This window comes from Typha angustifolia, chromosome 2, assembly GCF_048772165.1.
Source record: "Typha angustifolia cultivar Huaian chromosome 2, ASM4877216v1, whole genome shotgun sequence".
In the NCBI taxonomy this organism is placed as follows: domain Eukaryota; kingdom Viridiplantae; phylum Streptophyta; class Magnoliopsida; order Poales; family Typhaceae; genus Typha; species Typha angustifolia.
Genome location: NC_133240.1, coordinates 1963917 through 2024864, shown reverse-complemented (window position 1 = coordinate 2024864; position 60948 = coordinate 1963917). Strand labels below are relative to the sequence as shown.

Sequence of the window (60948 nt, the reverse complement as noted above, 5' to 3'; positions counted from 1 at the left end):
CGAGAAGGCTAGCGACAATGTTGCCATAGTGGTTTGCATTTTGGATTTTGAGTTGAAGAAGTGTGAAACGAGATAGGAAGGAGAATAGTATGAGTTCTGACGACAATGCTGCCATGGTGGTTTGCATTTTGGATTTTGAGTGGAAGAAGAGTGAAACGAGATGGGAAGGAGAATAATATGAGTTTATCATAGGGGGAAAGAGAAGATAAATAAAATAAGAAGAAAAAATATGAGTACTCCATACTTGAGTGGCTGGAAAAATGAGATGGAATAGGTCATAATCTCATTGGGAAAAGAATGAAGTTTTTAAAATGGTTGAGGATAAAAGTAAATAGATAAGCAAAAACTATTAAAATAAAACTGACTGAAATAATAGCCATCAAAACCCAACTACTATAACTCTTATATATATATATATATATATATAGAGAGAGAGAGAGAGAGAGAGAGAGAGAGAGAGCCGAGCTTAAGCAAGCCAGCTTGTACTCAGGCTCTAATAAACAATGAGTGTACTTCTTTTCTACCCTATAAAGACATCGATATATACTAACTACACTCATGAATAAAATGAAAATCATAGATAATATATGCAAAATGTCGTACATATAAGAAAAAAAAAGTTTACATAATGACTTACATTACTTGATTTGTCATATTGAACTCTCTTTCTTTTCTGTAAATAAAACTATAGTACAATATATTATCAGTTAAGTTTTTTAAAAAATATAACAATTTGTTAAAATAAGTATATAAGATATCATACTTGAATTGAACGACTAGATAAGGAAGAATATGCATCCTCCTTAGTTGGTTCATCATGATTAGGATGTTCAATATAAGCCAAATTTGGTTCATCGAGATTTTTGTGTTGAGAAATATCCTATGTTTAAAACGAATATGTCATAATTTTATAACTCACTCTTTTAAGCAAACACCATATATAAAGTAAAAACATGTATCTTATCATCAAATTCAACTAGTATATTATTAGTTTGGTCAATATCAGCTGACCTCCTCATTAATACTTTTATTTCAATTAACTCACATTCAAGAAAATTCACTCTTTCTCCTAATGTATAACGTTCTTCTATAGCTTTTTCTGCAATATATCAAGGTGAAGATACATCTCATGTTACATCTTAAAGTTGGGACCCAAACCTAGTCTACAAATATGGCCGTCTCTTTCTACACCAAATATTTGAGAATAGATGTTATTATGATTTTTCTCTTTTTCCACACCCTCTAGTTGGCTGGCGGCTATTTTTTTCATCTCAGACTAAAAATATATATAAATCTTATTTAGGACTTTATGTTAAAATAAAATAATGAAAAGAATTAATAGCGTATAAAACATGTCAATAATTAACATCTAATGTTAATTAGCTTTGTTAATAAGCTTTTAACAAAAAGACTATTGTTAATTGGTGGAGACCTTTAAAACAAGTCTAATTTTAAATTATTTTAGAGTTATATTAATTTTTTATTTTCAAATTAAACAATAAATATATTTAAGTTTAATTCTAAAACTATTTAATATTAATGTTATTTTGGCTTGTTTAGTTTGAGGCTAAGGTCCGAACTTAGATTAGTTGGTCTTATTTTATACTCTTAATTTTTTACTGAGTAAACTTAGTTAGGTATAAAAAAAATGTTTAATTACTGAAGTAGGATAGGAGTCCTTAAACTCAAACCAAACGAATTAAAGGTCTAGTTTTCCAACCATATTTTTTTTATTAAAGATAAATTAACATTACAAACTTTTACTAGTTATTTTAATATAGTATAAATATATCATATTATTTAATAAATAAAAAATTCAAGATAGAAAAACTGGATAGCACTCTAAAACTAATGCATCAAGCTCTAAAAGGGATTAAGCTCGGTATTTGGATCTTTGGAGCCCTCCATTGGAAATGCACTAAATAGGGTGTTAAATGCAAACTTCTCTATAAACAAAATCTACGAATCAAAGTATGTGACTCTCAAATTATCCACGAATGACGACAACGAAGTGGGCCCCATCGGATCTTAAAACAAGATCTGGGATATGTCCAAGCACCATCTCACCGTCCAATCCATATAATAAGTTCCGGGACAAATACACTAATCCAACGGCCGCAGACGTCGCTTGGTACATTCCAGGCGTCAGGCCACGACCCATTCTGCATACGTGTCAAGATCTCAACCTCTTGAGGGTACCCTCTCAGGTACATCGAACCTAGACGCCTTTCCGTCGCCCCTCTCTCCAAATGAAAGCCGATAGCCTCCAAGGTTTCATACAATTGGTTACTACCACAGCGTACGATTTACTGAGTTTCCGACAATCGACCTTGCATACGATCGTTTTTAAGCTCCATAAAAATCCCATAAAAGCGGAGCTACGCCGATCGTCCAATCCACACAACGCAACCAAATATTTATAATTTAAAAGCAATTCTTACCAATCCGAGATCTTTATCCATGGCTCCGAGCATGTCGATCGCCTTCTTCTCCGCCGATCCGGTCGCCGGGAAGCGGCGGCCATTGGCGGCTGCGGAGGAGCTGAGGCGGAGGAACGAGGAGTTGGAGAAGGAGGTGATGGAGGCGACGGCGAGGGAGGAGGCGACGAGGGTGGAGTTGGAGAAGACGAGGGAGAGGCTTCTAGCGGTGGAGGAGGCGGAGGAGCGGCTCTGCGCGCAGCTCGGCGATTTGGAGGCGGAGGCGGTGGTCCAGGCGAGGGAGTACAGGATCCAAGTCAAGGCGCTCGTGGAGGAGCTCGCCAGGGCGAGGAGGATGCTTGGCTGCGATGCCGGCGAGATCTCGATCGGAGAGGAATGGATCGGAAGATGATACTTTTTCTTACGGGCTGATGTTAAAGTGAATTGGGAGAGAGAGAAATTAAAAGAGTTTGATACTTTAATTTGGCATCGAAAACTTTTCCTTCATATATTATTTTGATTCGTCTTATTTGATTTGATTTTAATTTGATCGCCTTCGAAAATCGAAAAATGCGCGGGTTCTACGTGAATTCGCGCGCAAATAGAGTGGGCCCATGAATTTATGACAATAAATAATCGTAATTGAGGATGTTATACAACTGAAAGACGCCTTCGATGATTGGAGAAGTCGGGTAGTTGCGCGGATGGGAAGTAAATCTTTGCCATAGAACGATTTAGGACCTTTAAATTATTGTCGAATTTTACATTTATATTCTTATTTATTTGGGGCGAAATTACAGTTTAACCCCCTCCTGTTTCACGATGCCCCCCAATTGTTTGAATTTAATGCCGTTCACTCTCTCATTGACAGAAAGCTAAATTGACCAAATTCTCCCTATATTTTAAGTCATGAGTTGTGAAAAGTTCTCTTTCCAATTTTTTTTCTTCTCTTTTACTACTTATCTTTCATCCTCTACAGATTTAGGATTCAAGTTCTTTGATCCAGAGAAATCAGGTGGCATTTTGTTTACTTTTAGTTTTTCTTTTCTCTATTCTCTATTCTCATTATCCTCTAACAATTTCTTACACTGTGAACGTTAGGGTTTGATAAGGTATTGTCGATCTCTATTATAATCTCATTCAACTCCAAAAGAAAAGAATAGTATATACATTCTAATTCTATTCTTACCTTCGATTAATAAAAATAGTTGATTTGAGAATGTCTTTTTCTCTATGTAATAGATTTGGTCTTTTTCCTAAAATATGTATTACAGATTTTAAATCCGTAACGGATTCTTCTAAAATATACTTGTTTGAATTGTGTGGTCCCTACTGTTGTACATCTTGGCATCTATTCTTTGTGCGCACAGTTGGATTTTCTACAATATTATAATAATAGATTTCATAAGAATACAATTTTAAAGGATACCTCTAATTATTGTGGTACCCAATGTTGTACATTCTTTACATAATATGCTTTATGTTGTTAGTTTGTTCCCTAGAATTTTAATAGTGTCTTGTTGTACATTTTATCACCGCTGTCATCCCCTTTAAATTGTAATAATGCAGTTATTAATAGTCCCATTATGTTGGCAATGGTTTATTTTCTTTGGTTTCTATAAGGTTGAATAGTCGCCCTAATTTATATATATTGATATGAACGTAAATGGTAAAACCACTTTTGTAATGATTGACACTGGTGTAACCCACAACTTTATGCTGCTTATAGAGGCTAAATGGCTCGGCCTTAAACTAGAAAAAAATGATAGCCGTAAACTCCAAGTCTTGCTCTGTCTTAAGTATGGTAAAAGACGTTGAAATCCAACTTGACAAACTGACATAATGGTGACAAATTTTAATAACTTTTAATTTATTGTCAGTTTGGAATTCTTATTATTGTCAAAGTCATGTCAATGCCATATCTTGGAGCGGTGGAAATTTTGGACAAAGCTATATTATATGTTATGCAGACTAACAAATGTCAAAATGCATAAGACACTAATGACAATAAATAATAAGGGCATAGCTGAAGAACTACGAACGCGCGACCAAGTCAGTCGCACATTCTATAAGGAAGAATATGACATCCCATCAAAATTTTGGTCGAAATCAAAGTGTCACGATAGTCTAAGGACTTAAGCGATGCAATAACGAAGTCTGACTCAAGAAACACTATAATAATTAGACAAAACTTGATTTTATCCATTGTTGCTAGATAATCCCTGAGTTTATCCATTGGGTAATGGATAAGGATAAGAGATAACCATTCTTGATACTATCCTTAGTCTTCTAAATATCTTGAAAAGTCTTCTTTTTTATTTCTTACTTTAAACTATCTTTACTTCAATGATTACTTTATTTTACAAAAAAAGTGGAGTATCGTGCCGACTAGTAAACTGATCAAAAATGTTAAGTCTATGACATGATACTATTTTTCTTTGAAATTTAGAGACAATTCCAACATAGCAAAAATATATTTATTGATCGAATATAAGACCATATGCAATCAAGCTCAAAATCTCTATATTTACTGCACTCTAAAATTTTAAGCCACTATTTTAAATTATGCATGTATCCTTTATTTTATAATTTAATTACTTAATTAGTTTTACTAATCAATTTTAAAATTAAGTCTAATATTAAATTATTTTAGAGTTATCTTAAAATTTTAATTTTTCAAATATACAATAAATATTTTTTCTAGTTTATTATTTAAAGTCACAGATCCTAAAATTATTTGGATAATCCAAATGTGAACACTAAATATTAAAATATATCAAACATTAAATACATCATGTTAGGTTTTTATTGTTGGCAATTGTGTACAAAATATTTTAAGTATTTTTATACATGTACATGAGTTTTTATACAAGTCTAGAAAGTATTTGTTTTGATGGATTGCAAGATTAATGGTGAAAAGGTTACGAGTTCACACCGCGTTCATAGCGCGTTCATAAGACATTCACACAGACAGAGAGCAGTGTTCAGAAGCACGTTTGAACGCTTGCGTTCGCACAGACAGAAACACCGTGTTCGAACGCGGGTATATGCGTTCGCACAGATAGAAACACCGAGTTCACAAGCGCGTTCGAACACGGGTGCAAGCGTTCGCATAGACAGAAAGTGTTATTTATGCGCACGTTCGAACGCACTCGGGCCGCGTTCGAACGCACCTAAGAAGTTTGTCAAAAAGTTCAATAAATTCTTTCGGAAGCCAAACAAGTTGAATGCTGAAAAACTTGAGAAAAACAAAGCCTTTGTGAAAAAGAAGAATGCTGTGAGTTCGAATACTGAGGTGAGCAACAACAATGTCAAACAGAAAAATAAGAATTCTGAGAATAAAGTTTGATGTTTCGAATGTTCTGTTTTGGACACATCGCACAAGAATGCCCTAATCGTCTTAAGAGGAAAGGTAAAGCTATGAAAGTCACTTGGGATGACTCAGATGAATCTGATGATGATTCTGAGAAAGATGAAGAAAACTTTATAACTTTTGTCTTCTCTCTACTTAATACTGACTCTGTTGTTGATATTGATAATACAGATAATTAGGATATGTTACCAGTTGAGGAAGATGAATCTGAAATACAAAATACATATAATGACTTGTATCTGGAGTTGTTTAAACTCAAGAAAAGCAATCTTAGACTACTTCAACGACTCAAGGTAATCGAACCAGAAAAAAAAATCAATTTGAGGAGAAGTACAAATTGGAACTTGAACGTGTTAAAGACCTTTCTGAACAACTTGACAATGCGAAAAATAAGATGAAGGCTGATAAAATTGAACTAGAGCGATTGCAAAAGGAAGTGATATTTCTTAAAGGGAAGAACAAACTAGACAAGATTTTAAAGCTCAGATTTTTAGAAAAGACAGGTATGGTATTGGATACACTAGTAATTCAAATAATAATAAAACTATCTTTTATTTTTGCAGGTATACAAAAGCAAGAAAACTTGAGATCATCAACCGCATTTTCAAAGAAATCCTAGATAAATGTCTCTAAACTGAAGTTCAATCAACAAACCGGTAACTCTTTAGCAGCGCCAAAGGTAAACTTTAGTCACACTCAACAAAAGGTGAGTAGAAAAGGTTTTGTTCCGACATGCTATCATTGCGAGATTCTAGGGCATATTTGACCTTATTGTAATTTTTTGCAAAAACCTAGAAGTGCTTTCATTTATGGGGTGAAAACAAAGGCCATATGGGTTAAGAAAAGTGATTTGAAATGTTATGTTGTGTATACAACGTTGAAAGCTTTAAATTGGGACTTGTGGAATTTAGACATTGGTTGTTCAACACATATGTCGGGTAACAAGTCCTTATTTTCTAATCTCGATGAACATGAAAGGGGAGTTGTGACATTCAGAGATGGTAATTCATCTGAGGTAATAGGTAAAGGAAAGGTAAGTACTCTAATGGCTCCTATTCTTAAAAATGTTCTTTATGTTAAGGGCTTGAAAGCAAATCTATTGAGCATCAATCAATTTTGTGATGAAGATTATGAGGTAAAATTCTTCAAAAATGATTGTACTAGTCTAGATCATGATTGTAATGTTATATGTTATGGATTTAGAACATCTGATAATTGCTATGTTGTTGGAACTTCAGATAAACTGAAATGTAACAGTGCCTCTTTCGACATTGCAGATTTTTGGTATCAACGTCTTGGACATGTGAATCACAAGGAATTATTTAATTTGTCCAAACAAGAAGTGGTAAGAGGAATACCTAAGATGAAGGAAATGTCAAAAAGAGTGTGCGATTCGTGTCAAATTAGAAAATAAATTAGGATCTCACACAAGAAGGTAAATGCTACTACCATTGATTGTGTGTTACAATTAGTCCACATGGACTTAATGAGTCCAACAAAAATGGAAAGTCTTGGAGGTAAACGCTATATATTCTTAATGGTCGATGATTACTCCAGATATACCTGGGTTACCTTTTTACGTGAGAAGTCTGAAACCTTCGAAGTTTTTAAATCACTATGCTTGAAATTGCAGAATGAAAAATCTACTATCCTAGTTAGCATTCGTTCTGATCATGGTAGAGAATTTGAAAATAATTTTTTTTTCATATTTTGTGATTCTTTTGGTATTCAACATAAATTTTCAACTCCTATAACTCCTAAGGGTGTAAACGAGCCGAGCCTGAGCGAGCCAGCTGCTGCTCAGGCTCGGCTCGCCACAACATATTTAAAGTGAAAAAAAAGTTGAAATTGAATAACAAATTTTATCTGTAAATAAAATTTACATAAAAGCCAACCAAATTGACTATAAAATTTAAAATTAATCAGTGATTAGCAACCACACCCATTTCAAAACTTTTACCGGTAAATATAATAAAAGCCAACCAAATGAACTTAAATTATACAAAACCTTACTAAAGCCAACCAAATTATCATAACAATTGCAAAATATTAACATAGTACCATTCATCAAAATTTGGCTCAAAGCAATCACACCAATTTCAAAAATTTTACTAGTAAATATAACAAAAGCCAACCAAATGAATTTAACTTAAATTATACAAAACTTTAGCCAACCAAATTATCACACCAATTGCAAAATATTAACATATGGTAATTCATTAAAATTTGCCTCAGAACAAATCTAAATTTTGACATGACATCCAAATCATAAGTCTATCACTTGCTAAATATTACAATATAAAGTACTTAACTTATATCTTACCAAATATTACAACTAAATTTATTTGGCACCCTGAAGTCTCAACACTAAAAAGAAGCTTCATCCTATAACTACAAAAAAAAAAGGAAATAAGTTAATTGCAGCTTAAACATCATTGCAACTAGTATAAACAAACAATGATAGGGAAATTTAGAAAATTCAGTTGTTAATTGGTATGCCATGATCACTGAACATATAAAAGGAAAAGATCTTAGTTTAGCCTAATGGTTGATCATGGCATACCAATTAAGTCAAATAATACTTTTTAATATATCCTTACCTCTTCTATCATCTATGCAAATGAAAATGCTATACAAATAGAAAAGACATACAATATATGATACCTAAAGATTAAACTATATTTGGAATCCTCACAAACACATTATCCATCGCCGATACCTAAAGAAAATAAGATTATAAAAAAAAAGTTAGTAATAGTTTATAAAAGCATAAAATGAGAAAAATTTATTATGAGAAGTATAGTACACATATCCTAGAGGAGCTGATTTGTTTTTTTGATAATTCTCTAATCCAATTTCCTCCACATATTAAAGCATCCACTGTCTCGGAAGACAAAGAGCTTCGAAAATCATTTAGAACTCTACCGCCGGCGCTAAAAGCTGATTCGGATGCAACAGTGGTAATAGGAACCGAAAGGATATCTCGAGCCATCTTGGAAAGAATAGGAAATTTCAACATGTTTAGTCTCCACCATTCTAGAGCATCAAACTTGTCAATCAAACTTGTAGTCTGCACCTCTAAGTATATTTCTAATTTAGATTTCAGAGATTCAACTGCATTTGTTGATTTCAAAATTTTTTTAAACTCTGCTTGACCTTCTGATCCTTTAGCACCAATTAAGTCATCACTCTTATCAAGTTGAGATCTATCATTCATTCCATTATTTTCACCTGATGCATTCTCAAGTTCGTATGATTCAAAAATAGTATACAATACTCAGTGGACCATTTGCATGTTTATTTGAGCTTCTGCAAAGCAATATATTTTTGGAAAACAAAAGTTAATAAGCTTCATTTTGTATCGGGGATCTAATACTGCTGCCACTGCCAATAACATATCACATTCTTCCCAATACTTATCAAATTTTTTTCTCATTTCTATAACCATATCCTTCAAAAAGTAGAATTCACTTTCACATCCTTTGTTTAAAGCTTCTTTCACTTTCCATAAATCAATCAAAAATAGATTTGCAGTAGGATATGAACTTCCCGATATAATTTGAGTAACATCATAAATTTATTTTAAAAATTCACAGACTTTTGTAGCTTTAAACCAATCATCGTCTAAAGGTAGCCATTTGTAATTTACATCTCTCGTTGTATATTGTTTAAAAAATTTTTGATACACAAAAGCATGCTCTAACATAACATATGTAGAATTCCAACGAGTTGCAACAACCAAAGCTAAACCCTTAGAAGTAGGAACAGAGAGTTGTCTTGCAATTTCACCAAACTTATACATACGCGAAGGACTCTTTTTTAAGTAAGTAATACTGCATCTGATATTTTCAATGACATCTTGAATGACATGAATCCCATCTTGAACAACTAGATTTAAAATGTGAGCACAACATCTAACATGAAAAATAAACCCCTTGAAGCACAATTTATCTCTAACTTGAAAGTTATTCATAATAGTCTTAGCAGCAACATCATTGGCGGAGGCATTGTCTAAGGTAATAGTTGATACTTTATCCTCTATTCCCCAAGCAATTAAACAATCAATAATAGCATATGAAATAACAACTCCAGTGTGTGGAGGTTCCAATTGACAAAAGTTGATAATGCGTTTTTGTAAAGTCCAATCAGAATCAACAAAATGAGCAGTTAAAGACATATACCCAATATTTTGATTTGAGGTCTATAAATCTGAAGTCAAACTAATTCTATTAGTTTCTTTCAAAAGCAATTTCACTTCTTTTGCAGATTCATATACTTTCATAACATCACTTCTCATTGTGTTTCTAGAAATCCATTCATAACGTGGATTAAGAACCTTCAGAAGAATATTGAACCATGTATGCTCAACCATATTAAAAAGATACTCATGTACCATCATCATTTTTGCTATTATTTCTCTTACCATATTTTGGTTGTATCCTAATGAAATAATTTTGAGATAATTTTCTTCTATAGTTAAAGTCCCAATAACACTAGATGCAGAAGCAAAAGGAACTTTTTTTTGTCCTTTGCCTACCAAACCAGTGCAAAATTTCACATGTATTTTTATGTGTGAAATTGTGCCTTGCTTAGGAACATTAAATAATGACGGGCAATTATTACATCGATACTTTTCTACCTCTTCTCCATTTTCTTTCACCTTAACCCGCTTGACATACAACCATACATCAGAAGTTCTTCTTCTCCCTTTCATTTGACTATTACTTTCTTCTTCCTTGTTAGTTTCATTATCCTCTTCACCAATATCAATTTCAATAGGTTCATTTTCACTAACAGCATCGAAAGATTCTTAGTTACTGACTCTAACATCTACATAAAAAAATAAAAAACAAAAACAGAAATACTACTTAAATTTTTATAATACTTAATTAGTAAAAACAAAAATAGATATCATAGATACAGTTAATCGCCAAGGGAAACAGCATATCAAATCATCTACAAGGACATACTTTTTGTCCAAAAGATGATATCAAATCTAAGAATTCAAAAGAACAATAAGATATAATCTAGAAACCTAGTTTCATTTGGTTTATCTTTGGTAGAGGGATTACTGTTAAATTTTATATATTTAAAGTTAGACCGCCTTAGTAGTGTCGTCTAAGCGCTATGTGGTGGGGTGACCCTTGATTACTTTTAATCAAGGGGCAATTCATCACCATCTAACAAGTGACCCGTGATTTCTGGAAACCAAAATGCCAAGCAATATAAACTATGCCAAACCAAGTGAACATAAGAAAGCAAAGTCAATAAACTTTTGCAATCTTATGAAAGAAGCCACAACAGGTTACCATAATTTATCAAGATAAAACCATTGAATTATGTGCAATCAAAAGATGCATCTTTTTAGCTACTAAAACTGAAGGCATATGCTAATGAGCAGCAAAATATGTAGCTCCCATGTAATTTTTTATTATAAAACAGGATGTCAATAAAATTTAAATATCCAACAGTCGAATGTATGCATTTGAATTATAGCAACTTGTAAAAAATATGCATTTCAACACATTTCCTTCCAATAGGCTGACTTTGCTTAACATATTTCTGCCCACTGAGCTCAAAATTAGATCTTCGATACTGTTATCAAATATGATAACATTTTCTTTTTGAAGCTGTAGGGCATGGCACAACTATATGAATAAATTAAACTACCATAGTATGAAGAAAATCTCATCATCGTAAGTTGTCATCCTGAAGAGCAGAGAAACGGGACTTTGTCAAAGCCTATGATCATGCTAATTATTTCTCCTGGCATCATGCAGGACTAATGTAAAGAATCATCACAGCTAAAAATCAAGCATCTGTTTCCTTTTTGGAGCTCACTAAAATAAATTTGAGCAAACAAAAATAATACTTAATTCTGGTTTTCAGAATCCTTTCAGCCTACGATTCTAGTATGAATATCTTAAGAACCTGGCTCTGTAGCTTAGAGATGCATCCTAAAAAGATGAGCAGAAGTAGAGAATCATAAATCTATTATGTATGTCACATGATAATTCTCTAAAAAGGTGGTGTATCTAGTATTGATTCATTACGGGGCATGAAAATTACAAAGCTTCATCATGGTGCATGCAGAAAATGCAGTGTAGTTTGCAAAGTTATCAAAGAGCTTATAGAAGAATATCTTTTATATGATGGCTAGGTGCAGGTCATCTCCAAAGAACTTGAAGAGGCATATTCACTACAACTAGCCGCTTACCAACTGGAGCACTGGAACCTATTAGAATATTTTAACATAATTATTTACACGACGCCAATCTGCCAACAGCACCAATTCCACATGCCTATACTCACGAAAGGAGACCAAACAATAATCCAGTAAATTACCAAGGAAACCCAGCAATCTGATGGCAAGGGAAAAGCGAGCTTCTAAAAGCTAATGCCGAGAACCACAAGGGGTATGCCAAGTTTCCTTTCACATAAACCTCCATCTAAACCCTACCTTTCCGATCATACATCATAATTTTATTCTGCATTGCCATAAAAATTACATCCTTCGTCTAGCTAACTGGAAATGCACTATATGACTACTATATGACCTCAATATACCCCAAAACAATCTTTGAACCTATTTAGGGTCTAAAGATAAATTTTAGGAATTAAATTGAAGTCTTTTGGCACAAGATATTGGAGGAGGATGGTAGAGGATACCTCTTGCCAGCTGATGGAGGAGGATGACGCGGCGGCTTAGAGAAGAAAGGTGAGGCGACGATGCGGCGGCGACGGCTTGGAGAAGGAAGGTGAGGCGGAGCTTACAGGAGAACACTGTCACGGGAGGAGGATGATGCGGCATGCGTTTTGGAGAAGGAATGTGAGAACTTAGATTTGGGGATTTGGGTTTTATAATTTACTTTTATACCGAGCCGATCGAGCCGAGCCTGAGCGAGCCGGCTTCAGCTCAGGCTTAGCTCGATATTGATTTCGAGCCTCTTTCAGCAGCTCGGGCTCGGCTCAGCTCTGACCGAGCCGAGCCGAACTCGAGCTCCATTCAAGCCGAGCCCGAGCCGAGCCCGAGTTGCTCGACAAGCTTGACACCCCTGATAACTCCACAACAGAACGGGATTATGAAAAGAAAGAACCGAGTTGTGCAAGAAATGGCTAGGGTTATGCTTCACACTAAAAAGGTTCCTCAAAGGTTTTGGGCTGAGGCGGTCAATACAGCGGTACATGTGATAAATCGTGTTTATCTAAGACCAGGTACAAAAATGATTGCATATGAAATCTAGAAAGGTAAGAAACCTAGTGTTAAATATTTTCGAGTATTTGGTAGCAAATACTATATCTTGCGTGATCGAGAACATTTAACAAAATTTGACATTAGGAGTTGTGAGTGCATTTTCTTAAGGTACTCTAATAATAGCAGAGCCTACAGTGTATTCAATCTTTACACTTTTACTGCTATGGAATCAGCTAATGTTATTATAGATGAATCGACTGTTGATATAACTGAAGCTACTCCTATTCTTGTTCCTGCAAGTACACATGACAAAGACATTGGAAAGGAGCTTGATCTGAAAATTGATAAACAGGACGAGGACAAGGTTGAAATGAACAAAGATGACTGCAACGTACTAGAACCATCTGCTAGAGTGAAACTAAATCATCCACAATTGCAAGTGATTGGAGACGTGAATGAACCAATGAAGATAAGACAACATATCCAAAGTGAGGTATCATTTACTTGTTATACATCTTCTTTTGAACCTAAAAATATGAAGGAAGCATTGTTAGACAATTCTTGGGTGAATGCTATGCATGAGGAATTAGAGCAATTTTCTAGGAATGATGTTTGGTATTTGTTCCTAGACCTAAGAATATGAACGTAATTGGAACAAAATGGATATATAAAAATAAAAGTGATGAACATGGCAATATAGTTCGAAATAAAGCCAGACTAGTAGCACAGGGATACACTCAGGTTGAAGGTATAGATTTTGATGAGACATTTGCTCTTGTTGCTAGATTAGACTCTATTCGTATACTGCTTGCCATTACTTGTTATTTAAAATTTAAATTATTTCAAATGGATCTTGAAAGGTATCCTGAATGAAGATGTTTATGTGGAACAACCTAAGGGTTTCGAATATCATAAATTTTCTTCTCATGTTTTTAAATTGAAAAAGGCTCTTTACGAGCTAAAACAAGCTCCAAGAGCTTGATATGAGAAGTTGAGGGGGAGTGGATAAGACATTGTTCATTAGACGTGAGAACAAGAGTTTAGTTGTGGCATAAATATATGTGGATGATATTATCTTCGGGGTAACGAGTCAATTTTTAGCTGAGGAGTTTGCAGATCTCATGCACAGTCATTTTGATATGAGCATGATGGGTGAGTTGAAGTTCTTTCTGGGACTTCAAATTACTCAATTGGAGAGAGGGATTTTTATCGCTCAAACCAAGTATGCTAAGGATCTTGTGTCTAAATTCGGTTTAGAAAATGTAAAACATGCTAGAACTCCTATGAGTACAACTACCAAACTAGGTAAAAATATTTCAGGAAAAAGTGTTGATCAAACACTATATAGGAGCATGATTGGTAGTCTTTTGTACTTAACTGCTAGTAGACCAGATATTGCATTTAGCGTTGGTGTGCGTGCTAAGTTTCAGTCTGAACCTAAGGAGGCATATTTGTTTGTTGTAAAACGTATCATAAAATATATCAGTGGCACAGTTGATTTAAGTATCTGGTTTACTTATGACTCGAGTGCTATCATATCGAGATACACGAATTCTGATTGGGCAGGTTCATATGATGACAGAAAAAGTATATCAGGTGGATGTTTTTATGTTGGAAACAATCTGGTTGCTTGGCACAGTAAGAAACAAAACTCGATATCTTTATTTACTGCGGAAGTCGAGTACATTGCAGTAGGGAGTAGTTGTTCTCAGTTATTATGGGTGAAACAGATGGTCAAGGATTATGGCATTGAACAAGATACTATGGTGTTTTATTGTGACAACATGAGTGCTATTAATAAATCAAAAAATCATGTTCAATACTCGTATACAAAACATATTGATATCCGACATTATTTTTATACGCAAGTTAGTTGAAGACAAAATAATAGCACTGGAATATGTTTAGACGGAGAAACAGTTGGGAGATTTGTTTACAAATCCTTTGGATATACAGAGATTTGAGTATCTTCGTACTTCTTTAGGGATTTGTGCTTTGGACTGATTTTTTCTATTTGTGTTTTGGTTTGTGAGTTTTTTTAATTTAATTTTATTTTTTTTAGGTTTTCTTTTACTCTGAAATTTTCTCTTTGGTTTTAATTTCAGATTTGTCGAGAGTTTTATTATTTTATAAAAAAAATTGATGCACTTCTAGATTCAAAAAAAAAATTTCTTGACATATAAATATGGTTTTTTTTTCTTGATTATGAGTTATTATAGTCAATTTTGTCATCTTGTAGTATATTGTTTCATTTCTTATTTATTCACTCTCTCAACTTCTATATTAATTAAACTAAATTTAATGTACTCATAACATATGTATATTCTTGAGTGAGTATGACATCATGAAATATTTTTTTAAATAGCTCACTATTGATTTTGATTTGCACAGTTTAACATCATGCTTAGTCATCAACAGTGTGTTCATAAAAGATTAATGAAAAGGGTTACAATGAGTTAGTGTGAAAGCCATCTTGTTTAGAGTCCAGTTTGATTTAGTACATTGTTTACAAATTCAAAAATGAATGATATATGTGAATATCTACTTGCACATTGTTTGATATGTACTATAAGAAAATGGCTATTTACTCATGTGTAAAAGCTATCATTGCACCTATATGGTTTCAGTAAAACAAATTACAGGAAAAATTCCTGTCATGTTATGGAGAATAAGTCGAAAAGTGCAAATTTAAATACTAAGTCGGTTTGATTACTGTGTTGCATCATTGTTTAAATAGGAAAGTTTGTTTAAGAAGATTGTTTCATGTTATCTATACTCAACTTGTATAAATATATTGTTATGATCAATTAAGATTAATTTAAATTTGAGTGTTGCATTAGAATTGATTATAATATGCTCTTGATGATCTGATTGATCTGTGTATGATTTATTTCATTTGATTGTCATATTCTATGTCTTGAATGTATTTTGAATTTTTAGAATTGCATCTCCAAAAAGATTTTTTTTGAGTTTTTACTAATTTAAAAAAAATGGCGTTTGAACGCAAATTTTTGAGTTCGAACGCGCGGACTGGTGCGTTCAAACGCACTTGGAGGTTCTTTAAATATTGCGTCGGAACCTAAGGGTTTTCATCTTCCATCTTCCAAACCCTAGAAACCCTTCATTTCCTCTCTCCCAAATCTTCAAGATCTCTACATTTTTCATCAAATTTTTCACTTCAAACCCTTTTAAAGGGTTGTTCTCCTCCGGATCTAGAGTCTTTCGACCGAAACTTCAAGTTTTTCTTCACTTTTTGCGAGGTATGATCGTCCATCAAATTTCTTATTTTTATTCATTTTAGCCTCTTGATCTTGGTTGATTTCATGCGTTTTCGAGTTTTGATCACGTTAGAGTTTATATTTTACTGTTTCTTGAGCGATTGAACGTGTCACATTTGCTTTTTCTAGTGGAAGATGGATTTCACTTAGGGCTTTCATGGTTTCTACGATTTTTTGGTTTTCTTATTATTTTTTTGTATGCTTTGGGCATGTGTTGAATTTTGTGCCTTTTTTCTCTCTCTAGAATGCCTAAAAAAGCTGCAGTTTCTAAGAGGCCAAGGCCGCCTTCCTCCCTAACTTCGGCTCCCAAGTTTTTTTCATCCACTACTACAGGGAAATACAAACAAAATTTTGTCACTCATCCGATTATCTGTGAAAGGCCAATTGTCATTTCTGATTTTTGTGCCTTAGGGATAGAGCAGATATTTACTAAGCGAGGATGGCTGTCAGTATGTCGGATGGATGGGACAGCATATGTAGAGGTTGTCCGGGAGTTTTTTAGCAATGCCACTGTTTTGGTACGTTGTATACGGTCCACCGTACGTGGGGTTTCTGTATACTTGGACTCTGATGTAATTGCATGTCACACCTTATTTCTCTCTACACCATCACTCCCAAAACTCGACATTCAAGTATCAGTCAGGATCAGGACTTCCTCCTTCATGTGATGCTGTCAGGGATTTCTATTGATTTGGCTGTCATAATATACGATTCTATTTTGACGGCTGCAAAGAAAGAAGCCCCTCGTGAAGGTTTGCCGTTTGGTATTTTTATTACCAAACTGTGCACTCGGAGTGGGGTGAGAGTGGATGCCACAGAAGCTTCTCTTACTACACAAAAATCATTGGATCAAATAACAATTAAGAGGAGTCTAGCTCATGATCAACTGTCTCCTTACAGCCGACCTCCTCTTCCGCCGTTGGACGTCCATCACACCGCAATAGTTCTACTGATAGTTCTAACGATGATTCATATCACCCTGAGGGGAGTTACCACAGTTCTTTGACAGGTTTGATCAGCTTAGCACTTAGGTGCAGGACTTACATTTGGCCGTGAATGATTTACGGGCTGAGCAAGCTCGTTAGGGGACCATGCTCGACTCCGTGTTGTCGATTTTTCATCGTCAATTTCCTCCTAGTTCTTAGTCTTTGGAAAGTTGTTTCAAAAGGGGGAGAGTTAGATGTGATCGGAGTGAGTTTATTAGGAGTTTTAGGAGGAGTTTACTGGTGTAGGGGGAGGAGTTTACTAGTGTAGGGGGCGTTTACTGGTTGAGAACTTATGTTTGCTTGAGAACTTGTGAACTTGTGTTTACTTGTGAACTTGTGTTTGCTTGAAATCTTATGTTTGCTTGATAACTTGTATTTGAATTGTTTTTCACTTCAAGTTATTTTCACTTGATCTTAGATTAGTATATTTTTTTATTTGCAGGGATTGAAGTGCTAAATCTTCTAGACTTGTTGAATGCTCATTTAGGATTCTTTGTAATAACTTGTAATCTAGATGTTTTGTCACAAATTGCCAAATGGGAAGATTGTTAGGTTTTTATCGTTGACAATTGTGTACAAAATATTCTAAGTGTTTTTATACATTAGTTTTTATACAAGTCTAGAAAGTATTTGTTTTGATGGATTGCAAGATTAATGGTGAAAAGGTTACGAGTTCACACTGCATTCACAGGGCGTCACACAGACAGAGAGTAGTGTTCACAAGCGCGTTCGAACACGGGTATATGCGTTCGCACAGACAAAAACACCGTGTTCACGAGCACGTTAGAATACAGGTATATGCATTTGCACAGACAAAAACACCGCGTTCACAAGTGCGTTCGAACGCGGGTATATTTGTTCGCATAGACAAAAACACCGCATTCACAAGCACGTTCGAACGTGGATGCAAGCGTTCGCACAGACAGAAAGTGTTGTTTATGCGCATGTTTGAACGCAATCATGGCCATTCGAACGCACCTGAGATTAAGTCAGGCCGTTCGAATGCACTCGGGCCGCGTTCGAACGAACCTAAGAAGTTTGCAATTTTTGGACTTTCGTGAGTACGGATTAGACTTGGATTTGGCTCTATCTTAAAGATGATATTTAAGTATTGTGATGCCCTAACTCTTGTGGTGTTGAATTAAGCAATTTTGAAAGAGACTTCTTAAGGCTACATCGATTCTTCAACTAACAAGGTCTTATTCTTCTATAAAGCTTAATCTTTCGTCTTAAGGGCTATCTAGACGAAAGATCAATCTTGAGGGTTACTAAGGTTGGATATCAATCACAAGAAGCAGTGAATCGTGGGTTCTAGCAAGCAATACTGAAAAGAACAAAGTCGTGAGGATCGAAGATTTGTCTTGTGAGTCAGTTTTGTAACTGCTACTATTTTAGTGATTGGTTTGATCCGAGTTTTGATCCGTAGTTTTTTTTCGTTTAGGTTTTTCCACGTTAAAATCTTGGCGTTCATCTCTACTTTCATTTTCAATATTTCTTTCGACTTTTACTTAAGCAAACGAGTGATATCATTGCGTAGGATTTAGATACATACGTGTGTTTAGGTGGTTTTTTCACATCAAATAAAAAATATTTAAAAACATTTTTTCATTAATTTAAAAGAAGTATATTTCTTTTAATTTTTTAAAATTATCTATTTAGAATTACTTTTAAAATTATTGAATATTGATCTTATTTTAAAGATCGTGATGAGGTTTTAACCATATTTTTTTATTAACAATACAATGTTAACGAGACCTATTAATTAATTTAAATATAATATAGAAATATATTTTTTTTATATAACTAAATACTAAATATAGTGCATTAGAGTGCACTAGACTCTTAGCTCTATATTTGGAAGCTCTATATTTAGAGTCTGGGTTCCAAATATAGGGCTAATAGTTGGAGATGCTCAACAAACATATGAGATAGAGTATCAAGCTTGAGAGGAATAATAAAATCTTTCATAGCGAGTATGAAAGCAGGGTTTATATAATAAAAGTTATTCAAAGTGAAGATGCTGCTAGTAAAGTAAGAAAAATGCTCCGTTAAAATGATGAAGACCTAATGATAGTGCTAGGAGTAAACAAATAGTGCTCAAATCACATTCGAAGCTATATCTTTGCTCTGGATATAGATTCAGATACAGATATTGAGCGGATAGTAAAATTTAAAATTATATCCTAACTAAATGGATATAAAAAGTTTCTAGATTGATCGGATCTTAAACAGATGCAAAAACAAATCGGATGCCTATTAAATATTAAACAAATACTAATATGTACTAGATATGAATTGGATCTTACTTGGAAACGGATCTTTCAACTAAATAGGCATCAGATAAGAACCAAACAGATTAAAATTAGCCCCTTATGCTGTCATTAAGTCAAGGGATTACGATACACCCCATATTGGACCATATATCAATGTCACCATAAATTTGGCCCCTTATCCTCTAACACAAGTTGGACCAAGAATTATAAGTATGATAGATATGTATATCCACAAAAGTATAGTTCAAAATAATCTCTTGGCTGCGAAATATGTCACAATCTGATGAGCGCCAACAAGACCATTGGAAAAGTACTTATATTGGTTAAAAGATAAATTTCAAAACCTCTAGTAAGGAATTTAAATATATGTAAGGGAAATGTAGATAAGGTGAATGTAAACAATTAGACTTAATCAAAATTTCATTTGGGCAACTTATTTTACTCATTATGACCAACAAGTAAAGTCGATCCAGAAAAACAATCCTGCAATCAATAAACAGAGAAGCAAAACAACTTTAGATTTCATTTAAAGGTCAACCAATCATCAAACTTTAGTTGGATTTTTTTATTTTTTTAATCACTACAACATTTATACATGCCACTATTCCCACATGAAATGATACATGCCAGTATGCATGCATGAAATGATAGGCAAGATGGAGAAGAATAGGTTAAACAAGAATTAGTCAAATTTGTTAATTGAATAAGCTTAAAACTGTGCTGGCCTTCAGCATGAGTAGTAGCGATAGTTGCTATTTCCTATTCTTCAACATTTTTCTATTTTCTAACTTTATTGTTATGTTTGTAGGGCTATATATCTAGTCGGAATGACTTGAATAAAAGGTAGTTATTATCCTAAAACAAATTATCTATCTCCTTCTCCCGTACTCCTCTCCTTCTTATCCAAATTCATTCTTATCAAACATTATGAAGTTCTCTCCCAATCCATGTTTAATTTGTTTAACAAAAGAATGGTTATCTAAGCCATTTAAAGAATTTTATACAGAAGTTGGGTATTAAACTATTATAGGGCATTAAACTTTCTAGAGATTGAGAATTTAATTCTTCTTAGTAATAATCTATGGTTTAATTGTAACGCCATAAGTTTCTACTATTTAAAAAAAAAAGTATATAATTCTTAAAAAATTATAAAATTGCCATGTAATTTTAATAGCAGTAACCCTATGTAGACTTGGATTAAAGTACAATGCTTATATTTTTCTTATCATATTTGACTAAATTATATGTCAAATTTGAAAATTCTCATTAAAAATAAAGTTGTCAAGGATTTGAAAATATTTTGATATATTTAAAATAATACCGATCAAATTTTATATTACAAACATACGACACCAGATATATAAATTTTTTATCATCTAAAATTTACTTGATATAATGTATTAAAATCTTATTAAATTCTCTAGAACTTTATCTTTAATTAAAAATCTTTAAATTTGACATTTAATTTGATCAAATATAATTAGAAAAATAACTACCGTACTTAAGTCCGAACTAAGACAAGAGAGTTTTACGAAATTGGGCTAATCCATACAAGGGGGTTAAAGTGCAATTAATTCTAAAAACATAAGTGAGATGGAAAATTATTTTGATATTTCATGCAAATAACCCTAGCTAGCTAGGACATTCAACGTAAATGAATAGTTGAAAAAGACTTGTTTTTCCAATATTACAAGTTAAAAATACATGACCAATGATTACGCATTACATGACTTCACAGAGGCGTATTCAATTCATACTTATTAATCTATCATGCACACAGTATTCTAATCCCTAATCAATTCAACGAGAGTTGAATTAGATTGCAGATCGTACTGCAGCTGGTCAAACACCCACAAAACTACCATTCTCCTCTTTCTTATCCTCATCTTTCATATCATAATCCGAGTACACATCGAGGAAGTAAAGCAAACAGACGAGGATCAAGGAGCATAAGATCATAGGAATGGGCCCAAAAACCCATAAGAACAAAGGGAGAGAGATATAGAAGGCATGGAGGCCAAGCGACCAGAAGTAGCTCCCTTTGTTCAAAGCCCGAGAGACGTACTCCGCCGCGAACTCCGGCGCGATGCGTTGCCTCTTGATAGGAACGGTGATGAGGATGCTCGCGTGGCTGTAGTACCGAACGGATTGCACGTTGAGGAGGAAGGCGAGTATGAAGCAGACCAAGATGGCGAAGAACTTGATGGAGAGGCCGAGGTCGCTCCGGTCCCCGAAGACGATGCTCGACCCTCGGAGAACTTGGGAGCTTCCGGTGATGCTGGCCGTCATGAGCGCGGCGATCAACGAAGTCAGCATGATGGCGGTGGAGGCTAGTAGGGTTGATGCCATTATGTTGTTCCGCAGGGTTTGGACTGCCAAGATGCCATTCTTCGCCGTGTCCTGTCATCATCGCAATAGACATAGGATCGAGTTTGTAACTAACTCTGTGTGAAAATTTCTAGGGAAATTTAGATCTAGAGAGCTGACCTCCATTATGGTTTGAACCCAAATCCGCCGGTTCATGGCGTTGATGCCGATGACGGTCTTCGCCGGGTGGCGGAGGATGCGGTAGACGAGCCAGACGTGGTAAAACACCATGATAAGTAGGCCACTAGGGACCAAGATGAAGTCTAGATCTTCTTTCTTCATGATCACAAGCAGGAGAACGAGTTCTTAGGTTGCTATCTAGCTAATTGCTATGCATGGTGATTGAGGAGCTTAAGATATATGTGATATTTTATAGTATAGAAAGAGTCGTTAGGATGTAGCTTTGCACAAAGAAAATAAACTCTTATATCAAGATAAGGTCAAAGAGTTCGGATTAGGATGGCAATAGCCATGACGATATCTTTGTACGTGTCATCTCACTAATTATTCTAAAAGTTTAAACAAACGCTTATTTTTATATTCGCATAAAGAAGTCATACTTGGAATAGTTAATTACTAGGAAAGTAAAACGCAAGCCTAGTGCTGACTTTTTTCTTTTCTTGATTTAGTATTATTTTACTCTCATAGTCGGTTCAAGCTATTTGCATTATTTTTAGGTTTCTCTATCACCACATAGCACGTAGGAGAAAGAAAGAGTGTTAAAATAGTATGGAATAAAAAAAAGATGTCCCTAGTGCTGGTGTGCATTGGATTTTACTTACTTTTCTGGGCAGATGGCAATAAATAAAAGAAATTAAAACTTTGGGCCCATCCTATTCCTATCGCATTTGCATTAGTCCTTGTCTTCAAGTTGTGCTCCGTTTGTTTTATTCCTGTAATAATTTATTACAGGGTTTTCCATTGACTCACCTAGTCGTGTGTTAGTTTGGTAGGGAAGTATACGTATAATTTTGGATGTTATATCGTTAAGCACTCAAATAGAATAATGCTAGGTCTGACCTCGCATCCGCCGTCAATCAAGGAATGCCATCTTGAAGGTTGTTCCACGAATCACCTACTGTGAACAAAAGTAGATTTTAGGGTCTTTAGGAGGGAGGCTCATATAGCCACCGACATATGTTATTATTATTTTTTTCTTTCTTGAAGATTAAGCTTGATTAAGCATGGCCTATCTCCTCAAAAAGGTCAAGGCATCATTACATATTAGGTTATATAGGTATGGGGGATAGAGTCACACGACCCCACAAAAATAGGCTGTAATACATTTTTATCCTGCTTGGTTGCTCAGTTAGTCGCACGATTACTTTTTTTCAGCACATGCAAAATTTGATGGTTTTACCCTCGGTAACTAATCCGTTAATAATCTAAGGGCAACTAACCTCAGCGTTCAAAACTCTGACTAATTTGAGCGAGTCGGACTCAACTTTAACCTTGCTATACCCCACCGCGATCCGTAGGCCAAGTTTGAGGCCTCGTGTCTTCACCTCCAATTGGCTTCTATGCTGTAGATAGCAAGGCACTGTCTGCTGTTTTGAGCACAATCCTTGATCCACTTTGATGGTCTCCTTCCGAATAGGCTCCATCTACATTGATCTTTACCTATCTTGGAGCGAGCTGCACCCATCGGGTGCTGTTAGTCCTTTCCTTTCTACTTGTTGCTCTCCTTTGCTTGGCATATTCCTTTCTCAGCTGCTCTCTGACTTATATTTTCCTTAGCAAATATTTAGAAAATTATTTTAACTCCTTTTCCGCTCTCATCTCCACTATTCTCAAAAATTTTAAAAAAAAATGCTAAGCCCATCTTTTAAATATAAATTATAAAATCACTATTCTATTTATCAAATTTATTTTATTATTTAAAATACATAAAATATTTTACTCATTTAAATCTTAAGTCCTTTTTTTTTTTGCTTATGTGACACCTCATCCAAGCTTCTCTTAATTAAGCCATTCTCTTAATTAAGCCAGAAGCCTCTATTAGGGGGGATTTGGATTTAGCATAATCGGTATCGACCCACCTAATTTGATTATTAAATAGATTATATTCATGTTAGCTCTTTTGACAATTTAACTCAAAATTAATTTGTTTAAGTATTGTGACAATCCATTTATAATGTGCACATTATGTGATTAACCATTCAATGGCTTTAATAATCTGTGTAACTCATTTAATAAGTTAGGACATGTTTATGTTTGATATTTCAACCCCTTTAATTAACTACTGGCATTAGTTGTGTGGTTTATAACACCCAAAGAATTATTCCTAATTGGCTTGCCTTAGCCTAGACCCATCCAATTACCACCTAGAGTTCAAGCTGGCCGAACCCAATCCTCAACTCCGGGGAGATTAGGCTGGGTTTGGGCTCAGAGAGTTCAATTTTGACCAAGAATAGTCAAATTAACCAACCCAGTTTAAACTTAGCTCAACACTAGCCGTTTGATCACGATCGTCCGGCCGCGCAGAACGGCACGTATGCCTTGCAACTCAAGCGAGATCGACATGGAGCGGTTGGGGCGGGCCCCACCGCCTCTCCTCCGAATTCGCAACTTAATACGTCACGTGCTAACGTCCCTCACCTCACGGCAAAATCGTCAACCCCATTCCTCCGAGTTCGCTAGAACAGCAATCAGCAAACGAGAAATGGATCCCACCTTTGTGTCTACGTGTCGAGGGCGACAACGGCTATCAGAGCTGTTGCGTGTTCGGATAAGACCAGATGAGACGACGGAATTGTTTTTGTCCCTTTTTTTCCTTTGCCAAATTCACCCCGCGGTTTCATTTGCGTTTCATTTCGTCGGTCTCCGTCTGGGCCTATAAATCGGCGTCCAGTTCGAGCTAGGAGCTCGCGTTTTGGCTTAGCACGCGGCGAAGAGTGAGGAGAGTGAGGAGCTTGCGATTTTGGAGGAAGAGGGGGAGAGAAGAGGAGAGAAGGCTCTTCGTCGTCTTGTGTTCAATTTCCCCCCTTTTTGGATTTCCTTCGGATCCCCTGCTGGTTTTCTTTTGCATGTAAGTACCCGTTTTCCCCCTATTTGGAGACTAGGGTTAGGTTTTTTTTTTCTCCCACTCTGGAAGGATTTGGGTATCTTTTTGTTTCTAATTCTATTGTCAATTTGTGTGGTGATATGAAAAAGAGATTGTTTAGGTGGACTTTTGACTAGAAATTGGTACAGATTTTGGTGTTAATAGTCTCAGTCTGTTTATTTGATTGGAGAGTCGTTAGGGTTCGATTAGCTAGATCGAAAGACTAACCATGCTCTGGATTGCGACGTAGTTGTATCATGACCAAAGAAGGAAGAGCCTTTCGCGACGTTTTGGGTGTAAAGAATAGGAAAGAAAAGGGAGAAAAAGGAGCATTTTTTTCATCCCTCTTTTGGATGCTTATCAAAATTTGGGAGGCCAATTAACGGATGTGGTTGTGGTAGGACATATTAAAGAGATTACTTCATAAATTCGTCAGTTGCCCACTATAGCAGGGTACTAATTTCAGTAGAAAATATCCTCCACTCATCAGAATGCTCTGAATAGGTCTATTTTGCCATTTTACACTGCTGCGGTACTACCTGTCTGGGAATGGCTAAATTTAGAGGGCAATTAGAGGTTGCTCGGAGAACTTTGACTCACTTAAGTAGTCGTTTTGTGAAACATCAGGTGGCTATGGCTGTTGAATCTATTGTGAAATCCAGTTTATATGTCCTTGACACAAGGAAGATGCACAGATAGCCCAATTCTTTGTTGCTTACTATCTATTTCTCAAATTTATGATCTATATTACACCTAGACTTTGTGCAGTGGTGGCAAAATGTTTCAGATTGATATTGTCTCTTTATTCTACATTCAGATTCTGAGTTCAGCATTAGATAGCTAGAGAAAGGGTGAGGGATTGGAAAGTTCAGTTATGCACTGGGTCAATGTATGGATGGAAATTTGTTGAGAATGATGGTTTCTTGCAGTTTCTTGCTGTCTACTTTTGTGATCTCTCTCTCTCTCTCTCTCTCTCTCTCTCCTCTCTCTCTCTCTCCCCATTTTCTTTCTCTGTTATCCTTCTATTTCCCTGCTTGAAGCATTAGTACCATTCCACAGAAGTGCTCTTCCCCTCTATTGTATGTTCTATGTCAGGTTTGGGCATGCAGCAGTTTGATAAGATTTGAGAACTGAAGAGTGAATCCATTAGCTTTGGTTGCATTCAATTTGAGATATTGAACAATCCTTTCTTTCTTGTTGTCTTATTCTTATTTTTTCTGTTGGACTGCAGAAAGGACGCTTTCTTTGCTAATTGATACCATACCTCAATCCAAGCAATGGAGGTATATGGCAAATCTATGATTGCTGAGCCGAGCAATGTCATTTATTTATCCAGTATTCTCAACCGTGATGGGCTGATCCCAAGTCACAAATGTGACGTAAGATGCCAAAATGAACATGTGTTCGGAAACATGTATCGCTGCAGGCTAACAGGAATTACACATATCTGTGATAAAACTTGTGATCAGAGAATTGTGTACGATAACCATAGCTCCCTTTGCAGAGTGAGTGGACAGATCTTCCCTCTTTCACCAGTGGAAGAGCAAGCTGTGAGAGGAGTTCGGAGGAAGCTTGATCTGGAAATACCTGATGACTGCGCATGTAAGCGTAGACGCAATGCTCAGCTGCATCCCTCTCCTTTCGAGAGGTCTTTTAGTGCAGTTGCTCCAATCTGCAGTCAAGTTGGAGATGGAATGGATATGAGTTAGAGCTCATCAGTTCCGCATTTACCCTTTTTTTATAATTTCTGTCATTTGATGGAAACTGAGAACTTTCATACCACGATGAGACTTGAATCCTTTTTATAGCTCCATTTGGAGTATATCTATGCTAATGGTACTTTGTAACTTTGAACTAATTTTAGACTTTAAAATTATGGTAAGCTACGTATTGACATTCCCATCTGCCTTAAGAGGAAATTTACATGAAATTTTCTGAGAATATATATTTTGGCTCTAAATTTGACTATAGCGCTCAATAGGAATCTACTAAGGTTCTAGGGTTAGTTGTGTTGGCCAACTTGGGAATATTGTAGTATGTGATGTGTAACTTCTTTGCAGCTTCTCTTTATTTTCATTTCATCTTAATTGTACTATTTCTATTCATTCCTATATTGTAAAGTAATTTGCTGAACCCTCTATTTGTATTATTGCATTTTTCTTCTGCAGCTTCTCTTTATTTTTATTTCATCTGTATTTATTTGTATTCATTCCCATATTGTAAAGTAGTTTGCTGAACTCTGATATTCATTTGTATTATTGCACTTCTCTTCTTCACATAATTATTTGTAATTATATCAGTGCTTAAATTGCCTGATAATTCTGTATTGAGTGTCTATGCTGTTCCTATTTAATACTTAATCCTGCTTATGTTCCAATATCTCTAAACTATGTGTATCTACTGCACTATACTTTGAGATGGTTTTGATGGAAGCCAGTGAAGGTTTGGTTTATGTTTGTATTGGTTGATTTGTTCTTTTAATTCCCTCTATTTGTCTGCAAAACCTTTCTAATTTCTCTTCATTCTTTGCAGTTGAACTGTTCCATCGGTTCCCTATTAACATATCTGCAACATATTTCTAAATTATAATTTTCTTCAGTCTTTACAGTTGATGTTGTCCTGTGAACTTACCAAGTTATTTTGCAGGATCTTTCAGGCAACACAACTCTTCAGAGCTAACAAATCCTACTTTGACTAGTTCCTATTGGCATGAGGATTCTTACATTATCTTCTGTTCTTTGCAGGTATGGCATATCCTCTCTTAACTTGTTAGAGCTTCACACAACAAACATTCAAGAGCAGCTGAGTGTGGCGCTTTGCCTGTTGTAGCCTGATGTCTTGAACATTATGCAAGTGCTGCAAGTTGCAACTCTTGTATGTGGTCTATAATTTAGCCATCAACCCGGCTCAAGTTAGTAGTATGAATATCCAGCAGCAAGCTTTGTAGATACTTCCTAATAGTAAGATTGAAGTCTGCTGTAAGTATTCCATGATCATATAATTCACGGTGGAATGCCTGTTACCGTGGCTGCTAGTTGATGCCTCGCAACACGCTCCAGTGTTAATCTATTGCCAAGGATGCCTTCTTGCCCATGGTGTTATAGTTGCAGAGAGCTAACTACCTTTCAATTTGCTTTGCCATTATGGGAAGAATCTTGAGTTCATTTGTTGGGGCCTTTCAATGATATAATTCACTTTTGGATTGCTTATGTATAGCCATTTTGTAATATAAAATGTGATGTGCAATCCTATTCCACATTTTTTTTATGTTTTTGCTTGAAAGGTCTGTAGACAGATCCTCTTCCACTTGATCCTTGTTTTCAATATCTTGATTGTTTTATATTTAACTGTATGATGGTCAATATAGTGATATTCTTACCAGTCCTGTCACTGAAGAATACTGTGTGATCTGCTTTGTGCTTTGACAGTGCACCTAGAACTGATTATATAGATAATCCAGTTAATTGTTTAAGTATAATATGTTTTCTATATTGCTCCTATTAGGGTGTGGTATAGATATATATTATGTGGTTTTGTTCAAGTTTTTATCAAATACCAGTTAGTTATTGTCATTATATTTTACAGGGACTATCTTCCAAACTAGATGCTGTTAAGGCAGTCTAAAATTTATAATTCCTTTTGCTTGCTTCATCTGCACTTAAAGGATTCCACTAACGTATTATATCCTTACCTTCCATCTTTATCCTGCACTGGAAGGCTTCTGCTAGAAGGACCTGGTCCTGTTTGGTTAATTTAAATGTCTGCTGTTGTTCTTTCCTCTAAATAGTTGCTAAATACTTTAGTTGACTTTAACTTTAAAGATACTTTAGTCTTTATTGCAATAAATATCTTATAGATAGCTGCAGAATCTCAACTTAGGAATATTGTAGTATGTGATGTGTACTTTCTTCGTTATTTCAAATGATTTAGGGTTCTTTAAACTAATGCACCTTAAACTATTCATATTTCTAGTGGACCTCCTCATTTATTTCTTTAATTATGTAGATGAAAAATGCCAAATGATTATTTTACTCTTAAATTTAATATTTTTTCTAAAATAATAGTTATTACGTCGTTTTCAAATTAAACCGACAATTAACGGAAAAAAAATAACATTTATAAGGTCTTACATAGTACAAGATCAATATCTCATTAAAAAATAAAATCAATATAAAAAACAAACAATAATTTTTATTATGATGATTTTTTAAAAACAAACAATAATTTAAAGGTACGGAGATTTACTTTAGCTCAGTTTAATGAGATCTTTGAAATAGTTTAATGCTCTTGATAGCTTACCCATCTACCCAAAGACTTCTCCGTCACCAAAGACCTCATTCATAATAGAAATAAACCTCGTCAGCTACCAAATATCTATGCTTCGGGCTCACTCAATTTGCGCGCGAAATAAGTAGAACTCACTCATTTCGATCAAATTAAACCAAAGAAAACAAGAGAAAACTAAAATAAACGAATGACAGATTCGATGCCAAGTTAAACTATCAATATATATATATTCTTTTTAAGTTTCTTCTCTCCCAATCCCTTTAAACACCAATCCGTTACAAAAACCATCAGAAACCAACGGTCATCTCTCCCCCGGACCGCACCCAAGCATACTCCTCGCCCTCGCGAGCTCCTCCGCCAGCGCCTTGACTTGGATCCTGAACTCCCTCGCCTGGATCACCGCCTCCGCCTCCAAATCGCCGAGCTGCGCGCAGAGCCGCTCCTCCGCCTCCTCCACCATTCGAAGCCTCTCCCTCGTCTTCTCCAACTCCGCCCTCGTCGCCTGCTCCCTCGCCGTCGCCTCCCTCACCTCCTTCTCCAACTCCTCGTTCCTCCGCCTCAGCTCCTCCGCCGCTGCCAACGGCCGCCGCTTCCCGGCTACTGGATCGGAGGAGAAGAAGGCAATCGAAATGCTCGGAGCCATGGATTGGTAACAATTGCTTTTAAATTATAAGATTTGGTTGGCGCTGTGTGGATCGGAGGTACGGGGTAGCTCCGCGTTTTATGGGATTTGGATGGTGAAGTTATAAACGATCTTATGCAAGATCGATCGTACGAAACTGAGTAAATCGTAGTCTAAATGGTAACCAATTGTGTAGAAACTTGGAGGCGATCGGCGTTCATCTGGAGAGAGGGGTGACGGAAAGGCGTCTAGGTTCGATGTACCTGAGACGGTGCCTCAAGAGGTTCAGATCTTGACACGTGACAGAATCGGTCCATGATACACAAATTAGCAAGAAACGTCTTCGACCGTTGGGTTATCCTTAGGGTGAAAATGAGTCCGATTAACTCCGATCCGACCCGTTATGATAGAAAATTTTTATTCGATTCAAATATGGATATCGGATATTTGTTTATCCGTATATTTTTTTGAATGATTTACAGTTTTTAGTTTACTTATTTAAATAGTAAATATTAATATTGTTACTACGTTATATATGATTTATAGAGATTAATTTCTCTAATTTTATATGTTTGATATACAAAAAATTTATTTGTTGTAAAACTCTTAATATTTTTGTGTTAATTATATTTAAATAAAATATTATAAACTTTTTTAATTCAATCAATATGAAGACTTGATCCTCTATCTGAAAATTATCCACATACGTTTAGTTAGAATATGGTTTTAAATTTTATTAGCCATCCAATATCCTTATCGAAATCGTATCCGAACTAAAAATATGGATCTAGACATGGGTTGAATATTATCTAATTCGTATCCAATCCATTTTCACAATCTTATTTGTGAGATGGTGCTGGGGCTATCCTAGTAGATCGGATGGGACCGGTTCGATAATCGTTATACGTGGATAATTGATAGCCACGAATCTATTTCTTAACTTTTGTTATAGAGAAATTTGCATTTACACCCTATTTATAGGCACAGCATGTTATACATATTTTTAGGAACATCTATAAAATAACACCCTCCGTTACTTTTATTATAATTTACAACTACCACGTTGATATTTATCGTTGTATCTACTTCTTTTGTTTTTTTTTATACCTCAAAAGCAACTTGGAAACACCCCAATTAGATCTAAAAGAAGATAGAATATTCTATTACCTTTAAATATAAAAATAAATAAAACACTTAAAATATCCTTTGTTTGACTTTAATTTTTTTTTTCCTTTTATTCTTATCTTAACTTAAAAATTTACTCTAGAGTTTTAAGGTTAATTTACATCTATAATTAAGATTAATTTACCTGTATTGTAACTTACCAATAAGAAAACTAGCAGTGTATTTTTGGGACACTAAAAGGAAAATGCAAGGGTCCAATAATAATTATCAACATATTAGGTGTGACTAAAGGCAAAACATAAGGTCTTTTTGGTAATTTCCTAATTTTTAAAACTTTAAAATAAAATATCAAAGTACTCAAATTACCCATTAGGCGGCCCTAACAATTGATGAGGATCAACCCATTCACCTTGGCTAGCAGTGGGGGTGACAAAATAAACGAGCGGCTTGAGCTAAGCCGAACCTAAATAATTTTGTTGCCTAAAATGGAATTCCGAGCCATGCCTAAATGATTTTTTGGGCTCAAATAGAATTTCGAGCTGAGCTTGAGGCAGAGCTGGCTCACTCAGACTTAGCTAAATGAGCTCAGTTCATAACATTATTTATTAATATTATATATATATAAGTATATCTATAATCATTAGATCTTTGATCTAAAGATAAGTTTGATAGGCTTCACTAAAATAGCCTAGTTTTAGGCATGGGATCAGCTCGATCCATCTCGGTTTGAATTTGGTTAGACATAATTATTAGGCCCGACCAGCCCAAATTTGGCCCAAATTTGCTCGGTTTAAACTGGACTAAGCTCGGCCCGAGTCTGATTTAGACTCGGCCCAACTCGAGCCCGAGATGGTAGTGGGAGATATGGGCTAAGCCTTTGCCCACTCGGTTCGGCTTGGCCCAGCTCAATCCACTACTCTCATCTATAGCCCAATTCATAATATATGCATATTCTTATAAATTTTTTAGTCTCACATTGGATATTTAGTGAATTACATATCAATATATAAATATGTTCCCATAAAAAATAACTAAAATATAATATTTAACCTCACCATTAACTCAGCTCAATAAAATATAATATTTTTTATATTTAACCTATTATGTTAGCGTTATTATACCGAACCAAAGCCCAATATTTAATGAGCTAGTGGGCGGTAACAGGCTAGAATATTCTAGCCCAATTTGAACTCAGCCTGGCTCGAGTGATTGGTGGGTCGAGCTGTGAACAAATATTTAAGCTCGGTTGCCCGAAAAGCCCGGCTTGAACTTGGCTTGGCTTGCCCAATGATCACGTCTAAGTTTGGTTTGTAATATAGACTCGATTTAGGCTTGGGCTCAACTTAACCTCGGTTTGGCTCAGCCAAGCCTGAATAAAAAAATGTAGATTCGAAATTAATTTACTCCTGTAATAACCCCAAAAAAAAAAAAAAAAAGAAAAGAAAAGAATAATAATAATAATATATAAATTGAAAAAAAAATAATAATAAAAATAAATAAAAGAGACAAAAAGAAAGAAATAAAATAAAATAAAAAATATTGGCGTTGCATGGCACGAGCTCGTGCCATGCAACGTGGGCGCGTGTTGGGGGCGCCACGTGCGCCCACAACCGCCGGCCCGGCCAACCGGGCCGGACCAGCTAGCTGCGGCGGGCCCCGCCGCCGCCGCAGCCGCCGCCTTTCCCCCTCCTCCACCGCCTTCCCTCTCTCTCTTTATATATCTCTCTCTCTCTTTCTCTCTCACATATTCTCTCTCTCCCCCCTCTCTCTCTCTCTTTTCTCACATATTTTCTTGCCGACGCCGGTCTACCACCGCCGTCGCTGCCGTCGCCGCCGCAGCACCACCCTCACCGCCTCTCTCTCTCTCTCTCTCTTTTGATCTCTCTCTCTCTCGAACCCTCTCTTTCTCTCCTTCCCTTGCCGACGCCAGCCTACCGCCGCCGTCGCCGTCGTCGCCGCCGCACCACCTTCTTCTTCTCTAACTCCCTCGTTCTCTCTCTACCCTTCTCTCTTTCTCTCTCTCTAGCACCGCTCTCTTTCTCTCCTCGCCGACGGCTTCTCGTTGTCGCCGTCGTCGCCGCCGCACCACCTTCTCTCTCTCTTACCCTCCTCTCTCTCTCTCTCTCTCTCTCTCTCTCTCTCTCTCTCTCTCGAGCTCTCTCCCTTCTCTTATCAACGCCAGCCGCCGCTGTCGCTGTCGCCGTCGCCGTCGCCACCGCCGCAGCCTAGGTGAGCCTCCCTTCCTTCTCCTTCTCTTCTTCTTCTTCTTCTTTCTTCTTTCTTCTTTCTTTCTTTCTCTTCTCCTTCCTCTCTTCTTCTTCTCCATTCTTGGCCTCCTCCTCCTCTTGTTGTGTAGCAGACAGTGTTGGAAGAGGACTATTATTATTATTTTTTTATATAATTACTTCCTAATGATAAGTAACATAGTCTATTTAGATAATTAATTATTTTGATAATTTATAACTAATATAATTTTACTAAGCATTTTAGTATAATAATTTATTAATTACAATTATAAATATTGCCTATAAATTTATTTAGAGTTTTAGTTATTATTTATTAGTGAATATATGTAGTCTTATATTTATATTTAACTTATATTATATATGTCTATTTTTAGTATATTAGTATTGTCTAATAGTTTGTATAAAATGGAATACTAGAATTGCAGATTATTTTTGTATAATAGGATAATGATTATTTTATGTATAATCTAGGATTAGTTAAATAAGAGTAAGTATTACAAAATAACTAGTAATAATATTATTCTATAATTATTTTTTTATTAAATCATATATATAGACGTCTTGGTTATTTATAAAAAGGAGATAAATTACTATATACTTATTTTCTATAATTACCAAATTAGGATTTTATTAAATAAATATAAATAACATATTAATATTGCCATAATTAAATTTATCCTATAAATCTAATCAATATTAAACCTAATAAAATATCATATTTTACTCGAACGAATTATAATCAGATAAACAACTAACTTTATGTTACTTAAACATTTTCAGACTCTGAACCCCCGTTATTTGAGACCCTGAGGATCTCACCAGCGTCGAGTGGTAGTTGATTGATGGACCCGAGGGATACGTGTGTTGAGTATTCTGATAAGATGTGAGTAGTCTTATCCCCTAGATCCCTTTCTCAAATTATGATTTATTATATATTATGTACATGCATGTTTTGGCCTCCAGCATGATTATATGACTTTATATAGAGATGATTTCAGTCGAGCATATATTTTATCATGCATTTGATTAGACTGATCTGGGATATGAGTACATTGGTGATATATAGAGATGATTGGAGATGATTATGCTATTATGGTTTTATGTTGGGATGATCTCTATCATGAGTATGCATGTGATAGATTAGCATGAGTATGCATGTGTTAGATACATGGTTGGAGTTTGCATTACATCATTTTTCTCTCGGCTTCTTTACCACCTAAATTCCTGAGTTGTATGATCTGTTGTCGTACTAGATATATGCATATGATTTATCATGTATAGAAAATCATAAAAGTACATGTGTATGTGATGTGATGTGATGTGATGTGATGGCTGGAACGGTATCTGGTCCGGACTGGTACTGGACATACTCTTAGCGTATGGCAGAGTATGGTGATGGCTGATAGTTGTACTCTTAGCGTATGACAGGGTACAACTATCATTGATATACCCTTAGCGTATGGCAGGGTATGATTACTTTCTTCAGAGATACCCTTAGCGTATGGTAGGGTATGATTTATCTACAGAGATACTCTTAGCGTATGACAGGGTATGCTCTGAGCTTGTGACATGATGTGTATCGAGTTTGGGGCCGGGTACCGTAGTCCAGCATGGTGGATGATATTCAGAGTTGAGACGGGTGATTGTGATAGTGAGAGATTTGTGAATTATATCTTGCTCTGACATATATGATTATCTAGTAGTTGGCATGCATCATGCATCATCATTGTTGTGACTAATATCATTGGATCATAATTGTTATACATGATATGGTGTTATATTCGGTGATGTTATATAATTTCGGTTGAGGATATAATATGGTCATTCATGAGAACTGATTTCATTGATATATATGTCATTGAGGATACATATATATATATGTTCATACATGACATCATACTGCTTTCTGATTCATATTATCCAGTACATGATTTACTCTCTGTTTGGCTTCACTGATTCGGGGTAAGGTCTATTCATTGAGCCTTTTGCTCATGACTCTCTTTATTTCTTTTCTAACCCCTCAGATATGTGGTACGTGATAGCGACTTGAGAAGATATTTTAGAGTGATGATGAGGTGAGCTATATATGCGAGATGGCATAGATGATAGTTTATATAGAAATTGAGTTGTACCAGTATTTGATATTTGTACTCTTTTGTATTAGACGATGATTTATATAATACAGGTCGAATCATAGTGTACTCTTGTATCAGTTGTTTAGTTGTATCTTGATGGTTTGTTGTGGCCTGTGTGGGTCCTGCCAGATTATGTAGCGGTCTAGTGTGTATTATTGTGTATTTTGATATTCATATGTTAACAGGTTTATTTGGTTAAGAGTATGATTTATTTGGTGATGGATTATGTGATCATGGATATGTTAGCAGGTGTTATTTGATGATGTCATGATTGTATGTGCACAGGAGTGTATCTGTGCGTGACGGGCCCCGCCTGACCTGTCGCGTGCGCCGCGCATGCCGTGTGGGCGCGTGGGCGTGCACGTGTCCGTGCCGGGCGGGGGCGTTACAACTCCTCTAGTTGGCGAGCCTGAGTTGGAGGCTTGAGTAGTTTACTCCCCTAGTTGGCGACCAAGGTGAGAACTCATACACTAAATTGGATCACAAGGGCCATCTAACAAGCATCAAATCATTCCTTATTTGGATGGTTTAGGAATTCTCTAAGCTTACGTATGTTTGAGTTGTTTTCTCTATTGTCGCTTCTTCTCTCGAAAGGACGAGGAGAATAGGAATTGAGCTACCCCGCACCTAGTTCTTTTCTATGGGTTGCATGTTAGACTAAGCCCACTCTATTAATTTCTTTTGGGCTACATCCTACTCTTAAAACCCAACTATGTTTTGAGCCCTTTGGCCCAGCCTGCCTAATTATTTAGTGGAACTATGTCGCAGCCTAGTCCAATCCTTTGAGCTAGGGGTTAGCTCAAATTTTGGTTTAGTTGTTCATTTTTGGAAATTTTAAATTATTAACATTAATATTATGAGAAAGACATCACCCAAATTATTAACATTTACTTATTCATTTTTTATTTGATTTAAAACTCTTTTGTTTTATTATCTATAGATATGGTCTTACGGTTGTATTTTATAAATGTTTATATATCGAATGAAATGTACCTTTCTCAATCTCTACTTCTCTATTTAGTTTTCTCCCTATTGTCTAATAACTTATTCTCTCTCTTGTCACTCTCTTTTTTTAGTGGATTTTTTCTTCATCACAATAATATTTTTCTTCATCTTATACAACCCGAGGAGAGCCATTTCCACATATGTACGCCAAGCAAAACTTTCAGCCATCAACTACATTCGCGACCTACCACCACCATCTTCTAGTCGAGCCATCTCCATTAACTACTACTCAACCTCCATTTAATCATCATCTTCACCTTATGGCTAGCTACCATCACTGTTTGCAACATATCCTCAGCCCCTAGTCATGTTTCACTAATATCTACATCAACTCTAGTCCTAATTCATCTACAAACTAGTAAACTATCACCAAGTTGCACCCTGCCATGGCCTTTTCTTTAGTCTAAACACTACCCTATTGACCTATTATAATCCCAAGAAGTCCTCATAAAGTCTTAGTTGTAATATATCACCGGATCGGGCTTCTTGTACTCCATAATTTGCATCACTGCACACATTTCGATGATCGGGGCACACTGCTTCTAGAGATTGATAAGCAACTCGAGCACTAGACTAAACTCGGTTCATACACTTCCTAATTGGTGCCCATCATTTCTAGACAATAGTGAAAGACCTTATTTTGTTGTCTTGGATGTTTCAACTGTGATCCTTAGTTGGGTTGTATCATTTTGGTACCATAACTATTTGGATCACATCAAGACAGTATTAAAGCTCGAATACTCCAAGTTAGCCCGCATTAATTTGTTATCAAAGCTTGAATAGCCAAAGCTAATTTACATGAGATTATGTTGTGTCTAATGATTCTGCTGTGAGTAGTGATGATGGAGTTGAGGTATGGTTTAACGGCCAAGGTCCTTAGTTTGATGACTATAAATAACTAGTAAAACATGTCGCTACTCATGTAAGGGTGACAATACCATTAGATGTCTTTATTGTATCTCAGGCAATTTGCACTAAAAAATACTTGGTTTTCAATTTTGTCACCTAGTCCCATTTCTATTTTTTGATTCAATTGACGTCACTTCATTAGTTGTTCCGATCATTATCTAAATTTGAAATAGGTTAACGGTTTCGTTTCGCCACTTGTTTTCTTCTAAATAAGCTATTCTAGGCTTTAATCAAAAGTTGTTTTTGCATCACTAGGAAGCAAGATCTTTAGCAACATCCACACAGTTAGTATAAGGTACTCTTAACTTATTTAGTGCTAATGTATGTATTAAAGTGCCAATCTTGGAATTTTGTGGTTAGCAATGTTTTGAGGTTCTTGTTAATTTATTTTTTCCTCTATATTTTACATGAGATGTATATTTATTTGTATTGCACTTATTTTCCTATTCTCTGCCAAAAAAAATTTATTCTCTTGATTTGTACAGATAATTTGAATAAATTTAATGGCAAATAGTAGGAAGTGGGACTCCACTTATCTCGGTGAAATTGAAAAGCATGAACAAAACAATTTAAACTCGCAAGGAGGTGGAAAGGAAAAAAAAAGACTAATAAAAAACTTCAACCGAGTCAGACCCTTTCATCAAAGAGGAAGATAGTAAGGCCACTAAGCAGGCAGAATCATAATATCTTTAAAAAAATATAGGCATTAAAAGTATGTGTTTCTCGCTGCTATACAAATAAAATAAATAAAGTGTTCAAGTTGATCTTTGAAAAATGTATAGGCTATTAAAAACATGCTTGCCCTGAATTAATTACTAAGGAAATATATAATTATTTACGCAAATCTCATTACAACTTAACTTATGTACATATGTCAAAAAAATTAAGTATTTCATCTTTCTTTTATGAAATACCTAATTTAATTACGGAGTTCATTGTAATTAACCTAAATACATAGGTCCTAAAATTTATTAATGTACTTAATTTTCTTTTCTTTTTATACTTCTTCTTTTCCTTCTTTATTATTGCTTGTTCTTGTTCTTATTCTTGTTCTTATTCTTGTTCTTATTGTATCTTTGATCATTCTATTTTTTTTTCTATATAAGTCTCTCTAATCACTATTTAATTAACACAGTAAGAGACTAATCAGAGATAGTGGTAAGATAATTTGGATAAATTAAATAAACAAAAACTCTATAATTAATGTTGCGAAAAGGAACTTAGTTTATGTTGCAAATAAATTACAATAGCTATTTAAAGAAATTATAAATTATAGTTAGAATTTTATACTTAAACAAAAAATTTCATATTTAAATTAGGAATTATTCATTTTGCCGCGGAAAGATTCCTAATATGAAGAAACTCTGAATACAAAAGTTATAGATCATAATGCTGCTGATTTTATCCATTTTACAATATTTGGATGCTAGATGAATATCTTCAAAATATTTTTCCAAAACTATGCTAAATTAAAATTTTGTAGTTTAAATACAAAAATTATGTGATCCACACCCTTTTCTTCTTCTTCTTCTTATTTTTTTTGGGTGAAAAAAGCCTTCAAATAGATTCCTAATATAAAGAAATATGAATAGTAAAATTCTAGATAATGATGTCACTGATTTTATTTAATTGGTTTTATATTATTTAGACGTCACATAAATATTTTCTGAATATTTTTTGAAAACTATACAGAATTAGAATTTCATAGTTTAAGTATGAAATTTATAATTTAAGTACAAATTTCGTACTTAAACTATAAAAATTTAAGTTTTGCACAGTTTTAAAAAAATATTCAAAAGATAAACATCTTATGAATTAATTTGATAAAATTTATGACATCATGATCTAGAACTTTTATATTTGTAATTTAAGTATCAAACTATATGACTTGGACCCTTTTCTTCTTCTTCTTCTTCTTATTATTATTTTATCTGCTTTTTATGCTTCTTCTTCTTTTTCTATCTCTTAATCATTCATTCTTTTAGTATATGCAAATCTATCTAATCACTCTTTAATTAATATAATAAGAGAGTCATTATAGATAGTTGTGAGATAATTAAGATATATTAACTAAACAAAAACTCTTTAATCAAAGTTTCAAAAAGAGAACTTAATATATGTTGCAAATAAATTATAATATCCACTTTAAAAACTTATAAATTATAATTAGAATTTCATAGTTAAACATAGAATTTCGTACCTAAACGAAGAATTATTCGTTCCGCTGTCGATAGATTCATAATCTAAATAAGATCCGAATACAAAAGTTCTACATCATAATATGATACGATTCGATCCATATTGGCTCCACGCGTGACATTGGGTTCATGGGAATGAGCCTATTTATCTAGTTGAGTAAGTAGAATCAATAAAATCTATTTTTTGCTAGTGTGCGTTCGAACGCAAGGACCGTGTTCGAACGGGGTGGTTTGAATGCTTACATCACATTTGCATCGATAGAGAACGAAATTGGCACGTTTGAATGCGGCCGTTCGAACGCCTGCATCACATTCACATTGATAGAGAACGGAAATTTCGCGTTCGAACGCAATCAGGCGTGTTTGAATGCATCGCAACAAAAGTGTGGGTTAATTAGGGATTGTTAGGATTGTTTGGGGTGTTTTTATGTTAATTATGGAGTCCTTAGGGTGAGTTTCTATATATATGTGGAGAAAACCCTAATTGAGATGGTGTTTAGAACTCATGATAGACAATATGAGTTCTTGGTCATGCTTTTTGGTCTTACCAACGTCCCAGCCATTTTCCAGAGCTTGATGAATAATATCTTTAGACCTCACCTAAAGCAATATGTGCTGATATTCTTTGATGATATATTGGTATATAGCCACACATGGGAGGAACATTTGGGACATCTTAGGACGGTTCTTGGACTACTTCGGCAGCACGAGCTAAAAGCAAATGACTTCAAGTGTTCATGGGGCAGCAAAGGATCGACTACCTAGGTCACATCATATCAAAAGATGGAGTGGAAATAGACCTTAAGAAGATCTAAAGCATGGTGGATTGGCATTGCCAAAGACTACCAAGGAATTGCGTGGTTTCCTTGGTTTAACCGGCTACTATCGCTGGTTTGTAGTGAACTACGACAAGGTGGCAGCTCACCTCACGGCCTTGCTATGAAAGGGGGCATTCTCATGGACAGACAAAGCCAGTGAAGCATTTAAAGCCTTGAAGAAGCAATGGTCTTAGCCCCGGTCCTTGCTTTAGTAGATTTTACCAAACCGTTCACCATTGAGTGCAATACATTCGGAGTCGGTGTGGGGGCGGTTTTAATTCAAGAAGGAAGGCCTATAGCCTACATGAGCAAGGCTCTTTCCGAGCATTCACAGCTGCTATCAACATATGAAAGAGAGATGCTCGCCATCATCCATGCTATCACCAAATGGAGGCCTTATCTCATCAGGCGGCGCTTCACGATCCGCACGGATCAAAGGAGTTTACCATATTTTCTTGGGTAGCATATTCACTTACTAGCCTAACAAAGGTGAGTGTCTAAGCTACTCGAATATGACTACGGGATCGTGTATAAAAGGGGGACTGAAAATAGCGCCACCGACACCTTATCCAGATGCCTGAACCCAACCGAGTTAGCAGTCATTTCAGCATCGATTTCTCCTTTTTTTCAGCAACTGCTGGAGGCCTAAAAGAATGATCCGAAAGCCAAGAAGATGATGGACGACCTTGCTGCAGATCCTAATTGTACATAAAGGGTGTTGATGAGGGATGGACTCTTGGTAGACGAGGGGAAGATCATTGTTCCAGTTGACCGTCAATTGCGCTTGGAGTTGATGCGCCACTTCCATGACTTTTCTATGGCTGGACATGAAGGGGTGTTACATACCTACAAAAGGTTGAGTTAGAGTTGCATATGGGTTTGGATGAAGAAGGATATGCAGGCCTTTGTCAAGGCTTGTGAAGTGTGCCAAAGGACAAAGACGGAGTCGGCTAAACCTGCTGGATTACTTCAACCACTTCGCATTCCGACCAAGGTTTGGGAGAATGTCGCCATAGATTTCATTGATGGCCTACCCAAAGCCAAGGGACATTCTATTATATTGGTGGTGGTTGATCGCCTCAGCAACTATGCGTATTTTTCAGCCTTAGCGCATCCTTACACGACGAAAAGGGTGGCTAAAGTCTATGTGCGCGACGTGGCCAAGATGCATGATATGCCAAAATCAATTGTTTCAGATCGTGATCCTATATTTGTGAGTCAATTTTGGTAGGAATTCTTTGCACTCCAAGGGACTACCTTTTGGATAAGTTCAGCCTATCATCCTCAAACAGACGGGCAATCCGAAGTGCTGAACCATTGCTTAGAGCAGTATTTGAGGTGTTTTGTGGGCGCGCGACCACGACGGTGGATATCTTATTTGCCATGGGCGGAATGGTTGTACAATACAACTTTTCATTCGTCCATTGGCATGACTCCGTTTGAGGCCATTTATGGACATCCCCCTCTTACCTTGCAGACATACTTGTCATCAGTCCGAACGGAGCAAACCGAGGTAGATGCTATTTTGAGAGACCGTGATGATTTGAGGAGACTCAAAATACACTTAGCGGCTGCCCAAAATAGGATGAAGCAAGTTTATGACCAGAGACACCAAGAAAGCTCCTTCTCGATGGGGATTGGGTCTTCATCAAGCTCCAACCATATCGGCAAAACTCGGTTAGACCTATTTCCAATCAGAAGTTAGCTCCAAAATTTTATGGATTATAGCAGGTGATCGAGAGAATTGGATCGGTAGCTTATCGGAGGAGGCGCAGATACACCCAGTATTTCATGTTTCGAATCTCAAGGCTCGACTTCCCCCTACCGAGCCCATTGAAGGTATTCCACCTGAACCACCGATGACGGAGGCCGAAGAGTCTGAATTCGAACCAAGTACCCCTACTCCAGTTCGGATCCTAAATCGCTGACGCACTTGAGTTCAGGACGAGTGGATGACTGAGATTTTGGTGGAGTGGCAAGGACACCCAGTGGAGGAGGCGACATGGATGCCTGAAGCTGACTTCATGGACCGTTACCCTAAGTTGACACCTTGAGGCCAAGGTGCACGAAAGCGTGGTCGAGTGATACGATTCGAACTATATTGGCTCCACGCATGACATTGGGTTCATGGGAATGAGCCTATTTATCTAGTTGAGTTAGTAGAATCAATAAAATCTATTTTTTGTCAGGGTGCATTCGAATGCAAGGACTGCGTTCGAATGAGGTGGTTCGAACGCCTACATCACGTTTGCATCGACAAATAACAGAATTGGCACGTTCGAACAGAAACGGGCGTGTTCAAATGCTTGCATCATGTTTGCATCAACATAGAATGGAAATTTTGCGTTCGAACGTAATCAGGCGCATTCGAACGCACAGCGACGAAAGTGTGGGTTAAGTTATGGATTGTTAGGGTTGTTTGGGGTATTTTTTATGTTAATTGTGGAGTCCTTAGGGTGAGCCTCTATATATATGTGAAGAAAACCCTAATTGAGATTTTTTTTATCTAGATTGGAATTGGCTTTAGCCTCATCTCCTTCTCTCTTGATTCTAGCTATTAGCGTTCTCTCCCACCTCCTTTTTTTCACCGCCCAAGTCTTTAGTCGGCTTCTTTCAGCCTCTAATCTCTCTCTTCCGCAACAACTTCTCTCCTTTCATATCACAAACTAACCCTAGCATCTATATAGCCATTGGAGGGCTATTAAGCTAGGATCTAAGTTTCGGAACCGTTGTGAATCAGATTAGGCCGGTTTGCAACATAATATCGTTGACTTTATCTAATTGGTTCCAAATTTTTGGACGTTAGATGATTTATTTTTTGAATATTTTTCTAAAACTGTGCAGAATTAAAATTATGCATTTAAGTATGAAATTTATTGTTTAAGCACGAAATTCTGACTATAATTCATAATTTCATATTTAAACTAGGAATTATTAATTCCATCATAAATAGATTCATAATCTAAAGATACTCTTAATACAAAAGTTGTAAATCATGATGTCAATGATTTATCTAATTAATTTTATAATATTTAGACGTTAATTAATTATCTTCTGAATATTTTTTGAAAATTACGCTAAATTAGAATTTTATAGTTTAACAACAAAAACTACGTGACCATTTTCTTCTTCTTCTTCTTTTTCTCTCTTAATTTTTCTTTCTATTTTTTCTATATAAGTCTCTCTAATTGTTCTTAATTTAATTAATACAGTAAGAGACTAATCAGAGATAATTTTGAGATAATTATGATAAAATTAAATAAAAAAACTCTTTAATCAATATTTCAAAAACAAAACTTAATTTATGTTGCAAATCAATTATAATCTACTTAAAAAAATTTATGAATTATAGTTAGAATTTCATAGTAAAACATAAATTAAACTAGAAATTATTTGTTCCGCTGTAGATAGATTCATAATCTAAATAAACTCTAAATACAAATGTTCTAGATTCTGATGTCACTAATTTTATTCAATTAGTTTCATAATTTTTAGATATTAGATGATTATTTTTTTGAATATATTTCTAAAAACTGTGCAGAATTGAAATGCTGCATTTAAATATGAAATTTTGCATTTAAGTATGAAATTCTGATTGTTATTCATAATTTCATATTTAAACTAGGAATTATTTGTTCCACCGTAGATAGATTCTCACTCTAAAGAAATCCAAAAGTTATAGATAATAATGTCATCGATTTTATCTAATTGGTTTTATAATATTTGGATGCCAAATAATTATCTTCTGAATATTTTTCTAAAATTATACTAAACTAAAATTTTGTAATTTAAGTAGGAAACTATTTCCCTTTTCTTTTTCTTCTTTTTGTAATGCTGCTTCCTTTTCTTCTTTTATTTTTAATTATTCTCACTTTTTTTCTATACAAAATTTTCTAATAGTTTAATAGTTTTTTAATTAATAAAATAAGAGATTAATTAAAGATAGTGATGAGATAATTAAGATTAGTCTCTTACTTTATCATAATAATCTCACCATTATCTCCGATTAATTTTTTATTTTATTTTAAGTGATTTAATATACTTGTATAAAAAAAAGAGTGAACGCTTAAGGGATAGAAGAAGAAGAAACAATGACAACAACCGAAAAGAAGAAGAGGAAGAAGAAAATATATTAACAACTTTCATAAATATAAAAATAATTTCTATTATTTTTTATACACTTTCTGTATACTGTAGAATTTACATATTTTACCATTAAAATTTGCAGACTTATGTTTTTTTGGTAATTTAACTAATCCTAATTATATCACAATTATTTTCTAATAATCTCTTATTTTATTAATTAAAGAACAATTAGAGAGACTTGTATAAAACTAAAAAAGACTAACAGATACAAAAAAAGAGCTGAAAAAAAAGAAGAAAATTAGTAGCACCATACGAAGTAGAAGATGATGAAGAATAAAAGTATGGGCCATCTTTCTTTTATAGTGTCACGTCAATATTTAATTAGATATTAAATAATTAAAATGATAAAGTTGAAAGAAAAGGAAGAAAAAACCATCACAAAATCAAAAACTCATTCAAATAAAAAACAAAACGAAGTCTATGTCACAACATCAAAATCCAAATATATTTTAGATGCAAATCGCCAACGATACACTAAACAAGAGGAGAAATAGTCAACGCAAAACCTTACGTAGTAGATGACTTCAAATAGTGTCAGACTAGGACTTTCAAAAGAAAGTACCAGTGTACCACATCCGAAGCATCTAATAAGATATGCCGACTTTGCCGGCGTTGATTTCGGATCCAAAGTACCAGGTGTCAAATTTCTTATATATTTATTTTATCCCGAGGCACCACAGTTACAAATGCAAATTGAATTAATAAGAATACGAGAACTTAATAGCAATGGAATCTTTCAGCTGCTGCTTCTATATATATTAGCAATAATCAACTCAAAAGCTTACATCTCACCCTAGCTCCTCTTTGCCATGAAGAAAGAATATCTAGACTTCGTCTTGGTCCCCTTGGGCCTAACTATCATGGTGGCCTACCATGTATGGCTCATCTACCGCGTCCTTCGCCATCCGACGAAGACCGTCATCGGCATCAACGCCATCAACCGCCGCATTTGGGTTGAAAACATTATGGAGGTAAGCCAGAGGACGTACTTCATATCTCGATATCTCTATCCTACTTATACGTCGAACAATTGTCTTACACTGATCTATATATTTTTCACAAAGGACCCTGCAAAGAATGGCATCCTGGGAGTCCAGACCCTAAGGAACAACATAATGGCATCAACTCTATTAGCTTCCACTGCCATCATGCTAGCCTCGCTAATCGCACTGCTTATGACAAGCAGCAGCAGCAGCAGCAGAAATAATGAGAGTGGATCAAACTCCCATGTTTTCCGAGGGCAGAACATTGTGTTCGGAGACGGGAGCGACCTCGGCCTCTCCATTAAGTTCTTCGCCATCTTGGTCTGCTTCGTGCTCGCCTTCCTCCTCATCGTGCAATCCGTTCGTTACTACAGCCATGCGAGTCTCCTCATCTCCGTGCCGGTCAAGAGACAACGCATGCCGCCGGAGTTCGCGGCGGAGTACGTCGCCCGGGCTTTGAACAAAGGGAGCTACTTCTGGTCCCTTGGCCTCCATGTCTTGTACATCTCGCTTCCTTTGTTCATTTGGGTATTTGGGCCCATTCCGATGGTCTTGTGCTCCTTCATCTTGGTCTGCTTGCTTTATTTTCTTGATGCATACTCGGGTTACGGTGCGAGTTCTGAGGAGGAGAAGAAGAGAAGGGAGAATGGCAGTGTGACTGCATTGGAGCTTGGATTTGGTACTGAAACAGTTGGTGTCCGGCGGTTCTAGAGAACTGCGAGAATAATCTGAAAGGTTTCAATATCATTCAACAGTTGTTGAAACGATCTCGAGTCTCGAGAAGTGATTATGATAATACCGTGAGAATTATAGAATAAAGATTGTTCAGTAGATCTGTTTATGTTTTCAGTGCAACATTCATGTAGTCTTTATACTGAGCTTTTACATTTTTAAATTTTAATTACTATTTTATATACAGTAACTCAGTAAGATCCAATATGTCAAACATAAAACACACAATACAATCAATACAAAAACCATGCATGTAATTTCAAAAACTCAATTTTGAATGCTTATAACATATATGCACAATATTCTAAGCACAAAAAAAACTACTATCAATTCTCCACATAAACTAAATTCTTCTCTTCTTTTTTTTTCATAAAATGACAAGGATAATAAAAGATAAGAATACAAGGCATTAAGATGAAGTGAAGCGATCCATCAAAAGAATGCAATCTAATCATTTGAAAAGTGCTCGATCTCCAAAATTCAGATCAAAATTTTTTAACATTAAAGTTTCAAAAATCTGAATGAAGGTATAAAAATACAAGCACAACACCATCAAAATCACAAAACTTATATGTTTCTAATCCTTTTCAATCCAATCCAAGCACTATAGATACGAAAACTTGCTTATATGTGCCAAATTTAATTAATGATATCTTGATTCAAATAGAAACATTTTAAGCCGAGCTAATATGTGTCAAAATCCATTTAAGCGATAGGAAATCCAGCACATAACATAAAACGAATGATTTTAAGAACCAAATTTTCACATAAGATCAGACCATGCACAAATTAATTTATATAAGTAAAAAATTAATTAATGCTTTATATATATAAAGTATGAAGTATTTTCTCACACCTAATCTAACTTAATAAGGAAGAGTTTTTCCTCCAAAATACTTTTATGTTTTACGGGTGAATGGTGAACATGTGCAATTATTTCTCCGTACTTCATTAAATAAAAATCAAAGTTGTTAGAAACTTTTAAAAAAAAAATATTAGTCAAAAAATTATATAAAAAAATTTGTAATTGAAATATAAAATGAGGAGAAAGTACAACTCGAAACATATGAAGTTTTTAAGGCAAAACTCTGATTACTATTCTTCACTCAGTTAGCCCTTTTGAGGCACTTGCCTTATACTCTACAAGAATATTAGGCAATTGATTTGATTGTTTATGTATGCAATCAAAAATTGGGATGGTTTAGCAGCAAAAGAAATTGTAAAATAGGTGGTATAAGATCATACACCAGAGCTTGCCTTGTGTATTGTCCTCGACTAGCTACATCACCGTACAAATTATTATTAATTAATTCATGTCGGCTTATAAAGAAAAAAGCTTAATTTCTTTCACATAAAAAAAAAAAATAAAGATAACCATCGACATCGACATTTTGGAGATCTGTATTTTGACCTCATCGAAGTCAACGAACACGTCTAAAGTTAGGAGAACATTATGCACTTTAATTTTTTTGTGATTAATAAATTTGTGAGAAAGTAAAATTTTTATAATATAAATTATTTATATTTATTCTAAATATTAAATTAAAGTTGTTTCAATTTAAAGAACGTTGTCGTTGTCGTAGGAATTCTGTTCAAAATTCATTTAAACGAGATTTGATTCTGTTCGAACGAAATAAATCCTTTCGAATAAAATTTTTGGAAAGTAACATACTCCAATTCGAAATTTTTGGAAAGTAACATACTCCAATCTGAAAATTTTGTTCAAACAGAATTTTTCATAGAGCAATATATTGTCAACATATTTCCAAAGAGAAACAATAAGGATATTTTATGAATATTAATTTTTAATTAGATAGCAGAATATTCCTATGTTATATTCTATTGTGTTAAGTGCAAGAGGGTCAAATTTAGCCCAATATATTTTTTGGTGAATAAATTCAAAATGTATGCTTCTAGCTGGATAGGTTAAAAGTCAAAACTATAATAACAGCATAATGTATGGTGGTAAATATTATTTTTCCAAAATTATATATATATATATATATATATATATATATATATGTCACTAATTGACCATAACTTGGCTCGCTGTCATACCAAAATATATATATCTATGACTTTTCAAAACAAGGTTCTCTGCAGAGCCACAACCTAAGGGATCTTCTTTTTCTATATAAGCATCGCATGTATGTTGAGTCTGGCCATACATAGAAACGGTTCAAAGCTTTAGACTTTCTATATCTCTTCTACTTTACTTTCTTATTCTCCCCCTCCTCCTCCTTATGAAGAAAGAAGATCTAGACATCATCTTGGTCCCTTTAGGCTTAGCTATTTTGGTGGTCTACCATCTATGGCTCGTCTACCGCATCCGTTTCCAGCCGACCAGGACCGTCATCGGCATCAACGCCATCAATCGCCGCATCTGGGTTCAAACCATTATGGAGGTCACCTCTCCTTCACTCTCTCATACCCAACGTCTAAATTATACTTCTCACATACATACATATATATACATATAATCTTTTGAAGCTATCTTTAATACGTACAGGACCCTGCGAAGAATGGTATCTTGGGAGTCCAAACCCTGAGGAACACCATAATGGCCTCAACCCTATTAGCCTCCACCGCCATCATGCTCGCTTCTGTCATCGCTATACTGATGACTAGCAGTACTAGCAGCAAAACTGACGAAAACTCTCGCGTACTGAGAGGACAAGACATTGTGTTCGGCAACAGGAGCGACCTCCTTTTATCCATCAAGTTCTTCTCCATCTTGGTCTGCTTCCTGCTCTCCTTCCTCCTCAACGTGCAATCCATTCGCTACTACAGCCACGCCAGCATCCTCCTCTCCGTCCCAGTCAAGAGCCAACGCATCGCGCCGGAGTTCGCGGCCGACTACGTCGCCCGGGCCTTGAACAAAGGGAGCTACTTCTGGTCACTCGGCATCCATGCCTTCTACATCTCTCTCCCTTTGTTCTTATGGATCTTTGGGCCTATTCCTATGGTTCTATGCTCTTTGGTTTTAGTTTGTGTGCTTTACTTCCTCGACGCCTACTCTGGTTATAGTACGATCCACGAGGAGGAGGAGAAGAAGAAGGATTTGGAACTCGGGTCGTGTTCCGGTCCCCCGCCGGAGCCGAATGGCACTAATGCTGCAGCCTGCTTGAGCCAGCGGTCCGTCCGACCCACGGCGGACTCCCTCTAATCGAAATTTCTGGCTTCGATCGCCTCTGAGGGTGAGGATTGATCGAGTTAGGATGATATTTTCTTAGTTTTAATTCACATGCAGGTAGCGTCCCATCTGATATATTAATTCAACCCCTCGTTGAATTGAATTGGGACGTTGTGCGCTGTGGATATGTATGCGGTGCATGAATAAAGAATGGTTTAGAGGAGTGTATGAAGTCATGGAGTACGTAATCTTTGGCTATGTGTTTATGTCTGATACGTAAGATTCAATGCATGCAACATCTATATCGTTTACCTTTTATATTAGTCGATGACTCGATTCGTGTATGAAGTCATGCTGTGTTCATGGTGTTGACTTGGATTAGTTAATTAATTGATTGCCTCTTGCATTAGGCCACGGATTCCACGCGCTGCATGTTTTTAAACTTTTACTGGCTTCTTTTAGTTATTGCATAATAATTTTCAAAGATAAATATAAATAAGGTATTTTTATAATTTTACTCACATTTTATTATTTGGTTGTAAAATATAGATAAAATTATAATGATTAAGTATGACAATTAAAACCATTTTAAGATGAAAAAAATCAAAATGCCCTCATAATAGATAGTAGATAATAACACAATGTATCCCTAATATGCCTTACTGATGGTCATCTCATGTTCTCTTTCTAGCATCAGTAAAATGACATTGTACAAAGAACTCAAAAAGTGCGAGCCAATTATTTAATTAATTATGGATTGAAAAACAAATTTAATGAAACTGTTGGAAATAATTTAAAACAAACTGAAAAAAATACAAGAATAAAAATAATAAATGAATCAAGTAGATCTAACATGATTAGGAGAGCAATTGGGCTATTGAGATGGGGGGAAGAAATATGGAAGAAAAGGAAAGGGTTAGGTATAGATATGATATTTTGGTTATTTTTTATTAATAAAATTTTTACTAGAAAATGTGCATAATTTTATCTTACATTCCACCCTATGATAAGATTTTCTACTTAACTTGTTGATTTAATTTATACATGGTTTGATCAAAATGTATAGAAATAAGTATTTGGTTATGCTAAGAGAGATCTGATTTATGAATAAGTATCTTTTATTCACGGACCAAATGCCGAGTTATTAATTAATAGTTAGTCCCATGGAATGCCTCTTAACTAAATTGTTTCACTGTTAATTAACTATGTATATATGCGTCTTAATTAAATGGCATGGTATATATATGGGACTGGTGAGGATCAAAGTTCCAAGCAATGTACGACATTCATGACGACACAGTTGTCAAATGGGCATCAAGTGCAAGATTCTGCCAAAGTTGACTTAGTACTCAAAAAGATATAAATTACAAATATGAAATATATACCATGACATAGTTTGATGTTTGCTATTATACTAAGTTCTAATGGCCCACCTATAATCCGATCACTAAAAAGATAATGTTTGCGTTTTAGTACTTCAATTAGTTTTGTCCATTTATGTTTAACCAAATCCTGGATAATTTATTAATCACCCAATAAACCAATTATAATCATAATAACTTGTTTATCATCCGAATAATTTATCTATCACTCAAGTAGTCTATGTAAATCCGAATAAATCATGCAACCGTATAACTAGCTTAAATCTAACTCGTTAAAACATATTTAATAAATAGATAATGTCTAAATTTAACATTCAACCCAAATTAATAAACCAATGCAAGTTCTTAGGCAGGGGCTTAAGAAAGGCTTGAATTTAACTTGATCCAATTGTCTATATTACATGTTTTGTATATATATATAGTCTATCTATGTAGTCCGGTATAAGGTAACATATTCTTGTTAGAATAAAAAATATAAAAATTATTGTTCTCTTAATTTAAGAGAATAATAATTTTTATATTTTATATTCTAATATATATATATATTGATATTTTAAATTTCATCGCTGCGAGGGTGCTAGCGAGTGCCAACGACTGATGCAAAATATTCACCTTAATAATTAAAGTAAAAACAATGAATGAAAACTAGCTAATTTGTAGAGGTCTTAAACAATTATATAGAGAAACTAAATTTATATGTTCATATTGTAAGTGCATAAATAAATATATATATATATATATTCTTTAAAGGAAGAAGATTTCTACATGATGTAGCATGCATCGAGGGAGGAATTCATGACAGTCTGAGAACATTGGAAGGATCATCAACTTGGTGGAATCGAAGGGTCTCAGGATGACATCACTGAATCGAGTAATACATTCTTTTGGGTGGAAACATCGTTCTAAGAAAAAATAAATAGCATTGAGCCCAATGTTTTTTTTTTCCAAATTCCATCGTTTAGGTCTTAAAAATTATAATTTTGCTATAACTTTTCATAGAGATCTTGGATTTGGATAATTCTTTCCGTTTTTGAATTTCTACGATTAGCTTTATCTTTTTCTGTGTGTCACTTATACTATGTTTGGCAAAATTATGATTTTGCCCTTTTAGGTTATTTTATATTGCTGAAAGATTGTAATATGAGATTATTGAAGATTGAATAAATTTATTATTAGAGTTTCGTTTTCCATTGTTCTTGGTATTTTTTGAATTAATAAGATTTTGATGTCCTAGTTCTTGGTATTATATTGGAAAATCAAACAAGATGGAGGAAGGTGTTCTTGCTTTGGCTCGTCGGTGTCCTTACACGCTTGCTCCCTACATTAGCTGGTATCAGATATTCTCTTCTTTGCACCATGCTACTAAGAAGACGTATCGATGTGCAGGAGGTCCCATATTGAGGAGGTGTATAATCGTGATCATGAAAATGTTGCTTGCTTGACACAAAAGGTCAAGGCGTTAACTTGGCAAATTGCTGCGTTGACTACTTTGGCTCAACAACAAAACCATCCGCCTCCCTTCCGGAATATCCATGTATCAAATGAGGAGGCATATGATCTCGAAAATCTTTTTTCTAATCATTAGCCATGGGAAAGAAAGCTGACAGTCCACCGTGATTTGGAGTGATGGGAATCATGTTTGAAGACTAACGTGTCTGAATACCCTAAAAGCTTGCAACCCGAAGAGTTCCTAGATTGGGTTGCCATGGTGGAGGAGGTCTTGGATTTTAGGGAGGATCTTGATGGCAAACGAGTTTCTTTGGTCTTTACTAGGTTTTAGGATCATTGCTGCATGGTGGCAACACTCCAAACTCATCGGAGAAGTTGAAGAAGCATATGCATTCAGTGTTTTTGCCCCACAAATACATGAGGTGGTTGTATCAATGGCTTCAAAATGTACGACAAGAAGCGTGTAAGGTTGATGTTTACATCTATGAGTTCTATTAGTTGATTGTACGCAATGACCTTTTAGAAATGGAAGACCAATTGAGTTCTCGCTACATTGGAGGTATGCCTCGATAAGTTCATGATACTCTTAAATGTTTGACCTTTATTATGTTTCAGAGGCACATCAAAGAGCTTCGCAATTAGAAAAGCTATCTGGCCGCAAATCTGGTGGTTACACTAGCGTTGGGAGGAACAACATGAACTCACAACCACTCGTTGAACTCCAGTTGCAATACCTACTATGGAGAACATCAAGTTTTCTTGAATAAAGCGCTTGTTATGGGGTCTGGTCCTTGTTAGAAAAGTGGTGAACTTGGACATCGGATGACCAAGTGTCAAAAAGGGGTCCGAGTTGGCAAAGGCCTGTTTGTGGATAGAAGAACTTGTAGAAGGTGACCTCCATAATTTTTGATAGGATGTTGTGTATGATTGCTGATGAATATTAATTCCCAGAAGATCACATGAGAGGGATCAAGGGCCACTAATGGTTGTCTGAAAAGCTTAATTCACCGGCAAAGAACAGACGATGATGGGTGGCTAAGCAAAAATATTTTCATTTGCTTCACTTTGCCTCCTTGTGCTTTAGGCTAATGTGAAAATATTAACTTTCATCCAAACTAACTAACGAGAAAGTACAAATTACCATAATACTTATATAGTATTAATAATTTTGTTATTTGAATAAATATGAATCTTCTACCATATTGTTAAGAAGATAGAAATTTTTTCTTCCACATATATTTAAAGAAAGTTGCATTGTGAGAGTTTAATACTAACTGCGATTTAAGGTTTATAATCTTAGATTGGAGAAGACAGAAGAGGTTTATAATCTCTAATAATATCTTTTTTCATACTTTTGCTGTTAGTTTGATAAAAAATGTTAATAGTTTTGCATTAGTCTAAACAACATAGGGGTAAAGCGATATGAATAAAAGTTCAAGAGGATAGTTTGATTCAGGCATAACTACAAGGGGTAATTTGTAATTTACTCCAATAAAATTTACTCACATATGAAGTTTAAAATAAAAATACTCACTATAATAAATTTTGAACTGTATTTCAAAAATTACCGCCGCAAAAAAGATATGAAGATAGATCTCTCCCACAGTCATTTTGCATCAATTAAAAAGGAGCCAAACATTGGAAGAGAGAGAGAGAGAGAGAAAAGTGAATTAAAAAAAAAACTAAAGAGAGAAGAAAAACACTTACATGAGCTTAGTGAAGTGGAAGAGGTGAGAGAAGAGCGTTTGTGAGAGATACAAAGTTGAAGACTTGAAAATAATACAACAGAAGATATTGATTACTATGCCCCTAGATCGAATCCATTTCATATCCATTTCGAATCCTAAAAGAAAGCCATTTCAGTTGATACCGTCATTCTCAATCTAGTTGAGACTAGCATATACTACTAGTTTTAGGTTAGGATCAGCTTAAACGGGGATCTATGGATTGATTGCATCTTTCAAATATCCATGGATTGATTGCATATACTTCTAGAATTTTTTTTTGTACACATGCAATTGGCATTGGTGGGCCTACTTTACGACGTATTTTCTACAATGACTGCCTAGTTGATGCATAATGTTTTCATCATGGTACAGCTTGTGAAGTGGGAGCAACTAAGCTTAACATCAGTGATGGATCGGACAATTGAAGAGCTTTTTGCTGGTGGTCTCTGTTAGGTTTTTTAATTGTTGGCAATTGTGTACAAAATATTCTAAGTGTATTTTTACATATATATGAGCTTCATACAAGTCTAGAATATCTCTGGTTTGAAGAATTGCAAGATTATTGGAGAAAAGATGTTGAGTTCACATAGCGTTCACAAACGCGTTCACAAAAGCGTTCGAACGCGGTGCGTTCACAAACGCGTTCGAACGTGGGTTGTGTTCACACAGACCGAGAGCAGCGTTCACAAACGCGTTCGAACGCAATCAGAAGAATTCAAGCTGTCGCGTTCGAACACACTTGGGCCCGTTCGAACGCACCTGAGATTAAGTCAGGCTGTTCGAACACACCCAGGCCGCGATCGAACGCACCTATGAAGTTTGCAATTTATTGGATTTTCGTGAGTACGGATAAGACTTGGATTGGCTCTATCTTGGAGATCATATATAAGGATTGTGAAACCCTATCTCTAGTGTGGTTGAAGAAGCATTATTGAAGGAGACTTCTTGAGGCTACATCAGTTCTTCAACGAACAAGGTCCTTCTCATCTACAAATCTGAATCTTTCGTCTTAATGTCTATCTAGATGAAAGATCAATCTCGAGGGCTACTGAGGTTGGACATCAATCACAAGAAGCAGTGAATTGTGGGTTCTAGCGATCAAGACTAAGAAGAACAAAGTCGTTTGGATCGACGGGTTGTTTTGTGAGTCAGTCTTGTAACTGCTACTATCATAGTGATTTGTTTTGATCCGAGTTTGGATCCGTGGTTTTTTCTCGTTTTTGGTTTTTTCACGTTAAAATCTTGGCGTTCATCTCTACTTTCATTTTTAATATTTCTTCCGACTTTTACTTAAGCGAACGAACAATATCATTACCTAAAGGTTAGATACATACGTGTGTCTAGGGGTTTTTTTCAGTCTCAAAAGATATGTAGTGAATCAATCGAGGCTTATGGAGGAGCTTCTTTGCTGCATGGCAGCTGTGCTTCCTTGTTCACCATCAATAAAACAGTCGGGCTGCCAACATCAAACTCCAATAGTGGATTTCTTTCTTTCCTTTCTTTTCCTTTTCATTGGTGTTTCTACTACATGAATTTCTGAAGAGGATCCCAACTACTTGTGTAACTTACTATTCTTGTTCAGTAAATAACAGTGATGTGGAGAAATGGATGCAGTTTTGATCTTGTCTTCTTTTCTCTATGATGCCTAGTTTTGACTAGGCTTATTTGGTTGTAAATATTATCAGGCAACCAAATAAATGGTTATGTAGATCTTTCCTGAATCCATTTTTGATTTTGCTACTACTACTGCTCACAAAAATGATTAAATTTCTTCTACAAGAAGAGGAGAGGAAAGTTAGAAGGATAGACTATCCTAGCACTGTTCCAAATATCTGAAAAGGATATCCAAAAACTAATATTTGTAATTTAAATTCTTCATTTTCGCTTATAATCTTTTTCTTTGAGAGAAATAGAAATTTAATAGTGTCCTAATTAAACTAGAATTTAAATCCAGAAACACTCGTACAATAGGAGTCTCTTTTAACAATTTGAGCACTATCTCATCGGACTATAATTTTTATATAACATCGTATTATTATTTTGTCTACTTTTTAACCTTACACTTTGGTTATTTACCTCTAAAAACTTAGTAAATAAAAAATTATTAAGACATTTCCTACCCTAATCCCTCGTTAACTATGTCTACTAATATATAACCTTGAGAAAAATGTTAAAAGAAGCTAGGATTTTGTAATGGTAATTTTGGCAAGGTAATTATTTTTTAAAAGAAGAAAAACTACATTACCTTATTGCTAGAGATACAAAAGGCATCACCAACATCCTCGACTAAATGTTGTACCAAAAGGTTGAGAAAAGACTCTCCTAGGTATATCTACATATTAATTTGTACCTAAATTTGCTAATCAGCCTATAGACTTGTTAGTTTTAGGGTAGATATGTTTAGCATTTAAACAAGAATAATGAGGAGGAAATTTGCAATCATATATAAGGTACGCCATAGGCCAGAGTGCAAGGCGCTAGGTGAAGGCCCTTTATAATGTTTTAGACCTGATCATCACCGGGCCTAACTCACCCATGCTCAACCCGAACCCACCCTATTTTAACTAGGCTAAGCCTACACCTCCATAATTCACCTAGGAACCCATGCCTCCATCCGCGATCTAAAGAATGAACTCCTAGACGTTCGCCCACTTATCTGAAGATATCTCCAAATTTTGCTGTCTGATTCTTCTAAAATTAGATTCGTTGGAAAGCTTCTTTCCAGGGCTACGACCTACCAAAATTGCACATTAATCCAATGGCTATATCTTTAGAAATCCTCTTCTAAAGTTCTATGCAAGATCTTGTCCAGAACTGAAAACGGGATAAATCAAATCTTAACCCAATGGGAGATCATATTTAGAGTGGTATCAGAGCCACCGTTTCTCAGACACGTGCTTCCTATGATGATAGCCAAAACCATAGCTGCACGGTGAAATTTTCCCAATGGAGGAGGGGGAAACGGCTGTGGGAACTTCCACCAGTGGAACTGCCCGACCGAATATGAATACGGAAGAGCCTAGTGTTCAAGCCATGATTGGATCTCTTTCCTAATAAATGGCCATGTAATCAGATAATGATGGAGATGATGTAGGAAATTCGGGCGACAAGAGAAGCTATGGCGATTGAAAATGCGCCAATGACTCCCGGACGCAAGTCTACCACCATGAACCCACCGCCACCGGTTCAGAACCTTCACCAACAAGAACCCCTACTACCACAACCCTATGGGCAGAGGCCAGCAAGGATGATTTCGCCAGGCCAAGTTGTGGGTGAGCCCGTCCGTCGAGCAAACCTAAATGGAGATCATCTTGGAGATCTAGACTCTTGGGCGGAGCAAGACGAACTAGAACTGCGTTGGGTTAACATAAACTAAAGGAGGGATCATTAACCATTCGTGGCGCATTCTCCTCAGGTTAGACAAGGGCTTGATACAATCCAGACTGAGACAATAGTATTCGTGGGCGAACCATGTGTCTCGACTTTCCAAAGTTCAAATGTGGTGACCTGGTCGATTGGTTGTATAGGGCAGAATAATTTTTCGTGTACCAAGGTGTGGCGGAAGAGTATAAGGTGACACTTGCTTGCTTCCACCTTGAAGATGAGGCATTTCATTGGTTTCGGGCAGCCAATGTGCGTGATATGATTGAAAGTTGGGCTGATTTCTACACTGATATCACGCGGCGATTTAGAGCATCGGGGTATGAAGACTTCGATGCTGTCCTCTCAAAGACTATATAAAGGACCACGGTTGGAGCATACCAAGAAGAATTTGAAAGAATAAGTATTTGCTGCCAACCTCCTTGGATTGATCAACAATTTCGCAGCACCTTCATCTCGGGGCTATGAGGAGACATACAAGACGACAGGAGGGTTTTAAGGCCTAGAACCTTAATGGAGGCCTTCGAGGATGCAATATTAATGGAAGACAAGCATCGAGCAATGAAGATACACATCATACAGAACTAGACAAGTCAAGATAGTCGCAACCCAGTTCGGCCTCCCATAGTGATAGGAAATGCAGCTGGCGTACCAATAGCTGCTATTGCAATGGTGTCTCCTTGAGCACCTCTGAAGCCCTCCCATGATGTGAAGTACGCACCTAGAGGTCTGGGTTGAGCACTCACACTTGCTCAAGTGGAGGAGCGAAGAGCCAAAGACCTATACTTTCGCTGTGATGAGAAGTTCATGCTTGGACATCGCTGCACTAAACCGATGGGATTGGTGATTGGAGGAAGCTAAGGATGAGATTGTAGCTGAAGATGAGGGTGTGGCTGAACAGCAAAAAGGAGTAGCGGAGGAGCAGTCCGTGGAAGACATTATGACCAAAATCTCCCTCCACGCCTATTCATGATAGTCGTACCAAATACCTTCTAGGTGAACTGTATAGTCAAGAAAATCACAGTGAGAATCTTAATCGATACCGGGTTTACTCACAACTTCATTGACAAGAGACTTCTTAGGAAGATTGGGCTCGAATCGGAACCCACGAACGGGTTCGATGTGATGATTGGAGATGGCACCACATTGCGGGCTGATTTTATTTGCGGAGGTGTGGAGTTGAAGGTGCAAGGCCAAACTTTCACATTAGATATTTATCCGTTGGTCTTACAGAGTGCCGGCATCGTTTTGGGGACTCAATGGCTTCAAAGCTTGAGGCCCGTAATATTTGATTTTATAAATCTCACACTTACTTTTTAGAGGGATGGTCGGAGAGTGCTGCTGGATGAAAATCGATCGCGATAAGGGCTAGTGTTGCAACCGCTGTTTGGACTCTCATGTGTAGGGGACGCAAGTGAGCTCGCTTCTTTCTCAACACCAACTTTTCCCTTCTTCTCAGATCTGTGGGGAGTCAGTGCAGAGGATCATGATCTGGTCTAACTCATGGAAGAGCTAAGAGAGAACCATCGAGCCACCCTGAGCACGAGGAGCGCGATGGGTTGGTACTCAAGCACAGGCAGATCAAGGTACCCACAGACAAGGGGCTGCGGAGATTATTGGTGGCACACTTTCATGATACTCCTATAGTGGCCATGAAGGGGTCTTACGCACCTACAAGCGGTTGGCCCAAAACTGTACATGAACAGCAATGAAGTCCGATGTAAAGAAATACGTGCGCGAATGCCAAATTTGCTAATGAGTCAAATCGAAGCTGCTCAAACCAAGCAGACTATTGCAACTGCTGTCTATACCGGAGCATATTTGGGAAGACATTTCTATGGACTTCATCGAGGGGTTGCTGGAGGTTCGAGGCCAGTCGGTAGTATTCGTTGTGGTGGATAGGCTGAGCAAACATGCTCATTTCATAGTATTGACGCACTCATTTTCAGCGAAGAAGGTTGTTGAAATTTTTATTCGAGAAGTGGCGCGCCTGCATGGGATGCCTAGGACGATAGCTCATCTTCATCAACGAGTTTTGGTTTGAGTTTTTTAGATTACAAGGGACTCGAGCCAACCCTACTTCAGCTTATCACCTTGAGATGGATGGCCAAACCGAGGTGGTGAACCACAGACTCGAGCAATACTTGCATTGCTTTGTGATGGACCGACCAAGAGATTGGGTCAAATTTCTTCCATGGGCTGAGTGGTCTTATAATACAGCTTATCACTCTAGCATCGGCATAACCCTTTTTGAGGCGGTTTATGGGCGCATTCCTCCTATCTGGCATGCCTACGATAGACTCACGATGGCGGATCGGACCGAGCTCGACTTGGAATTTGCGAACCGAGATAAAACCTTGAGACGGCTCAAGATTCACCTAGCATCAACCCAAAACAGCATGAAGTAGACTCATGACAAGGGTCGATGCGAGCGAGAGTTTGAGGTGGATCAATTGGTGTTCGTTCGAGCTCAATCATATCGGCAATCCACATTGAGGCCGATTTTGAACCAAAAGCTGGGTCACAAGTAATACGGGCTGTATCGAGTGCTACAATGAATCGGTCCAGTAGCTTACCGGTTGGACCTACCTGAAGGAACCCAAGTTCATCCGGTCTTTCATGTGTCGGCGGCCCAGATCAAGCCTAATCATGTGGTAGGTTCGGCCTTACCCGAACCAATGAAGAAAGATGGCCCAACTGAACCGGTTCGAGTCTTAAGCCATAGAAGACGGCGCCATTGATCCAGAATGGAGATAGAAGTGTTGATCGAGTGGTTAGGCAAGCTCATTGACGAGTCTACCTAGGAGCTCGAGTCAGATATTATGGATCGCTTCCCTAATTTCACACCTTAAGGACAAGGTTGCAGAAGCATGGTGGATTGATAAGATTCAAACTTCACCGATGTCGTCTCGAGCATGGATACACCTTAAGGATGTCTTTTCTTATAGTTTTAGTATTTTATTCAGAGAAAAATAAGATTTCTATAGATTCCATTCGAATGTGTTTGCAAATGCCTACAGACGTTCACAAATACAAAGAACGCATTTGGCACGTTCGAACACGGTCGATGGAAATCCACTATTTTTAGGGATAATAATTATCATTTTTGAATTGTTTAGTTAGCCTCTTAAGGTGTGGATGGCAACCAAAAAGGCGACATGGAATGAATTGAGTTTTTTTTTCTTTACACTACTCCTAGATTATAGAAGTTTTACTTGCCTGAACAACTTTCCTAATACTAACTATCACTGCGCCACGAGATCATCCACATAGGGTACGGAGTCCATCTCGATAAAGAAAGTAATAAAAAACATAAGCACAAATGCCTTTCACTTATTAATTAAATAACTCTGGTGACATTCATTATAGGCTTAGGTAGGTCCATCTACGGATTCCTAAATTTAATAATTAGATTGAGTTAGCATAGTTGTACTGGCGTGTAACACATTATTAAAAGTAATTTAAAATAATTTACCTCAAATTCTCGTTCCACTAATTATTATTGCTTAGGTAAATAACATAGGCAATAGTAAATTAATCCACTTCGTTAATTAAGATAATGTACTTGTTATAATTTTCCTATAGTAATTTGTATTAATTCTCTAGCAGGAGGAATTAATACAGATACACCCAATTCAACAACTCATTTGCTAAAATTAAATTTAACAAAAGTATAATAGACCATGCTAAATCCCAAGTAGTGCTAAAGCAATTAGAAATGACACTCTAGTGCCATAG

General features: G+C 36.0%; 5 protein-coding genes and 1 pseudogene across 5 annotated transcripts; 4 read left to right on the top strand and 2 right to left on the bottom strand.

Moving 5' to 3' along the window:
- Positions 1-2385: 2385 nt before the first annotated feature.
- Positions 2386-2928, top strand: LOC140772226 (protein RESPONSE TO LOW SULFUR 1-like). The gene has a single exon (XM_073114193.1). It carries the CDS (start codon positions 2461-2463, stop codon positions 2827-2829), a length of 369 nt encoding a protein of 122 aa, XP_072970294.1. The 5' UTR covers positions 2386-2460; the 3' UTR covers positions 2830-2928.
- Positions 2929-8461: 5533 nt separating this feature from the next.
- LOC140772966 (zinc finger BED domain-containing protein RICESLEEPER 2-like) lies at positions 8462-10216 on the bottom strand (annotated as a pseudogene).
- An 11101-nt stretch (positions 10217-21317) lies between these two features.
- Positions 21318-22254, bottom strand: LOC140774359 (uncharacterized). Its single transcript, XM_073117327.1, has 2 exons — positions 22010-22254; positions 21318-21922 (listed from the first exon to the last, which is right to left on the bottom strand). The coding sequence occupies exons 1-2, from the start codon at positions 22169-22171 to the stop codon at positions 21365-21367; spliced, it is 720 nt and encodes a 239-aa protein (XP_072973428.1). The 5' UTR covers positions 22172-22254; the 3' UTR covers positions 21318-21364.
- A 2482-nt stretch (positions 22255-24736) lies between these two features.
- LOC140769349 (uncharacterized) lies at positions 24737-28313 on the top strand. The gene is made up of 2 exons (XM_073110028.1): positions 24737-24917; positions 26164-28313. Exon 2 carries the CDS (start codon positions 26210-26212, stop codon positions 26639-26641), a length of 432 nt encoding a protein of 143 aa, XP_072966129.1. The 5' UTR covers positions 24737-24917; positions 26164-26209; the 3' UTR covers positions 26642-28313.
- A 16919-nt stretch (positions 28314-45232) lies between these two features.
- LOC140776005 (uncharacterized) lies at positions 45233-46249 on the top strand. The gene is made up of 2 exons (XM_073119538.1): positions 45233-45394; positions 45488-46249. Exons 1-2 carry the CDS (start codon positions 45233-45235, stop codon positions 46115-46117), a joined length of 792 nt encoding a protein of 263 aa, XP_072975639.1. The 3' UTR covers positions 46118-46249.
- Positions 46250-48359: 2110 nt separating this feature from the next.
- LOC140775680 (uncharacterized) lies at positions 48360-49503 on the top strand. The gene is made up of 2 exons (XM_073119086.1): positions 48360-48543; positions 48648-49503. Exons 1-2 carry the CDS (start codon positions 48382-48384, stop codon positions 49302-49304), a joined length of 819 nt encoding a protein of 272 aa, XP_072975187.1. The 5' UTR covers positions 48360-48381; the 3' UTR covers positions 49305-49503.
- Positions 49504-60948: the final 11445 nt, after the last annotated feature.

Excerpts from the sequence above, each read along its gene's own strand:
- LOC140772226 (XM_073114193.1), top strand. The coding sequence starts at position 2,461 with ATGGCTCCGAGCATGTCGATCGCCTTCTTCTCCGCCGATCCGGTCGCC.
- LOC140774359 (XM_073117327.1), bottom strand. The coding sequence starts at position 22,171 with ATGAAGAAAGAAGATCTAGACTTCATCTTGGTCCCTAGTGGCCTACTT. Across the intron at positions 21,923-22,009 it reads GGGTTCAAACCATAATGGAG|GACACGGCGAAGAATGGCAT; the intron begins GTCAGCTCTCTA and ends CGATGATGACAG.
- LOC140769349 (XM_073110028.1), top strand. The coding sequence starts at position 26,210 with ATGGAGGTATATGGCAAATCTATGATTGCTGAGCCGAGCAATGTCATT.
- LOC140776005 (XM_073119538.1), top strand. The coding sequence starts at position 45,233 with ATGAAGAAAGAATATCTAGACTTCGTCTTGGTCCCCTTGGGCCTAACT. Across the intron at positions 45,395-45,487 it reads GGGTTGAAAACATTATGGAG|GACCCTGCAAAGAATGGCAT; the intron begins GTAAGCCAGAGG and ends TTTTTCACAAAG.
- LOC140775680 (XM_073119086.1), top strand. The coding sequence starts at position 48,382 with ATGAAGAAAGAAGATCTAGACATCATCTTGGTCCCTTTAGGCTTAGCT. Across the intron at positions 48,544-48,647 it reads GGGTTCAAACCATTATGGAG|GACCCTGCGAAGAATGGTAT; the intron begins GTCACCTCTCCT and ends TAATACGTACAG.